This window comes from Ranitomeya imitator, chromosome 10 (genome assembly GCF_032444005.1).
Source record: "Ranitomeya imitator isolate aRanImi1 chromosome 10, aRanImi1.pri, whole genome shotgun sequence".
In the NCBI taxonomy this organism is placed as follows: Eukaryota; Metazoa; Chordata; class Amphibia; order Anura; family Dendrobatidae; genus Ranitomeya; species Ranitomeya imitator.
This window is the reverse complement of record NC_091291.1, coordinates 43,444,081-43,516,169: the sequence shown is the minus strand read 5'-3', so window position 1 is coordinate 43,516,169 and position 72,089 is coordinate 43,444,081. Positions and strand designations below refer to the sequence as shown.

Below are 72,089 nucleotides of genomic sequence, written 5' to 3'. Positions count from 1 at the left end.
AGGGTCCTCATTCCTCCTGTACCAGTTGTGACTTGTATTGTTCAAGATTATTGTACCTGTTTTTATTATGTATACCCCTCCTCACATGTAAAGCGCCATGGAATAAATGGCGCCATAATAATCAATAATAATAATATTGCAGTGACCAAAAAACCCGTAATTCTGGCGTTTTGACTTTTTTCTCGCTACACCGTTTAGCGATCAGGTTAATCCTTTATTGATAGATCGGTCGATTCTGAACGTGGCAATACCAAATATGTGTAGGTTTGATTTTATTTTTATTGTTTTATTTTGAATGGGTCAAAAAGGGGGTGATTTATACTTTTATATTTTTTTAAACACATTTTTTTTTTTACTTTTGCCATGCTTCAATAGTCTCCATGGGAGACTAGAAGCTGGCATAGCCCGATCAGCTCTGTTACATAGAGGTGATGCTCAGATCACTTCTACAGTATGTGCACAAAGACCCCTCACATAAATAATCAGAGAGATCACATGAATGTATAGTTCAAAATATAAAACAATCCTTTATTGAAACATACAATTAAAAACTTTTTTCCCCCAACCATATAGTAGGTCATAAAATCAGAAATACCTCCGATCTACAAAATAGCAGGTCTCATGCTCTCATGTGAACAAACTACCTATAAAAGCCTATTGTTGGTCAACCTAAGTAATAAATGACCTAAACAATGGCACAATAGTTATGATAGCTGTTAAACATCTGTATGGAGCAATAATGCATAAAGAGTGCAATACATATATATATAGCGCACTACAATTGAAAACAATTACACAGTGAGAAATGTATATAAGTAAATATCATTTATACATCTATATTGATACTCAAACTGCGTAATGACAATCCATACAAGTAACAGGCACTACAAATGTACCAAACAATGCGTCACTATTAAAGCTGCGTAATGCTCATTTTGCACAATGTGCTAATTAAATACCTAAACGCAGGGAGGAACATTGAGCCTACACTAATACTAAGCCGAAAATGCAAATTATGTCAGGTGTTGAATTACCGCCGCCACTGCCCAATAGGCATTTGTGCAATAAGGCGCTATATGTATGCTAAGTATTAAGCCGCTACTCTGATGCGATATGTTTGCATCTAAATTAATAATGTGGTGACAAAAACTACCACTGTGTCACCCCATGGTGATAAATCAATTGTACCGCACAGAGAGAGCTGGAAGTATATTTACCATATGTCACGGAGCACAGGACCTGCCAGCCCGACGCGCGTTTCGATAGAATATCTTCTTCTAAGGGCGTGTGTGTAGGTAGGAAGTGGGATGTATTTAACCTAGTGCCGACCAATCAGATGTTAAACGGATGCTCATAGGGGTTGGAACAAATCTGACGGCATTATCCCCACGTGGGGTTGTAACCTAGATACCAGGACGCTTTACTCGCCGAACTCCGGGGACACAGTATCTCAGTGCACAGGAGTGAATCTATATAAAAACGTGAAGAAGTGTATAATTCTAATCATAAAATGTTTATAATATACTACTGTTGTGAAAACTTAGAGTTTATACTGACCCACTAAGCTTCACAAATATATAAATAATTAAAGCTGGTATAGGCGGCGCATGCGCACTCGAGATCCTCACGCCGCAGGGATCCACCCACCGACGGCAGCGAACATCCCAGCGCCCTGACCCAGCATATCCAGGTGAGAGTACCGAGACGTCCCGGGCCGCCAGGGGGAGGGTCCGGCGGGGACCACAAAGCGCATGCGCACTACCAGTATCTAAATGGTGTGCTATGTGGAATATACAATTCTACATATGTAATCACAAAATTACAATAAATAAATACAGTGGAAAAATATATAACATTATATTAATAATAAAGTCGCTGAGGTTACAAGGTTTCTGTGTCCTGGCAGATACTCTATCAGCAGATCTTACAATTCCGCCACTGCAAATATATTTCTTCTTGACAAATTCACGTGGCAGTCCGGCAAGTCATGTAATGCAATGCCAATTCCAGTTCATTATATGATGTATAAACGCAGCCATAAATGATCGGTCCAAGGCAAATGATATAGCTGAAATACACTGATGACAAACAACAAGACATTAATTAAAAACGATTTAAAAACAACCCAATTACCCATAAAACTATGTCAGATAAAGAGAAAGAAAAGAAAAATAAAGAAATGAAAGCGGGCAGACAAGACAAAGCCGCAAGTTCATAGGAAAGCACTAAATCCCAAACTTTCATTTAGACCCTGAGGGGTCATAGTACCCAACCTATATATCCAGCGGCTCTCAGTTTGTGCCAATACTCTGCCCAAATCACCACCTCGAACACCCATGGAGATCATATCAATACCCTTCACCACCAAACCTCTTGAACTAGAGTTATGGAATTTCTTGAAGTGGCGAGGTAACGTTTTTAAACTGATCTCATCATCACTGGTTTTAGCTCTTTCAATATCTCTACAATGTTCGCGAATGCGGATCTTGAGTTCACGAGTAGTGAGACCAATGTAGATCTTCCCACATGGGCACGTGGCGTGATAAATCACACCTTTGGATGAACAATTGATGTTTTTCCTGATATCAAACTGTTTTGAACCGTCGAAATTGGTGAAAACTTTTGTTTTAATTGTGTTGGCACAAGCCTTGCAGAAGCCACATGGATAGAATCCAGCATTCAGGCCTAACTCTGATTTTTTGTGGGTATTCAGTCCACAAGGGTTATAAAAACTATGCACCAGAGTATCAGATAAGTTCCTAGATCTTCTAGCTGTTACCAAAGGCTTAGTGGGCAAGATCTTTCTCAATATTGGGTCAGTCAATAGCACTTGCCAATGTTTGTCCACGATTTCTCTAAACTGGCCCCATTTGTTATGGTATGTGGTGATCAGCCTAGCATGTCCTTGGTCGTTGTCTCTTATTTTATTTGATGCCCCATATAAAAGCTCTTGCCTGGAGCTGCCGACTGCCCTGTTGTAACCTCTTTTTATGCTCCTCTTGCTATAACCCCTATCTTGAAACCGTTCAGCCAATATTTTGGCCTGAACTTGAAAGTCACTTGGATCAGAGCAAATCCTTTTGGCTCGAACAAACTGACCAATTGGAATGCCCCTTATCGTGGAAAGGGGGTGAGACGAAGTGGCATGCAAGAAGGAGTTAGTCGCCGTCGGTTTCTGTAGAGGTTAGTTTGAAGCTGACCACTAGGATCTACGCTGATGGAAAGGTCAAGAAATTCAACCACTCTACCAGCATGGAATGTGAGCTTGATGTTCAATTTATTATCATTAAGTTGAGCCATAAAAGTAGTCAGATCATTCATTGAACCCTCCCATATAAACCAGATGTCATCGATAAACCTCATCCAGCCTGAAACCAGGCTGGACAAGGGTATCGGTGAACATACAAAGATCTCTCGCTCCCACGCTCCAAGGAAAAGATTGGCGTACGAGGGGGCACAACTGGCCCCCATCGCCGTACCTTGGAGCTGGAGGTACGTAACATTTTTAAATATAAAGATATTGTGTGTAAGGGCATAGCTCAACAACAGCATCAATAGCTCTACTACATCACGATCCAAGTTGCTAGAGGTTAAAAATAACCTAGTAGCTTGAAGCCCGTCTTCATGTCGAATAGATGCATATAAGGCTTCGACATCGGCGGTCACCATTACCGCCGAGTCGCTAAGATGAATGTTCTCAATACGACGCAGGGCAGCATTTGTGTCTTGGATGTACGAAGGTAATGTGCTAACTAAGGGCTTAAGATAGTAATCGATTACCCTCGTAACAATTTCACATAAGCCTCCACAGCCGGAAATAATGGGTCTCCCGGGTGGGTCCACAGGATCTTTGTGGATCTTCGGGATCAAATACAAAGTTGGTAGTCTCGGGTGCATGTCTTTAATAATGTCCACAAATTTTTTTGGAATAATGCCCTGAATAAAGGCATCATCCAAAATTTTAATCAATTCATTATGGAACGAAGAAGTTGGATTACTGCTAAGCTTCCGGTAGCAATTTCTATCATTCAACAATTTCATGGCCTGTTTCTCATACATTACATTGGGCCAAATCACGATGTTACCACCCTTATCAGAGGATTTGAACACCACATCGGTTAAATTAGCTAAGGCATCAATAGCCTCCCTCTCACTTCTACTGCAATTAGAGCTGCCATATCCATTGCGGCTTAAACTTTCAATATCAGTAGAGACTAGTCTAGTAAAGACGTCAACAGCTGGACATAGGCCCAGTGGAGGAAACTTTTTAGATTTACCTAGTAAAAATACAGGAAATTTGCAGCTTACCGATGTGGTGTTCTCCTCCTCAAGAGCTTCTAGATTGGCCAATGCTTCTCTTTCATAAGCAGATGGAAATAATTCATCAAGTTCCGATTTATAATGCATTCTCTGTAGAATCATTTTTCTCGAAAATAAATGGAGATCCTTGATCGCTATGAATGGATCTAAATACCGAGAAGGAGAAAAAGTTAATCCTTTAGTAAGGACCTCAAGCTGTGTTTCCGTGAGACAACGATTGGATAAGTTTATTACCTTAAATTTGTCATCACGGTGTTTTGAAGCTTTAGTAAAGATATCGGCTTGTTTTTTAGATTCATTTTTTCTCACCCCAAATCTGGTGGTCATATGAGGCCCACGATTAATACTGGACGTACTAGAATCTGATGCCGATGAAATTGAGTTGAATGAAGATTTTCGATGTCTATCGGAATCAATACTGGCCTTTTTCCACTGCCATTTGTAAATTTTATTCTCCTCATAGTCTCTCATATCCCTCAGATACTTTTTATGTTTCCTTTGACTGATCTCATTTTCCCATTTATCAAGGTCCTTATCGAACTCATTAGACCAAGTTTCAAAGTTCTCCTTAGCAATATCTTTTTTCATTGATTCCTCTAGTTTTTCCAATTCGGATTCAATCTCAGCTATTACTTGTATATTGCTTTCAATAATAATCCTGAGAAATTCAAGAGAGCATGAAGTGGCAGCACTTGACCACCTTTTAATCAGTTTTTCGTCCTTTAAATCAAATGTGGGAAATAACTGCACCCGCAGACCTCTAGGTATAATTTCTTGATCAACATAATTCTGCAGCGCTGTCTTTGTCCACCAAAATCTAGTTTTTTTAAACATAGCATTTTTATACTTCCTAAAAATCTCCTGGTCTGACACAGGTAAATCAACATTAGAAACGGAGGCATTAGTAGTAAATATATTAGTGGCTTTCTTACGCCAGACTGATTCTCTGGCTTTGTAATCCATTCTATTGTAGCGGACTGTCTGTCTGAAAACGTACATCCAAGACACAAATGCTGCCCTGCGTCGTATTGAGAACATTCATCTTAGCGACTCGGCGGTAATGGTGACCGCCGATGTCGAAGCCTTATATGCATCTATTCGACATGAAGACGGGCTTCAAGCTACTAGGTTATTTTTAACCTCTAGCAACTTGGATCGTGATGTAGTAGAGCTATTGATGCTGTTGTTGAGCTATGCCCTTACACACAATATCTTTATATTTAAAAATGTTACGTACCTCCAGCTCCAAGGTACGGCGATGGGGGCCAGTTGTGCCCCCTCGTACGCCAATCTTTTCTTTGGAGCGTGGGAGCGAGAGATCTTTGTATGTTCACCGATACCCTTGTCCAGCCTGGTTTCAGGCTGGATGAGGTTTATCGATGACATCTGGTTTATATGGGAGGGTTCAATGAATGATCTGACTACTTTTATGGCTCAACTTAATGATAATAAATTGAACATCAAGCTCACATTCCATGCTGGTAGAGTGGTTGAATTTCTTGACCTTTCCATCAGCGTAGATCCTAGTGGTCAGCTTCAAACTAACCTCTACAGAAAACCGACGGCGACTAACTCCTTCTTGCATGCCACTTCGTCTCACCCCCTTTCCACGATAAGGGGCATTCCAATTGGTCAGTTTGTTCGAGCCAAAAGGATTTGCTCTGATCCAAGTGACTTTCAAGTTCAGGCCAAAATATTGGCTGAACGGTTTCAAGATAGGGGTTATAGCAAGAGGAGCATAAAAAGAGGTTACAACAGGGCAGTCGGCAGCTCCAGGCAAGAGCTTTTATATGGGGCATCAAATAAAATAAGAGACAACGACCAAGGACATGCTAGGCTGATCACCACATACCATAACAAATGGAGCCAGTTTAGAGAAATCGTGGACAAACATTGGCAAGTGCTATTGACTGACCCAATATTGAGAAAGATCTTGCCCACTAAGCCTTTGGTAACAGCTAGAAGATCTAGGAACTTATCTGATACTCTGGTGCATAGTTTTTATAACCCTTGTGGACTGAATACCCACAAAAAATCAGAGTTAGGCCTGAATGCTGGATTCTATCCATGTGGCTTCTGCAAGGCTTGTGCCAACACAATTAAAACAAAAGTTTTCACCAATTTCGACGGTTCAAAACAGTTTGATATCAGGAAAAACATCAATTGTTCATCCAAAGGTGTGATTTATCACGCCACGTGCCCATGTGGGAAGATCTACATTGGTCTCACTACTCGTGAACTCAAGATCCGCATTCGCGAACATTGTAGAGATATTGAAAGAGCTAAAACCAGTGATGATGAGATCAGTTTAAAAACGTTACCTCGCCACTTCAAGAAATTCCATAACTCTAGTTCAAGAGGTTTGGTGGTGAAGGGTATTGATATGATCTCCATGGGTGTTCGAGGTGGTGATTTGGGCAGAGTATTGGCACAAACTGAGAGCCGCTGGATATATAGGTTGGGTACTATGACCCCTCAGGGTCTAAATGAAAGTTTGGGATTTAGTGCTTTCCTATGAACTTGCGGCTTTGTCTTGTCTGCCCGCTTTCATTTCTTTATTTTTCTTTTCTTTCTCTTTATCTGACATAGTTTTATGGGTAATTGGGTTGTTTTTAAATCGTTTTTAATTAATGTCTTGTTGTTTGTCATCAGTGTATTTCAGCTATATCATTTGCCTTGGACCGATCATTTATGGCTGCGTTTATACATCATATAATGAACTGGAATCGTCATTGCATTACATGACTTGCCGGACTGCCACGTGAATTTGTCAAGAAGAAATATATTTGCAGTGGCGGAATTGTAAGATCTGCTGATAGAGTATCTGCCAGGACACAGAAACCTTGTAACCTCAGCGACTTTATTATTAATATAATGTTATACAGTATATTTTTCCACTGTATTTATTTATTGTAATTTTGTGATTACATATGTAGAATTGTATATTCACATAGCACACCATTTAGATACTGGTAGTGCGCATGCGCTTTGTGGTCCCCGCCGGACCCTCCCCCTGGCGGCCCGGGACGTATCGGTACTCTCACCTGGATATGCTGGGTCAGGGCGCTGGGATGTTCGCTGCCGTCGGTGGGTGGATCCCTGCGGCGTGAGGATCTCGAGTGCGCATGCGCCGCCTATACCAGCTTTAATTATTTATATATTTGTGAAGCTTAGTGGGTCAGTATAGACTCTAAGTTTTCACAACAGTAGTATATTATAAACATTTTATGATTAGAATTATACACTGCTTCACGTTTTTACATAGATTCACTCCTGTGCACTGATATACTGTGTCCCCGGAGTTCGGCGAGTAAAGCGTCCTGGTATCTAGGTTACAACCCCACGTGGGGATAATGCCGTCAGATTTGTTCCAACCCCTAGGAGCATCCGTTTAACATCTGATTGGTCGGCACTAGGTTAAATACATCCCACTTCCTACCTACACACACGCCCTTAGAAGAAGATATTCTATCGAAACGCGCGTCGGGCTGGCAGGTCCTGTGCTCCGTGACATATGGTAAATATACTTCCAGCTCTCTCTGTGCGGTACAATTGATTTATCACCATGGGGTGACACAGTGGTAGTTTTTGTCACCACATTATTAATTTAGATGCAAACATATCGCATCGGAGTAGCGGCTTAATACTTAGCATACATATAGCGCCTTATTGCACAAATGCCTATTGGGCAGTGGCGGCGGTAATTCAACACCTGACATAATTTGCATTTTCGGCTTAGTATTAGTGTAGGCTCAATGTTCCTCCCTGCGTTTAGGTATTTAATTAGCACATTGTGCAAAATGAGCATTACGCAGCTTTAATAGTGACGCATTGTTTGGTACATTTGTAGTGCCTGTTACTTGTATGGATTGTCATTACGCAGTTTGAGTATCAATATAGATGTATAAATGATATTTACTTATATACATTTCTCACTGTGTAATTGTTTTCAATTGTAGTGCGCTATATATATATGTATTGCACTCTTTATGCATTATTGCTCCATACAGATGTTCAACAGCTATCATAACTATTGTGCCATTGTTTAGGTCATTTATTACTTAGGTTGACCAACAATAGGCTTTTATAGGTAGTTTGTTCACATGAGAGCATGAGACCTGCTATTTTGTAGATCGGAGGTATTTCTGATTTTATGACCTACTATATGGTTGGGGGAAAAAAAGTTTTTAATTGTATGTTTCAATAAAGGATTGTTTTATATTTTGAACTATACATTCATGTGATCTCTCTGATTATTTATGTGAGGGGTCTTTGTGCACGCATGAATTACTGAATGTGTTCTTGTACATGATCTATGGACTAATATGTATGCTCACTTCTACAGTATGTAGTAGAACTGCTGAGTTGCTATGAGTGCCGACCACAGGGTGGCGCTCACAGCAATCCTGCACTGACAACCATAGAAGTCTCAAGGAGACCTCTGGTTGTCATGCCGATGACCCCCGATCATGTGACGCGGGTCATCAGTGCGCATATTTCTGGCCCAATGGCCAGAAGCACAATTTAAATGCTGCTGAGTTTGACAGCGGCATTTAACTAGTTAATAGCCGTGGGTGGATCACGATTTCACCCGCGGCTATTGTGGCCACATGTCAGCTGTTCAAAACAGCTGACATGTCTCCGGAAAGATGTGGACTCACCGCCAGAGCCTGCATCAAAGCGGGGGATACTGACATCAGTGTACTAATACGTCCGATGTCAGTAAGGGGTTAATCAGTCTGCTTCGCATAGCTGTGTCACTGCCATTTTGCATAAAGCCAGGTGTGACAGCTCCTATTCTGTCAACTGGTACAAGAAAAAGATGGAAATGTGGGGGGGACATAGAGGATTTTTAGTATTTTCTATGACAGGCACGATATGTAATTATTTATGTGATGTAGCAAGCAACACAGGGACTTAACGGAAATCTGTCATCAGTAATTGCTACGTAATCTGAGAGCAGTATAATGTTGGGGCAGAGACCCTGATTCCAGCAATGTGTTACTTCAAAGTCAAAAGTTCAAAACATTGTTACCCTTTTGCTCATCAGTGTAAGTGCTCAGTGTAGCGCACAGTATAAATGTGAACTGATACACTGACGAGCCAAAGGGTAATGTTTTGTAAGTGCTCAGTGTAGCGCACAGTATAAATGTGAACTGATACACTGACGAGCCAAAGGGTAATGTTTTGTAAGTGCTCAGTGTAGTGCACAGGATAAATGTGAACTGATACACTGACGAGCAAAAGGGTAATGTTTTGTAAGTGCTCAATGTAGCGCACAGGATAAATGTGAACTGATACAAAAATAATTTTTTACTTGGGGGGCGGGGGAAACAAATCGCGTTGTCAATTTTTTCCTTTTACCCTTGTAAAAATGAAAAATGTGGGGCTAAATTGATATTTTAGTAAAAAAATATGTAATTTTTAATTTCTTTTTTTTCCAGGTTGCATTAATTTTTGTGTAGCACTTGATAGGTTAACAGACTTTCTGAATATGGTTTTGAATACATTGAGCGGTGCAGATTTTAAAATGGGGTCTTGTTTGTCTGTTTTCTGACATATAAGCCCCTAAAAATTGGACCCTAAAAATGTAGTTTTTGTAAATTTCATTGGAAAAAATGAAAAATTACCATTTAATCCTTCCAACAGTTTAACAATGTGGAATATGTTGTTTGTTAACTATTTTGTGTGGTATGACTGTTTTAATTTCTCTAGCAGCCTTCCACGACAGCCACAGGAGGTTGTCTCCATACCCTAATGGGGGACAGGAAGCACAAGAGGTTAAAAACCCCTCCCACCTCCCATTAACCAGTGTCTTTCCTGTCCCCCATGGGGCATGGAGAGGTTTCTGGTGCGCTGCGCGGCCGGCTCTGCAGTTGTACCTGTGTTTTTATTTTTTCCGCCGGGCATTGGTGGTCGGTCCCTCAGGGCTTCCTCCTCCGTTTCTTGCTCCCGTCTCTCCGGATTCGGGACCGCATTCCCGGTCCTCCTGCGTCCTCTTGGGGGTTAAAGCGGACCGGTGAGCCCATCCCTGAGGCCTCCCTGAGCTCTCCGGCGTCTCCCCCTCCTGTGCGCGCTGTTCGGCGACCCGGGAGTCACATGGTGCCTTCTACTTCCAGGTCGGCGCTCCTGCATAGGAGCGATACTATCCAGCGAAATGGATTACTGAACGGCGTGTGAGGCACGCTGCACCCTCGCACGCCTGCCTAGGACCGCGGAGGGGGAGGGGCGGCTAATTGCCACGCGCTGGTGCAGCCTTATTTTCTATATAAGCTACGAAGACGTCTCAGGTAAGCCTGCTGTAAGCATGGATTCGTCTTGCCCTGCAGCTGCAGAGCCCAGCGCTCCTCAAGCCCCTGTAAGTGTGGCAGAGATGGGTCCCATTCAAAGGTAGTTTTTATGTATACCTTCTTACGCCGCTTCCTCTCTCATTGCAGGGAGTTAAGCCTGGCCCTAGAACTACTACTAAACGCAAGTGCGCTACCTGTAGTGTGAAAATGCCCTTAAATTGGGAGAAAAAGCTGTGCCAACCTTGTACGGATAAAATAGTCCGGGCGGAACACCCTTCATTAATTGAAGAAATTCGCTCCCTGGTTAGACAAGAAGTCCAAACCTCTTTGGCCACGCTCGCCCCCCCTCCACCACCACCACCATCCTCACCTGGTCCATCACTTCCCAAAAAGAGGAAAATCCAGGAATATTCTGGGTCAGAGTCTGAAGAGTCTTATAAATCATCTTCAGTCAAATGGGAGGATGTGTTACCCCATAAATCTGCGGAGGTCAGGAAATATCTGTTTTCCTCTGAATACATTGAGGAATTGGTGTCTGCAGTAAGGAATACTATGGGGCTAAAGGAGGAACCAGTTCCTCAGTCTATACAAGATGAGTTATTCGGTATACATTCCGAAAAGCAACCAGGTTTCCCCGTACATAGAAGTATCATAGACATTATTAATAATGAGTGGGAACTACCTGAGAAACGGCTATCCACTCCTTCGGACTTTAAAAAACGTTTTCCTCTAGATGAGGATTCAATCAAATGGAACATCCCCAAAATAGATGTTCAGGTGGCTAGAGTGGCTAAGAAGACGGCTCTGCCGTTCAAAGATTCTTCCCAATTAAAGGACCCCTTGGATAGGAAGATTGAGAGCCTTCTCAAAAAGTCCTGGGAAACGTCTACCTCGGCCCTCAGATTCAATATAGCATCCACCTGCGTGGCCCGCTCTCTCTTCCCTTGGATAGAAGAGCTAGAAAACCACATCTCTCAGGGTACCCCGCGAGAAGAAGTATTGGATTCCTTGCCTATTTTACATAGAGCAACTGGGTTCCTTGCAGACACCTCACTAGAGTCTATTCGTGTGGCCGCCAGATCTCTAGTCCAAACGAATTCAGCCAGAAGGGCTCTCTGGCTAAAAATGTGGAGTGGAGATGTCACCTCAAAAATAAAACTATGTTCTATCCCCTTTAAGGGTGATTATGTGTTTGGGCCCTCACTGGATGACATCCTAAAGAAAGCCACGGACCGAAAGAAAAAACTCTTCCTGAACAAAGACCTCCCAGGAAGCGTTTTTTTCGACCCTCCCAACCCCAGCCCTCCCAGGGTAAAGGGAAAGGGAAAACTGGGAGGTGGAGTTAGGGTACCGTCACACAGTGACATTTTGATCGCTACGACGGCACGATCCGTGACGCTCCAGCATCGTAACAATATCGCTCCAGCGTCGTAGACTGCTGTCACACTTTGCAATGTACGACGCTGGAGCGATAATTTCATGACGTATTTGCGATGTAGAAGCCGTTGGTTACTATGCGCACATTGTATACAATATCGTGCACACCCTTGTTACACCATGCGATCATGCCGCCACAGCGGGACACTAGACGACGAAAGAAAGTTTCAAACGATCTGCTACGACGTACGATTCTCAGCGGGGTCCCTGACCGCAGGAGCGTGTCAGACACAGCGAGATCGCTGGAACGTCACGGATATATCGCTGGAACGTCACAAATCGTGCCGTCGTAGCGATCAAAATGCCACTGTGTGACGGTACCCTTATGCTAAGGGGAAACCCAAGAATATCCTTATTCCCCAACAAACACAGCAGGAAAAACAATGACTCCGATCCTGTGGGGGGGGGAGGCTTTCGAACTTTGTTCTCAGTTGGCAGAATATCTCCAACAGCCCTTGGGTAGTAAGTGTGATCCAGCAGGGTCTTCTCATAGAGTTCGATGCGCCTCCTCCCAGGATCTTAAGAGTCACCTCCCCGTCATCTCGGGAGACTCAAAAACTGATAATGGCAGGAATACAGGACTTACTAGACTCGAGAGCTATTTCCGTGGTCCCGGTAAACGAGCAGGGGGAAGGTCACTATTCCCGTATCTTCATGGTAAAAAAGCCTTCCGGGCAGGCTCGGATTATAATAAATCTAAAAGCTCTCAACAAATACATAACTTACCGCAAATTCAAAATGGAGTCAGTAAAAACAGCCATCCCTCTGATAGCTCCTCATTCCTATATGGCGACAATAGATCTCAAAGATGCCTATTTCCATATTCCAATGCATCCTCGCCACAGGAAATACCTAAGATTTGCGGTCCAAATCAATCAAAAGGTCCTACACTTCCAATACAATGTTCTTCCCTTCGGGATCTCCTCGGCCCCAAGGGCTCTCTCCAGAGTCATGGCAGAAGTTGTAGCTCACATCAGGAACCAAAACGTCGCTATAGTGCCATACTTGGACGACCTTTTAATAATTGGTCCTTCAGCCGAAATTCTCAATCAGAGGATCTCCAAAACTTTGGATATCTTACAGCTTTTGGGTTGGATACCCAATCTAAGCAAGTCCCAACTATTACCATCAAAGGTGATAAAATTTTTCGGAGTCCTTTTGGACTCGGAAAATCAAAGATCTTTCCTACCAGAGAAACACCAGAGGAACCTGATTTCCAAGGTCCTAGACTTCAAGAAACAACGGTCTCCGACTCTGCGGACTGCAATGTCTCTTCTGGGGTCGATGACGGCCTGTATACAATCAGTCCAGTGGGCTCAAAGCCACTCCAGAGTTCTGCAGACACACATCCTAGGAAATTGGAACGGAAATCCAAATTCCTTGAACAGAAGAGTGTACACTCCAGGGAAGGTAAAAGCCTCGTTAACCTGGTGGGCGATCCAAAAAAACCTGCTAAAGGGAGTAGACTGGATACAAGATCCACTGGTGACAGTGACAACAGATGCCAGTCAAAGAGGTTGGGGAGCAGTTGTCTCGCAGATCCCGTTCCAGGGTCTCTGGAATCAGAAAGAAAGCTCCAGGTCCTCCAACTTCAGAGAATTGATGGCAGTGGAGAGGGCCCTTCTGGCCTCCAGCAGTCTCATTTTAGGTCAACATGTCAGAGTTTACTCAGACAATATGACGACTGTAGCACATCTAAAGCACCAGGGGAGCTCGAAGTTCAATCATTTGAAAACAATATCAAACAGAATTTTTTGCTGGGCAGAGAAACATCTCCTCTCTCTATCAGCAATACACCTCAAGGGATCAGTAAATACTCATGCAGATCTCCTGAGTCGTCGCGACTTGCATCCAGGAGAATGGAGCCTGAAGGCGGATGTTTTTAGAATATTGACGGACAGATGGGGACTTCCCGACATAGATCTCCTAGCATCAGGTCAGAATGCACAGGTCGAGAACTACTTCTCTTTAGACCCCAGGGACAGGTCTCAGGGAGTAGACGCCTTTGCTCATTCATGGAGATTCCATCTAGCGTACGTGTTTCCTCCGATACCGTTGCTTGCAAAGACCCTCCGGAAGATCCGAGACGATCAGGTCCAGACTATTCTAGTAGCTCCGGTATGGCCAAAGAGAAGTTGGTATCACCTCATCAGAGAACTGAAGGTGGATGGTCCGGTCTTTCTCCAAACATTAGAGAATCTACTCTGCCAGGGCCCCTTTTATCATCCGGAGCCGCAGAAGTTCAAGCTGGCAGCCTGGCTATTGAAGCCCAGGTACTAAGAGCTAAAGGTCTTTCAGAGTCAGTAATCTCTACCTTACAGAGGTCTAGAAAACCTGTCACCAATGCTATATATAGCAAAATTTGGAAGAGATTCTCCTCATGGTGTCATCCTCATAATCCTGACCCTTTCCATCCTAATATCTCACAAATATTAGATTTTCTACAAAAAGGATTGGAATTGGGGCTGAAGCCAAGTACCTTAAAGGTTCAAGTGTCAGCTTTGAGTTCTGTCTTCGACCAAGACCTTGCAGGACATCGTTGGATAAAAAGGTTTATGGTCGCAGCATCAAGACATTGTCCAAGAAAACAAATCTTTGTGCCATCATGGGACTTAAACGTAGTTCCTCCTCCATTTGAGCCATTATCATCTTGTTCCTCACAGCTTCTATCCTGCAAGACTGCCTTCTTAGTCGCAATTTCTACTGCAAGACGAGTGGGGGAAATACAGGCCCTTTCAATTAGAGAGCCTTATCTTATTATAAGAGATGATTCAATTGTGTTCCGTCCAGATCCATGTTTCCTTCCGAAGGTAGTGTCAGAATTTCATCGATCACAGGATATAATCCTTCCTTCGTTCTGTCACAATTCTTCAAACCCAGAGGAACACAGATTTCATACATTAGATGTATGACGTATAGTGTTATACTACCTGGAACAAACCAAATCTTTCAGAATTGACAAAAGTCTCTTTGTTCATCTATCTGGCCGAAAAAAGGGCAAGAAGGTGGCGAAGAGTACCATTGCCAACTGGATAAAGAAAGCCATTACTGAAGCATACCTAGCTCAGAATATTGCGATTCCTGCGGGCCTAAAGGCTCATTCCACCAGATCTACTTCCGTCTCTTGGGCTGAAAGGGCTGGCGCTTCAACAGAGCAGATTTGCAGGGCTGCAAAATGGTCTTCTCTACACACATTTACTAAGCATTATAGATTGGACTTCTGGTCCAACCGGGATCTTGCCTTTGGCCGAAAGGTTCTTCAGGCTGTGGTCCCTGTTGTGAATTCTGTTGTCAAGCTCCCTCCTGTGGTCATGAATGGTACTTCGGTTCTGTCCATGGGCTTCCTCTGGTGGTTGTGAGTGGAGCTGCGGCTTCTGAGTTTCCTTCTACAGGTGTCGAGGTTAATTCGTTAGCTGGCTGCTCTATTTAACTCCACTTAGATCATTGCTCCACGCCACCTGTCAATGTTCCAGTATTGGTCTTGCTCTCTCCTGGATCGTTCTTGTGACCTGTCTTCCCAGCTGAAGCTAAGTTACTGCTTGTTTTTCTCTGGTTTGCTATTTTTCTGTCCAGCTTGCTATTTTGATTTTTGTCTTGCTTGCTGGAAGCTCTGGGACGCAGAGGGAGCCCCTCCGCACCGTGAGTCGGTGCGGAGGGTCTTTTTGCGCCCTCTGCGTGGTCTTTTTGTAGGTTTTTGTGCTGACCGCAAAGTTACCTTTCCTGTCCTCTGTCTGTTCAGTAGGTCGGGCCTCACTGTGCTAAATCTATTTCATCTCTGTGTTTGTAATTTTCATCTTTACTCACAGTCATTATATGTGGGGGGCTGCCTTTTCCTTTGGGGAATTTCTCTGAGGCAAGGTAGGCTTTAATTTTCTTCTCTAGGGCTAGCTAGTTTCTTAGGCTGTGTCGAGTTGCATAGGGAGCGTTAGGAGCAATCCACGGCTATTTCTAGTGTGTGTGATAGGATTAGGGATTGCGGTCAGCAGAGTTCCCACGTCCCAGAGCTCGTCCTATATTATTAGTAACTATTTGGTCATTCCGTGTGCTCTTACCCACTAGGTCCATTATTGTCCTAACCACCAGGTCATAACAGTACAGGTGGCCCGAAGTATTAATGCATCTCAATAGAGGGATAAGAGAACTTCTGAGACCATTTTTTTTTCTTTGCACTGTGTTTTGTTTCTCATTTCCCCTAGACCTTTGGGTGGTTTAGGACACAGGTGTAGGTATGGACATTCAAGGTCTGTCCTCTTGTGTAGATCATCTCACTGCAAGGGTACAAAACATTCAAGATTTTGTGGTTCAGAATCCGATGTTAGAGCCTAGAATTCCTATTCCTGACTTATTTTCTGGGGATAGATCTAGGTTCTTGAATTTCAAAAATAATTGTAAACTGTTTCTAGCTTTGAAACCCCGCTCCTCTGGTGACCCCGCTCAACAAGTAAAAATCATTATTTCTTTGTTACGTGGTGACCCTCAAGACTGGGCATTTTCCCTTGCGCCAGGAGATCCTGCATTGCGTGATGTTGATGCGTTTTTTCTGGCGCTTGGATTGCTTTATGATGAACCAAATTCAGTGGATCAGGCAGAGAAAATCTTGCTGGCTTTGTGTCAGGGTCAAGATGAAGAGGAGGTGTACTCTCAGAAGTTTAGAAAGTGGTCTGTGCTTACTCAGTGGAATGAATGTGCCCTGGCAGCAATTTTCAGAAAGGGTCTTTCTGAAGCCCTTAAGGATGTCATGGTGGGATTTCCCACGCCTGCTGGTCTGAATGAGTCTATGTCTTTGGCCATTCAGATCGATCGGCGCATGCGTGAGCGCAAAGCTGTGCACCATCTGGCGGTGTTCTCTGAGCATAGGCCTGAGCCTATGCAGTGTGATAGAACTTTGACCAGAGCTGAAAGGCAAGAACACAGACGTCGGAATGGGCTGTGTTTTTACTGTGGTGTATCCACTCATGCTATCTCCGATTGTCCTAAGCGCACTAAGCGGTTCGCTAGGTCTGCTACCATTGGTACGGTACAGTCGAAATTTCTTTTGTCCGTTACTCTGATTTGCTCTTTGTCATCCTATTCTGTTATGGCATTTGTGGATTCAGGCGCTGCCCTGAATTTGATGGACTTGGAGTTTGCTAGGCGCTGTGGTTTTTTCTTGGAGCCCTTGCAGTATCCTATTCCATTGAGAGGAATTGATGCTACGCCTTTGGCCAAGAATAAGCCTCAGTACTGGACTCAATTGACCATGTGCATGGCTCCTGCACATCAGGAGGTTATTCGCTTTCTGGTGTTGCATAATCTGCATGATGTGGTAGTTTTGGGGTTGCCATGGCTACAAGTCCATAATCCAGTATTGGATTGGAAATCTATGTCTGTGTCCAGCTGGGGTTGTCAGGGGGTACATGGTGATGTTCCATTTTTGTCTATTTCGTCATCCACCCCTTCTGAAAACCCGGAGTTTTTGTCGGATTACCGGGATGTATTTGATGAGCCCAAATCCAGTGCCCTACCTCCTCATAGGGATTGCAATTGTGCTATCAATTTGATTCCTGGTAGTAAGTTTCCTAAGGGCCGACTGTTCAATTTATATGTGCCAGAGCACGCCGCTATGCGGAGTTATGTAAAGGAATCCTTGGAGAAGGGTCATATTCGCCCGTCGTCGTCACCATTGGGAGCAGGGTTCTTTTTTGTGGCCAAGAAAGATGGTTCTTTGAGACCTTGTATTGATTACCGCCTTCTTAATAAGATCACAGTCAAATTTCAGTATCCTTTGCCGCTGCTGTCGGATTTATTTGCTCGGATTAAGGGGGCTAGTTGGTTCACCAAGATAGATCTTCGTGGTGCGTATAATCTTGTGCGTATTAAACAGGGCGATGAATGGAAAACAGCATTTAATACGCCCGAGGGCCATTTTGAGTACCTGGTTATGCCATTCGGGCTTTCCAATGCTCCATCAGTATTTCAGTCCTTTATGCATGACATCTACCGAGAATACCTGGATAAATTCCTGATTGTATATTTGGATGATATTTTGGTCTTCTCGGATGATTGGGAGTCTCACGTGAAGCAGGTCAGAATGGTGTTCCAGGTCCTTCGTGCTAATTCTTTGTTTGTGAAGGGGTCAAAGTGTCTCTTTGGTGTTCAGAAGGTTTCATTTATGGGTTTCATTTTTTCCCCTTCTACTATCGAGATGGACCCTGTTAAAGTCCAGGCCATTCATGATTGGACTCAGCCGACATCTGTGAAGAGTCTGCAAAAGTTCCTGGGCTTTGCTAATTTTTATCGTCGCTTCATCAGTAATTTTTCTAGTGTTGCTAAACCGTTGACTGATTTGACCAAGAAGGGTGCTGATGTGGTCAATTGGTCTTCTGCGGCAGTGGAAGCTTTTCAGGAGTTGAAGCGTCGTTTTTCTTCTGCCCCTGTGTTATGCCAGCCAGATGTTTCGCTTCCGTTTCAGATCGAGGATGATGCTTCTGAGATTGGAGCAGGGGCTGTTTTGTCGCAAAAAAGTTCTGATGGCTCGGTGATGAAACCATGTGCCTTCTTTTCTAGAAAGTTTTCGCCTGCTGAGCGCAATTATGATGTTGGCAATCGAGAGTTGTTGGCCATGAAGTGGGCATTCGAGGCGTGGCGTCATTGGCTTGAAGGAGCCAAGCATCGCGTGGTGGTCTTGACGGATCACAAGAATTTGACTTATCTCGAGTCTGCCAAACGGTTGAATCCTAGACAGGCTCGTTGGTCGCTATTTTTCTCTTGTTTTGTTTTGTGGTTTCGTACCTTCCAGGCTCTAAGAATGTGAAGGCTGATGCCCTGTCAAGGAGTTTTGTGCCCGACTCTCCGGGTGTTCCTGAGCCGGCGGGTATTCTCAAAGAGGGGGTAATTTTGTCTGCCATCTCCCCTGATTTGCGGCGGGTGCTGCAAAAATTTCAGGCTGATAGACCTGACCGTTGCCCAGCGGAGAAACTGTTTGTCCCTGATAAATGGACTAGTAGAGTTATCTCTGAGGTTCATTGTTCGGTGTTGGCTGGTCATCCTGGAATCTTTGGTACCAGAGATTTGGTGGCTAGATCCTTTTGGTGGCCATCTTTGTCGCGGGATGTGCGTTCTTTTGTGCAGTCCTGTGGGACTTGTGCTCGGGCTAAGCCCTGCTGTTCTCGTGCCAGTGGGTTGCTTTTGCCCTTGCCGATCCCGAAGAGGCCCTGGACGCATATCTCTATGGATTTTATTTCGGATCTCCCTGTCTCTCAAAAGATGTCGGTCATTTGGGTGGTTTGTGATCGCTTCTCTAAGATGGTCCATTTGGTACCCTTGTCTAAATTACCTTCTTCCTCTGATTTGGTGCCATTGTTTTTCCAGCATGTGGTTCGTTTACATGGCATTCCAGAGAACATCGTTTCGGACAGAGGTTCCCAGTTTGTTTCAAGGTTTTGGTAAGCCTTTTGTGCTAGGATGGGCATTGATTTGTCTTTTTCCTCGGCTTTCCATCCTCAGACAAATGGCCAAACCGAACTAACTAATCAGACTTTGGAAACATATCTGAGATGCTTTGTTTCTGCTGATCAGGATGATTGGGTGTCCTTTTTGCCTTTGGCTGAGTTCGCCCTTAATAATCGGGCCAGCTCGGCTACTTTGGTTTCGCCGTTTTTCTGCAATTCTGGTTTCCATCCTCGTTTCTGTTCAGGGCAGGTTGAGTCTTCGGACTGTCCTGGTGTAGATACTGTGGTGGATAGGTTGCAGCAGATTTGGACTCATGTGGTGGACAATTTGACATTGTCCCAGGAGAAGGCTCAACGTTTCGCTAACCGCCGGCGCTGTGTGGGTCCCCGACTTCGTGTTGGGGATTTGGTTTGGTTGTCGTCTCGTTATGTTCCTATGAAGGTTTCCTCTCCTAAGTTTAAGCCTCGTTTCATTGGTCCGTATAAGATTTCTGAGGTTCTCAATCCTGTGTCGTTTCGTTTGACCCTTCCAGCTTCTTTTTCCATCCATAATATATTCCATAGGTCATTGTTGCGGAGATACGTGGCGCCTGTGGTTCCATCCGTTGATCCTCCTGCCCCGGTGTTGGTTGAGGGGGAGTTGGAGTATGTGGTGGAGAAGATTTTGGATTCTCGTATTTCGAGACGGAAACTCCAGTACCTGGTCAAGTGGAAGGGTTATGGTCAGGAAGATAATTCCTGGGTCCTTGCCTCCGATGTTCATGCTGCCGATCTGGTTCGTGCCTTTCATTTGGCTCGTCCTGGTCGGCCTGGGGGCTCTGGTGAGGGTTCGGTGACCCCTCCTCAAGGGGGAGGTACTGTTGTGAATTCTGTTGTCAAGCTCCCTCCTGTGGTCATGAATGGTACTTCGGCTGGTTCTGTCCATGGGCTTCCTCTGGTGGTTGTGAGTGGAGCTGCGGCTTCTGAGTTTCCTTCTACAGGTGACGAGGTTAATTCGTTAGCTGGCTGCTCTATTTAACTCCACTTAGATCATTGCTCCACGCCACCTGTCAATGTTCCAGTATTGGTCTTGCTCTCTCCTGGATCGTTCTTGTGACCTGTCTTCCCAGCTGAAGCTAAGTTACTGCTTGTTTTTCTCTGGTTTGCTATTTTTCTGTCCAGCTTGCTATTTTGATTTTTGTCTTGCTTGCTGGAAGCTCTGGGACGCAGAGGGAGCCCCTCCGCACCGTGAGTCGGTGCGGAGGGTCTTTTTGCGCCCTCTGCGTGGTCTTTTTGTAGGTTTTTGTGCTGACCGCAAAGTTACCTTTCCTATCCTCTGTCTGTTCAGTAAGTCGGGCCTCACTGTGCTAAATCTATTTCATCTCTGTGTTTGTAATTTTCATCTCTACTCACAGTCATTATATGTGGGGGGCTGCCTTTTCCTTTGGGGAATTTCTCTGAGGCAAGGTAGGCTTTATTTTTCTTCTCTAGGGCTAGCTAGTTTCTTAGGCTGTGTCGAGTTGCATAGGGAGCATTAGGAGCAATCCACGGCTATTTCTAGTGTGTGTGATAGGATTAGGGATTGCGGTCAGCAGAGTTCCCACGTCTCAGAGCTCGTCCTATATTATTAGTAACTATTTGTTCATTCCGTGTGCTCTTACCCACTAGGTCCATTATTGTCCTAACCACCAGGTCATAACAGGTCCCTCCCTAAATACAGAATTGGTTGGCATTCCTCCTGTGGCTGTCATGGAAGGCTGCTAGAGAAAATAGAATTATTCTTACCGTTAATTCGGTTTCTAGGAGCCTTCCACGACAGCATTAATTCCCTCCCGATGTTCTTGGATGTTTAGTCTGAGAACCTAAAGGTAACCAGTGCTATGGGTTCAGTTGTAAGTCACTGGTTAATGGGAGGTGGGAGGGGTTTTTAACCTCTTGTGCTTCCTGTCCCCCATTAGGGTATGGAGACAACCTCCTGTGGCTGTCGTGGAAGGCTCCTAGAAACCGAATTAACGGTAAGAATAATTCTATTTTTTTAAAAGTTCAAAATTTGCAAAAAATGTTTAAATTGTCAAATTTTAAGATATTTTTTAGGAATAAACACAAACCATATCAATATTTCACTTTCCGATAAGTTTTCCGAGGCCCCCATATATAAGACTGTTGGCCGATCCTTTTTATATTTCTAAGAAACATGATACCGCCATTGCAAAACACATCAACACCATGTATGGAGGGAATGGTAAGGTAATGGCTTTTACTGGGATCGATCTAATTAAGCCAACAAACAGACCTATCTGCCCTTATACTCTTACCAGTATGCATGAGGAATTGACTCTGCTTCCAGAAGTGAGGTAGGATGCCCAAAATGGGAGGAGGCCATGGGTGCACACTATAGAAGAAGACATTATTAGTGGCACCATGAATCTCTCCCCATTTTTCCTGGATAGGGTGTACTTCCTGTCATGATCCATTCCAGGGTTTATTCTTGTCTGCCCTTAATCGGGGCCGATCATGTCAAGGGTTAACTTTGCGCTGCCTCATTCTGGGTTCAGGTTTGCTATTTAGCTCCCATGAATCTTTCTGGCAGTGTCAGCTATAGTTCTACCTACTATGGAGGCTCTTGATTTGTCCTGCTGTGAACCCTGACTTGTCCCGTGTCTGCCCTTTTCCCAGCGTTTCTCTGTTTGTTTGATTCTCTGGTACCTGACTTGGCTCGTGTATCGGACTCGCTTCTGTTTTCTGACTTTCTTATGGACTTTCTTATCCGCTTCTGACCGCTGCTAAACCTACTGGCTTGTTCTGACCACGTTAACTGCTTATCCCTTCTTGTACTTCTGCTTCTAACTGTATTTTGACCCGGCTTGTCTGACCACTCTCTCGCCACTTGGTGGCGCCTGTGCTGCTGATCTGTGGTGCTTCTCTGTGTACGCAGTCTCACTTCCCTCTCAAGCTCCCTCTGGTGGAGGTTGCTTTATATTGCACTACAGCAGCATGATACCACTGTTAGATACTCCGATGGAGGACATATATATCTCTTGTCACTCAGCACTTTAGTAAAACAATAGGCAGTCTGGGAAGCAGATACCTTTTTTTTTTTTGTCTTTTCCCCTATACGAGTTGCACTCACCATCTCATTATTGAGAAACGCGTTGGGAGGGATATATATTTTTTATTTGTTGAGCTGGTTTGGGTACTGCCCTTGTGAGTGTAGGGCACGACAGGGCAAGTACCATCATAAAGAAAACTGTGTTCATACGACCCTGGAGTTCCACAATTGGATGCCCCTTGGCTCAAATGGGTGAGATATTAGCAACTTTACGCACTGAAACGTTTATTTATTTTGGTGTGTTATTCCATAGTGACTTAAGGAATGTAATGTTCCTTGACAATTTAATGCTTTTGAGACTTCAGACACATCTTGGATGTTATAATTATGGGTAAAATCCAAATATTTGGTGGTCAATTTTCTCATTAGATTTTATTATTAACCTCTTCGCAACATGCACCGTACAAGTACGGCTCATGTCGTGTCTCCCCCTTTGATGCGGGCTCCAGCGCTGAGTCCACATCTTTTCCAGCACATTTCAGCTGTTTTGAACAGCTGACATGTGCCTCTAACTGCCACGGGCGGAATTGTGATCCACCCGCGGCTGTTAACCTGTTAAATGTCTCTGCCAATCTCTGACAGCAACATTTAAGGCACACTTCCGGCAAGTGTGCCGAAATCCTGCCCATCGGTAACCCCATCACATGATCGCAGGTCACCGATGGGTTGGCATGACCACCAGAGGACTCCAGCAGACTTCTATGGTTCTCAATGCCGGATTGCTATGAGCGTCGCCCAGTGGTCAGCGCTCATAGCAAGTGACCAATTCTGCTACATACAGGCGATGATCATTGCCTGTATGTAGCAGAGCCAATCGGGTCATGGCGGTTTCTAGTCTCCAGGGAGACTGTTGAATCATGCCAAAAGTAAAGAAAAATATTTTTAAAAATATGAAAAAAATATAAAAGTTTAAATCACCCCCTCTTTTGCCCCATTCAAAATAAAACAATAAAAATAAAGTCAAACATACACATATTTGGTATCGCCGCGTTCAGAATCGCCCGATCTATCAATATAAAAAAAAATTAACCCGATCACTAAACAGCGTAACAAAAAAAAAGTCAAAACGCCAGAATTACTTTTTTTTGGTCGCTGCAACATTGCATTAAAATGCAATAAAGGGCGATCAAATGGTATAATTAAAAATGTCAGCTCAGCACGCAAAAAATAAGCCCTCACCCAACCCGAGATCACGGAAAATGGAAACGCTACGGGTATCAGAAAATGGCGCATTTTTTTTTTCTTAAACTTTTGATTTTTTTTTTCACCCCTTAGGCCGGCTTCACACTTGCGAGTTTTACGGACGTAAGAGCGCAGAAACTACGTCCGTAAAACTCGCAAAAAATACGGCACAATTATTCTCTCTGCCCCTGCTCCTATCTGCCGTATTAAACTGATCCGTATTATACGGCTTTCTACGGCCGTAGAAAATCGCAGCATGCTGCGTTTGTCACCGTATTGCGCAAATAAAACATCAATGAAAGTCTATGGAAGCCCAAAAAATACGGATTACACACGGACCAGCAGTGTGACTTGCGAGGAATACGCAGCGGTGTTAGAGAGAAAAGCCGGTAATTCAATTGCCAGCTTTTGCTTTCTCCTTCCTAAACCCGACATGATATGAGACCTGGTTACATACAGTAAACCATCTCATATCACCATTTTTTTTGCATATTCCACACTACTAATGTCAGTAGTGTGTCTATGCAAAATTTGGCCGTTCTAGCTGGTAAATTAAGGGGTTAAATGGCGGAAAAAATTGGCGTGGGCTCCCGCACAATTTTCTCCGCCAGAGTAGTAAAGCCAGTGACTGAGGGCAGATATTAATAAACAAAACCAAACAGCAATCCTTTAGAATCCCAGAAAAGAGTATAAACCAAAAAGAAACAAGGATCCCTAAAAAATAACTTTTAATAATATATCTAAAAAGACCATTCTTTATCAAAAATTGAAGATAAAATAGTATTAAATGTACCTACTCAGACCCTACGTCAATCTGCAATGAGTCCTGCCTGGCAGTGGAGGTTGGCACCCTAATTTACCGCGGTAGGCGCCCCCACTCCTCGACGGCTCAACCTACCATGCCCTAGAAGTAACCTATAATGAGGAAAAAGGCTGGTAATCCCTATATGAACCTGCAAATTAACAACTGCCTGTCAGTGGAGGTTGGCACCCTAATTTACTGCGGTAGGCGCCCCCACTCAACGACGGCTGACCCTAGGGTCCCTTACAATCCCTAAATAAAGAGATAGACAAAAGATTTTGTCCCACATACTGCTCCAATACCCGTGAGAGAAAAAAAAACAGAACAAAATGCAAAAAATAACCCCCCAAAAAAAGAAAAAAACACAAATAATAATATATGTATATGTAATTGGTCAATATACCAGAGGGGGCAATGAAAAGTGCAATATCTACAAAGCAACTCCTCCCTCACAATAATATGAATGAATGTATTTCATCTGAGTACAGGAGCAGGAGCGCTGTAAAGCACAATGTCTAAAAAAGCCATGCCCACCTAATGAAGTACAGTCAGATGATTAAACCCACCAACGGGTATATGGAGTGCAGTAAAGATATATATTTTGTCCAAATAGAATAAAAAGCATATTAATGCCTATGATAAACAATAAGATATCATTATACACACTCCTATATCTAGTTAAATAACGTCCACACTTATCCTGTCAAATGTTGTCCAAACTTTTCACACTGTCCTAGTATGTCAGGACTAATACTCGTCCTCCAGATTAATTACAATACACTTGATTAATAACCAAAAAATAGTAGACAGGAGTATCAAAATAGCAGACAAATGTCCGCACTAATCTCACTATATTAATATAGCAGTATTTAGATATTGAACAAAAAGTGGACTAAATAACTGGAAATTCCAGGTAGCAAAACAAAGGATCACACCCAATATATATATATGTGGAGAGACTCCTCAACATCTGCATATGATGAAATAAAAGGACTCAATCATCCAATTAATACAGTTAGATAAGCAACAGGGTATAGATAGCCACCAATGTACTTATCTATTCACTGGAGTCTCCCGTGGTGTAGATCACAAAACTACCAGAATTTCAGATGGTTCCATATAAGTAGCCGAAATCAGCTGTTGTCATATTGTCCCCAAGCAGCGCCCTCTGCTGGTTGTCCTCATATGAACTCGAGCCTGGGAGCTTTCTAGGAAAGTTCCCACGATCTAGGAACAACCAGCAGAGGGCGCCTCACTGCAAATGCAGGTAAATATAGGTCAATGACCTACCGTATATACTCGAGTATAAGCCGACCCGAGTATAAGCCGACCCCCCTAATTTTGCCACAAAAAACTGGGAAAACTTATTGACTCGAGTATAAGCCTAGGGTGGAAATGCAGCATTTACCGGTGAATTTCAAAAATAAAAATAGATCATTATTTCCCCATAGCTGTGCCCCATATAGTGCTCTGCACCGTTCATTATTTCCCCATAGCTGTGCCCCATATAGTGCTCTGCACCGTTCATTATTTCCCCATAGCTGTGCCCCATATAGTGCTCTGCACCGTTCATTGTGCCCCATTGCTGTGCCATATACGGTGCTCTGCACCGTTCATTGTGCCCCATTGCTGTGCCATATACGGTGCTCTGCACCGTTCATTGTGCCCCATTGCTGTGCCATATACGGTGCCATATGCTCCCTGCATGTCCCACATATATACACAGCTCTGCCGCCTGCATGTCCCTCATATATACACAGCTCTGCCGCCTGCATGTCCCTCATATATACACAGCTCTGCCGCCTGCATGTCCCACATATATACACAGCTCTGCCGCCTGCATGTCCCACATATATACACAGCTCTGCCGCCTGCATGTCCCTCATATATACACAGCTCTGCTCCCTGCATGTCCCACATATATACACAGCTCTGCTCCCTGCATGTCCCACATATATACACAGCTCTGCTCCCTGCATGTCCCTCATATATACACAGCTCTGCTCCCTGCATGTCCCTCATATATACACAGCTCTGCTCCCTGCATGTCCCTCATATATACACAGCTCTGCTCCCTGCATGTCCCTCATATATACAGAGCTCTGCTCCCTGCATGTCCCTCATATATACACAGCTCTGCTCCCTGCATGTCCCACATATATACACAGCTCTGCTCCCTGCATGTCCCACATATATACACAGCTCTGCTCCCTGCATGTCCCACATATATACACAGCTCTGCTCCCTGCATGTCCCTCATATATACAGAGCTCTGCTCCCTGCATGTCCCTCATATATACACAGCTCTGCTCCCTGCATGTCCCACATATATACACAGCTCTGCTCCCTGCATGTCCCACATATATACACAGCTCTGCTCCCTGCATGTCCCACATATATACACAGCTCTGCTCCCTGCATGTCCCTCATATATACACAGCTCTGCCGCCTGCATGTCCCACATATATACACAGCTCTGCTCCCTGCATGTCCCTCATATATACACAGCTCTGCTCCCTGCATGTCCCACATATATACACAGCTCTGCCGCCTGCATGTCCCACATATATACACAGCTCTGCCGCCTGCATGTCCCACATATATACACAGCTCTGCCGCCTGCATGTCCCACATATATACACAGCTCTGCCGCCTGCATGTCCCACATATATACACAGCTCTGCCGCCTGCATGTCCCACATATATACACAGCTCTGCTCCCTGCATGTCCCTCATATATACACAGCTCTGCTCCCTGCATGTCCCACATATATACACAGCTCTGCTCCCTGCATGTCCCACATATATACACAGCTCTGCCGCCTGCATGTCCCTCATATATACACAGCTCTGCTCCCTGCATGTCCCACATATATACACAGCTCTGCTCCCTGCATGTCCCACATATATACACAGCTCTGCTCCCTGCATGTCCCACATATATACACAGCTCTGCTCCCTGCATGTCCCTCATATATACACAGCTCTGCCGCCTGCATGTCCCACATATATACACAGCTCTGCTCCCTGCATGTCCCACATATATACACAGCTCTGCTCCCTGCATGTCCCACATATATACACAGCTCTGCTCCCTGCATGTCCCACATATATACACAGCTCTGCTCCCTGCATGTCCCTCATATATACACAGCTCTGCCGCCTGCATGTCCCTCATATATACACAGCTCTGCTCCCTGCATGTCCCACATATATACACAGCTCTGCTCCCTGCATGTCCCACATATATACACAGCTCTGCTCCCTGCATGTCCCACATATATACACAGCTCTGCTCCCTGCATGTCCCACATATATACACAGCTCTGCTCCCTGCATGTCCCACATATATACACAGCTCTGCTCCCTGCATGTCCCACATATATACACAGCTCTGCTCCCTGCATGTCCCTCATATATACACAGCTCTGCCGCCTGCATGTCCCACATATATACACAGCTCTGCTCCCTGCATGTCCCTCATATATACACAGCTCTGCCGCCTGCATGTCCCACATATATACACAGCTCTGCTCCCTGCATGTCCCACATATATACACAGCTCTGCTCCCTGCATGTCCCACATATATACACAGCTCTGCTCCCTGCATGTCCCTCATATATACACAGCTCTGCCGCCTGCATGTCCCACATATATACACAGCTCTGCTCCCTGCATGTCCCTCATATATACACAGCTCTGCTCCCTGCATGTCCCACATATATACACAGCTCTGCCGCCTGCATGTCCCACATATATACACAGCTCTGCCGCCTGCATGTCCCACATATATACACAGCTCTGCTCCCTGCATGTCCCACATATATACACAGCTCTGCTCCCTGCATGTCCCTCATATATACACAGCTCTGCTCCCTGCATGTCCCTCATATATACACAGCTCTGCTCCCTGCATGTCCCACATATATACACAGCTCTGCTCCCTGCATGTCCCTCATATATACACAGCTCTGCTCCCTGCATGTCCCACATATATACACAGCTCTGCTCCCTGCATGTCCCTCATATATACACAGCTCTGCTCCCTGCATGTCCCACATATATACACAGCTCTGCCGCCTGCATGTCCCACATATATACACAGCTCTGCTCCCTGCATGTCCCACATATATACACAGCTCTGCTCCCTGCATGTCCCACATATATACACAGCTCTGCTCCCTGCATGTCCCACATATATACACAGCTCTGCTCCCTGCATGTCCCTCATATATACACAGCTCTGCTCCCTGCATGTCCCTCATATATACACAGCTCTGCTCCCTGCATGTCCCACATATATACACAGCTCTGCTCCCTGCATGTCCCACATATATACACAGCTCTGCTCCCTGCATGTCCCTCATATATACACAGCTCTGCTCCCTGCATGTCCCACATATACACAGCTCTGCTCCCTGCATGTCCCACATATATACACAGCTCTGCTCCCTGCATGTCCCACATATATACACAGCTCTGCTCCCTGCATGTCCCACATATATACACAGCTCTGCTCCCTGCATGTCCCTCATATATACAGAGCTCTGCTCCCTGCATGTCCCACATATATACACAGCTCTGCCGCCTGCATGTCCCTCATATATACACAGCTCTGCTCCCTGCATGTCCCACATATATACACAGCTCTGCTCCCTGCATGTCTCACATATATACACAGCTCTGCTCCCTGCATGTCCCACATATATACACAGCTCTGCTCCCTGCATGTCCCTCATATATACACAGCTCTGCTCCCTGCATGTCCCACATATATACACAGCTCTGCTCCCTGCATGTCTCACATATATACACAGCTCTGCTCCCTGCATGTCCCACATATATACACAGCTCTGCTCCCTGCATGTCCCACATATATACACAGCTCTGCTCCCTGCATGTCTCACATATATACACAGCTCTGCTCCCTGCATGTCCCACATATATACACAGCTCTGCTCCCTGCATGTCCCACATATATACACAGCTCTGCTCCCTGCATGTCCCACATATATACACAGCTCTGCCGCCTGCATGTCCCACATATATACACAGCTCTGCCGCCTGCATGTCCCTCATATATACACAGCTCTGCCGCCTGCATGTCCCTCATATATACACAGCTCTGCTCCCTGCATGTCCCTCATATATACACAGCTCTGCCGCCTGCATGTCCCACATATATACACAGCTCTGCTCCCTGCATGTCCCTCATATATACACAGCTCTGCTCCCTGCATGTCCCTCATATATACACAGCTCTGCTCCCTGCATGTCCCTCATATATACACAGCTCTGCCGCCTGCATGTCCCACATATATACACAGCTCTGCTCCCTGCATGTCCCACATATATACACAGCTCTGCTCCCTGCATGTCCCACATATATACACAGCTCTGCTCCCTGCATGTCCCACATATATACACAGCTCTGCCGCCTGCATGTCCCTCATATATACACAGCTCTGCCGCCTGCATGTCCCACATATATACACAGCTCTGCTCCCTGCATGTCCCACATATATACACAGCTCTGCCGCCTGCATGTCCCTCATATATACACAGCTCTGCTCCCTGCATGTCCCTCATATATACACAGCTCTGCTCCCTGCATGTCCCACATATATACACAGCTCTGCCGCCTGCATGTCCCACATATATACACAGCTCTGCCGCCTGCATGTCCCTCATATATACACAGCTCTGCCGCCTGCATGTCCCTCATATATACACAGCTCTGCTCCCTGCATGTCCCACATATATACACAGCTCTGCTCCCTGCATGTCCCACATATATACACAGCTCTGCTCCCTGCATGTCCCACATATATACACAGCTCTGCTCCCTGCATGTCCCACATATATACACAGCTCTGCTCCCTGCATGTCCCTCATATATACACAGCTCTGCTCCCTGCATGTCCCACATATATACACAGCTCTGCTCCCTGCATGTCCCTCATATATACAGAGCTCTGCTCCCTGCATGTCCCTCATATATACACAGCTCTGCTCCCTGCATGTCCCTCATATATACACAGCTCTGCTCCCTGCATGTCCCACATATATACACAGCTCTGCTCCCTGCATGTCTCACATATATACACAGCTCTGCTCCCTGCATGTCCCACATATATACACAGCTCTGCTCCCTGCATGTCCCACATATATACACAGCTCTGCTCCCTGCATGTCCCACATATATACACAGCTCTGCTCCCTGCATGTCCCTCATATATACACAGCTCTGCTCCCTGCATGTCCCACATATATACACAGCTCTGCTCCCTGCATGTCCCTCATATATACACAGCTCTGCTCCCTGCATGTCCCACATATATACACAGCTCTGCTCCCTGCATGTCCCACATATATACACAGCTCTGCTCCCTGCACCGTTCATTGTGCCCCATAGAAATCTCTGCCGCCGCCGCTGCTGCAATAAAAAAAAAAAACACATACTCACCTCCCTTGATTGCAGCTCCCGGCGTCTCGTTCCGGCGCCTCCATCTTCCCGGCGTCTCTGCTCTGACTGATCAGGCAGAGGGCGCCGCGCACACTATATGCGTCATCGCGCCCTCTGCCTGAACAGTCAGAGCGCAGACGTCGGGAAGATGGAGGCGCCGGCCGGGAAGATGGAGCGACGCCCGGCGGCTGGAACGAGGACAGGTGAATATGCTATACTTACCTAGTCCTGGCGATCCTCGCGCTGTCCCTGCCTTCCTCCCCGTCTTCGGCGCTGCAGCTTCTTTCTCTATCAGCGGTCACCGGCACCGCCGATTAGAGGAATGAATAGGCGGCTCCGCCCCTATGGGAGGTGGAGCCGCTTATTCATATCTCTAATGAGCGGTCCCACGTGACCGCTGAAGAGGGGAAGAAGCTGCAGCACAGAAGACGGGGAGGAAGGCAGGGACAGCGCGAGGATCGCTGGGACTAGGTAAGTATACCTCAGCGCCCTCACCCCCTCACCCGCCGACCCTGCCACCCACATTGACTCGAGTATAAGCCGAGAGGGGCACTTTCAGCCCAAAAATTTGGGCTGAAAATCTCGGCTTATACTCGAGTATATACGGTACTTTACCTACATTCTCCGGGGTTTTGCAGAAATGAGCAGCCTGCATTAGCGGAGCTCGTGTCTGCAAAATATTTTAACCCCTTCAGATGGATCTACATCGTTGGACCTTACAGATCCTCGGAAGGTAAGTATATTGTTGTTTTTTTTTTTTTTTAATTTACCGACCGAGGGTGTTCAGTGAGTGGATTGAGAGTAGAATAAATTAATACAACAGCCTTTGTGATTTTTTCAATAAATTAATTTTTCATAATGTGTGTGTGTTTTTTTTTTTAACCCTTTACTAGTATTGGATTAATAATGGATAGGTGTCATAATTGACGCCTCTCCATTATTAATTAGGCTTAATGTCACCTTACAATAGCAAGATGGCATTAACCCTTCATTACCCCATATCCCACCGCTACACGGGAATGGGAAGAGAGTGGCCAAGTGCCAGAATAGGCGCATCTTCCAGATGTGCCTTTTCTGGGGTGGCTGGGGGCAGATATTTTTAGCCAGGGGGGGGCCAATAACCGTGGACCCTCTCCAGGCTATTAATATCTGCCCTCAGTCACTGGCTTTACTACTCTGGCAGAGAAAATTGCGCGGGAGCCCACGCCAATTTTTTCCACCATTTAACCCCTTATTTTACTAGCTAGAACGGCCAAATTTTGCACATACACACTAATAACATTAGTAGTGTGGAATATGCAAAAAAAATGGTGATATGAGATGGTTTACTGTATGTAAACCAGGTCTCATATCATGTCGGGTTTTAGGAAGGAGAAAGAAAAAGCCGGACCGTATTTTCATACGCTGTGTGTGACGCCGGCCTTAAATAAAAAAGAACCTAGACATGTTTGGTGTCTATGAACGCATAATGGCCTGTAGAATCATAATGGCTGGTTAGTTTTAGCATTTGGTGAACATGGTAAAAAACAACTTAAAAAAACACTTGTGGAATTGCACTGAGCCGTTGTGGAATTTTGCCTGAGCCGTTCCTAGCAGTTCACAGATGCAGTCTCTAGACTTAGAGAGCTAGTGTTTAGAGATGACTTCCAAACTAAAGTGTTCTGAGCATGCTTTGTGACCTGCGCAGGGGTCATTGTGCAGAGAAGGGTAGATAATAATACAATTAATTACATGAAAAATTAGAAAAACATTACTAAATTTTTTTTTTAATGTAAAATAAAAAAATATTATTTAAACATTAGGTTTATTTTCTCAATATTCCTATAGTAGCCTTTAAAAAGTAGCAGCCAATCCATTAAAAAAATATATATATTATTTTCCTGTTTTCACACCGTTGTTATAACATGTTTCTAAACAGCCCTCCTTGATGTATTGTGGTAATCATGATAGAAAGAAAATATAAGATTTTATTCTTATACCTAATAAAAATTTATGATATACTGATCGATCACTATCCGTATATATGGACTCAATTACCGACATTGATCTCAACGCTCGTCCTGCTCCCCCCAATAAATCGAAAACTCCGCTTTTACATTGTAGACTTTTACTATAAATTTGGAAAGATAACCAAGATTATAAAACAAGATATGAAATATGTCGTCGGATCCTCGGTCCTCGGTGTACGAGACAGTTTGCTGACTTTCCACTCCCATCGTTATCATTAGTAGAGTTAGCGCCATTGCATTTATCTTGACACCCCCAACTTGTGTCGAAGAGTTTAGTGACCAGAACTGGCTGGATGTTTGCTGCGTCGAGCGCAGCGAGTAAACATTTGTCCTTCTGGATTGTTAGGTTGGTTAATGAGGGCTCAGGAGGACTGCTTGGCAAGTAGGAGACAGTAAATCAGACTAAGCATGATCATAATGTAATGCAGCCCTATTAAATATTTATAGCAGAACTTGTGATAAAATTCATTTTGTCTGCCTCCCCCCGGGATATCATCAGTCCGGTTACACCTACAAGTGATAGGCCGGGGTCACACTAGAGAGGAATACGGACGTATGAGAGGCGCAAAAAAAAACACATTGCACACGGACCAATGTTTCTCTATGGGGCAGCTCCTATCTGCCGTATATTTCTCTGCCGTATTTTACGGGCGTATAAAATCGCAGCATGCTGCGTTTGTCAGCGTATTGCGCAAAAAGTCCACCAATGAAAGTCTATGGGGGCGAGAAAAATACGGATCACACACGGACCATCAGTGTGACTTGCGAGAAATACGCAGCGGTGTTCTCTAGAAAAGCCGGCAATTCAGTGCGGTGTACAGTAAAATCACACTGACAGGTTAGAGTAGAATAGCTAAGATAAATGTCTACACATAGAATAGGTATATATATATATATATATGTGTGTGTTTTCACAAATATTTGAGCCCATGGATCCATTCTATGTCCATTTTGCAAGCCGGCGAGAAAATCTCGCCGTACGGTTGCCATACGGGTGACACACGGATAATAATTTTTTGAGAAAAAAATCGCATCCTCGCGTTGAATACGGATCACTGTTCAGGAACTTTTCTGTGTATTACGCCTGTAAAAAAAACGGACCGTATTTCCCTATGCTAAGTGTGACGCCGGCCTAAGGGTACCGTCACACAGTGGCATTTTGATCACTACGACGGCACGATTTGTGACGTTCCAGCGATATATCCGTGACGTTCCAGCGATCTCGCTGTGTCTGACACGCTCCTGCGATCAGGGACCCCGCTGAGAATCGTACGTCGTAGCAGATCGTTTGAAACTTTCTTTCGTCGTTTAATGTCCCGCTGTGGCGGCATGATCGCATGGTGTAACAAAGGTGTGCACGATATTGTATACGATGTGCGCATAGTAACCAACGGCTTCTACATCGCACATACGTCATGAAATTATCGCTCCAGCGTCGTACATTGCAAAGTGTGACAGCAGTCTACGACGCTGGAGCGATATTGTTACGATGCTGGAGCGTCACGGATCGTGCCGTCGTAGCGATCAAAATGCCACTGTGTGACGGTACCCTTAGTCTGGAGTTTGAGAGTTAACTCTTGCATAGCATGCGATTATGGAGCGGTCTTCTCGACACTTTATGGAGCGGTCTTCTCGCCACTCCGCAGATCTTTACGCCGATGTGTCCCGACTTCACAGATGGTAGCGCCAAGGTTCCATTGAAATCCGTGGTAAATGTACCGGTATGTGGCTCACAGTTTCCATGTCCTGGGGGAGAGGGAGGTTATTAATCTTTACATCTATAACAATATATACAGTACATGGTATGCTCTTAAAGGGGTTGTCCAGGCTTGGTCTTCAAATTTTGCAGCCACCCTATGGAACTGCAGACTTGTGAATCCTTGGAGCTCACAGTGTGTGTGCTGTCAGGATTCCCTGGCGCAGGGAGCAGGCGATCACGTGACTGCAAGTATGTGGTTACATGCCAACTAGACTTACGTGCCCTCACTCAATACAAGTGAATCTGAGAGAGGCCGGACACGTCTAGTTGGAATGTGGCCGGGAGTATGCAAATCACATACTTGCAGTCACATGACCACATGCTCCCTGCACTGGAGATTCCTGACAGTGTGCACGGTGCATGCTGTGTAGTTTCACAAGTCTGCAGTCACATAGAGCTATGTCAGCTAACTCATGAAGCCCGAACCACTGCAGCATGAATCAGAAATAAACTCTGAAATAAAAAAATAATGTTTTAATCCGAAGTAAAAGAAAATGCTTAAAAGACTTTTGATTTCATCGTAGAACCTCATTACTTTTCATATGTTCAAACTTTTGAACTTTTTTTTCCCACTTCCATTTTGGAAAAATGCCTGGAGAAAAAAAAAAAAGGAAGTGACTCCAGATGAAATCCGCTCCAAACTAGACACTGTCCAATCAGAAGGCTGCAAAAGAAAAAACAAGCTAGTAGGACCCGAGATCACACCTGTAAATCACCGCCTGTCATTACCAGCAGGTGGCGATGATCTATTACTTTCAGGCCAAATACTATCACAGCTGATTTGCTTGGATGTGAGATATTCGGGGGCATTTTGTTTCCATCTTTAGAAAAATCATTAGTGAAAATCAAGGAAGAAGCTAAAAATAAGATTTATACTGTCATTATTCTGTAGGTAAAACTTACCCCAGGGTGCAGATTTAGCGTGGGATAGAGTCCAGTATAATTACTGTATGGAGAAACTGGTTTGTCTGGTTGAGAAACAAAGAAAAATTACTTTAGTATCTTACATTGTCATTAGGCAATAAGGACGAGAAATGCGCCATATGTCTTACAAATGTACCATTATGTAACTATGCATGTAAATCGGTGTATGGCCCAGAATAATGGGGAAGGCTTCTAAAAGAGAGAGATCAGAGTGACGGAACTGATGTCCTCATCTTCTTTGGGCATTAATGTAACAAAATCTATTTAGATTGTCTTCCTTAACTCATTTGCATCTGGATGAGTCGTTGCATATCCCCACTGAGGAGTTGGCTTTTTATTAGACAGTATTACGATACATGTATAATATCTTCAAGGGTATCTGTCAGCAGATGTTTGCGATATAATCAATGTCGTAGGGGCAGAGACGCTGATTCCAGTGATGTATCACTTAGTTTACTGGGTGCAGCAGTTTTGATAGAATCATAGTTTTCTCTGCTGCAGATCTAGCAGAGCTCGAATGCTCAGCTATGCATAACCCCGCCCACATCACTGATTGGCTGTTTTGTGTATTCTGTAGGAAGATGCTAATCAGTGAAGGGGGCGTGGTTGGACTACCTGTAGTGATAATTTCCTGCTGATAAAACACTGATTTTATTGAAACAACAGAATATAGCCCAATACTTGGGTCACAGTCCTTATATTATGCTGCTCTCAGATTATATAGTAAAAATCTGCAGACAGATTCCCTTTTATGCTTCACCATAACAAATATACCTCTGAGCAGACCAGTTATCAGGAGGCTGCCATGTTTTCTCAAACATGAATAAAAAAAAAGCTAATTTTTAATAATAATAATTAATAGGGGTAATATAGCTATTAATAATTATATATTTTTTTACTAATCATTATTTATTTAGCATGAAAATATTCACATCATTATCAAATGCCGGGGATGCAAGTGGCACAGAACAACGATTTATAAAATTAAGATATTAGATTTTGTCCTAACACACCTAACTGGCAATTTTTTCTACAGGTTCTACATTTTTGCTTCTCATGATCCTTTAGTAATCCAGAATATTTGATATTCAGGCATCTATCAGATCCCATTAGTGCCCTCCGTTTGTCCTGTTGCTTTGTTCTGCTCCGATCGTGGTTCCTTTCCTCTTGATTCCGAGATGACCACACCGGTGGCATGGGAGGTGCAGTAGAAAGTCAAAACCATGCCTCTCCTGCTTTTCCTTTGCTTTGGGATAGGAAAGGCAGGGGATGTGTGGTTTAGGGTTACCACTGCACTTCCCATGGCTCTGCGGAGGACGTCTTAGAAGCAGGAGGAATGGACCAGCAGAGGAGGCAAACAGAGGCCACCAGGTTGGGTGACTGTACATGAGAAATGCATAGTCACTTTTCATCCCGGGATGAGGAGGGTCACTTTAGGCATCATTGACCTGTAAACTAGTAGATGATTGTGCCCTAATCAAAAAAAAACTTACTTGTTAGGTAATTTTATGTTTTTAAACTAAATATCACGATTTTAAGTAAATGTATTAATCTTGGAATACTGCTTTACCATAAATTATGCATAATTGCTAGAGTTTAGTAAAAAGATGCACAAGACCCTGGTTTAGTGGCCACATCCGTAATCCACACCTGCCAAAACAGAGCCCCGAATATTTCCTCCTATCTACCGGCATCCCTGGTGCCTCTTCTGATTCGGAAATCTGGCATCATGTGTGCTTCACGTCTCAACAATGACATCGCACCGGACCTCCTAGACGGGAGCGGTGCCGTCGGTAGGATGAAGTTATCAGGGCTCTAGTCTGGTGGCCATGGACTGCCAACGTGGCCACTTGACCAGGGTCATGAGAATCTTATTGACTTTTTCGTTTTGACCTATAATAAGCAGAGACTCCTCAAACGCACTGACGAGGGCCAACAGCCCGAAACACCGGTCTGCGAATTGAAATACTAATTTGGCTTTTATCCTAAGTCATATTGCACGACTCGTTATAAAGTTGATTGTGACTTGTAGGATCGCTACTTCCAACAGGTGGCGCTATAGAATTTAAGTCCTCTTTTTCTCAAAAGAGGCAATTTGCATATTATATTTCCCAGAGGACCATTGCCATCACAAGCCAGAGATGGTACAGTATGTCACTCTCCATAAGGAGAAACGATACCCCTTAGACCCCAGAATACATGAGGACATTAATATGTTTAACATAATTATTAGCAGATAGCAAATAAATTATAAGAAAGGATCAGGAGAACCCTGCAGAGGAGGCATAGTCCTTCATTTATGTGCTAAGTATAGAGCCCTGGGGAACCATATGGAAGAAATAAAGCCGTCCACAGACATGTTAGCTGGTTGCCCTATGTCTTCCATGTTTTTTCAGTAGATCTGGCACGGTAATATTTCATGTGTATGGGCAGCTTACAAAAGATAACGCTGGTCAGTTTTACACAGGTGGATTTCTGACCATTATGAGCACCGATCTTCGATTTATCAAGTTGTTCAGTGCTTTGTTAATGCTCTCATAGATGGACGGAAGCATAATGTATGGGAGAGCTTGTCAGTACAATTCCTTAGTTCTGACTGGCCGGCTGCTTTCCCGACCCGAGCATAACAGCTTCATGTATTTCTATGCAGCTGTCACACTCGGCTCCGGGAACCCGCCAGCCAGTCCCTTGTAGCATAGCTGGGAAGGACAGGGTTAAGTCTCTGCTCTGCAGTGTCTTGTTTAGATACACCTGTAGAGTTCTACTAAGAACCAGGAAGTAGCTTCATGGAGGTAGTATCAGTCTGCTTCATGTTGAACAGAGCTGAGTGTGCTACTGGTGAGTGACCAGCCAAAATGTGAGCTGTAACTGAGAGAGAGAGACATGCCGGGGTCTCTCTCTCTGAATGGAGACTGCGCTAAGCAGTCTGTTTGTGAGAGCCTGTTCAGTGTGAACTGTGCGCAGAGTTGAACACTTCCGGTGGGATTGTGCCTCTTCTATGATGAAGTCGATTCTGGGAGAACACTGTAATCTGACTGCGCCCTTAGGCTGCATGTGATCAGCTGTGGAATAGGCATTTTGCTGATTGCTTCCATATTGTGTACAGATGTTCTTATAGCCTAATATCTGTCCTGTGTATAAAGCCCTTAGCGCTGCGTTGTTGCACTTTGAAACAGACATATTTTTAGTAAAGTAATTTTGGCAACTTTAGTCACAATTAATGGCCTTTTGCATTTGCATAGGTCATTAGTGCATGTATCAGGGGCCTTTAGCCACTAGTAACCCCCACAATGAGCAGAATAAAGGGGCACAGATCTCCTTTCCTGAACGATCTAGTATATTGATTTTGCCTTCTATCCCATGTCAATGTTTGCCCATTGTCTAGGCAGCGTGCAGTGTTATGGACAAGGCTTTACTTTGGATTTTAAATAACAGTAAATCAAAAATAGCTAATAATCTAATCTAATGTGTCCCATGGACAAATAACATTAGTGATTATAGTTTACTAATAAAACCGCAATGGCATAGCAGGATCATTTTGTGAAAAGAGAATTCATACTTTGCCTTTTGAAACCATATTGAAGTAAATCTGCCACCAATTTTTTTGCCACCTAATCTGAGAGCAGCATGATTTAGAGAGAGAGACCCTGATTCCAGTGATGTATCACTTACTGAGCTACTTGCTGTAGTTTTCATAAAATCACAGTTTTAGTAGTAAATCTGCTGCCATGTAGGCCAACCATGCCCCCACCAGTTATTGGCAGCGTTCTGGCTATGGACAGTGTTCACAGAAAGCAGCCAATCAGTGCTGTGGGTGGGGCTATACAAAGCTCAGCATTCAGAGAACTGCGAGATCTGCGCAGAGAAAACAGAGATTTTAGCAAAACTGCAGCAAGCAGTAAAGTAAGTGAGAAATTGTTGGGATCAGTGTCTTTAACCCTATATTATGGTTCACTTAGATGGGATAGCAAAAACCTAGTGACAGCTTCTCTTTAAGTAAACTCACCTTGTTCATGCCTGGAGCTGACGGGCTCATCCAGGTTATCCATTGAAAATGCTCTGTTTTCCATGACTAAGGACTGTGGGATGTCAGAATGTCTCTTCAATATGTTAAGGGCGTCGTCGTCGTATTTGTATCCGGATCTTGTCATTTCCAATATCTGTGGGATCATATAAAACAAGACAAAAACCCAAGCATTGGATGCTAAAGCAATAGCTAGTACTGGGTCATCCCACGAGGGGCGCCCCAGCCTCTCATTGCCATAGAGATACATTATAATCCATGCCACCCAGATGAGAAGTGAGAAAAATGCCGTCAGTACGATGTGTCTTCCATAACATTTCCATTGTAAGTAGTGTCCACAGAGAACCGGACAAGGGATGACCAACGATGCAACGATGAGGAACATGACGTAGACCAACGCCGTCACAAAATCTTCATTGGTTATGCTACACGGATGTCCAGAAGACTCAGTATCCAGGAGCGATTGACGCACATTAGTGATGAGCAGCCATTCCACATTAATGACTGCCTCAACCAAGAAAAGTCCGATTGCTAGTAGGAACACCAGGCACCCACCTGGACCTCTGTTCTGAAGTGCTAGGTAGTTAAGCCTGACTGAATGGGCAACCAGACAGGCAAAGCACTGGGCGAATAAAACCCCAAACAAAAACCTTCGGACTATGCAGACTGTGGAATTGGGGGCAATCAGAAATGCGAAAACTAGAGAAAATAAGCCAAGGACTCCGATCAAGAACATAAAGTTAAGGGCCAAGGCGCCCTTTCGTACATCCTGAGAGACTGAAGGGGCAAGTGCCACAAAAATGAATCCTAAAACTAGTGTACAAAGAATGCCTAAGGAGGTGACTGCTTCAAGCACAATACCCCAGGCAGCTGTAAGGTCACAAAGAACAAAGTACATAGACTTCACATCCTGACCACAGCCAGCTGGTAGCACGGAAGCGTTGGGTGGGTTTGATGGCAGACTTGAGTTATCAGCCAATCCTTCCTTCAGATACGATGCCAAGCAGAAAACGAGCAGGTAATGTATGTACTCCATCTCCTTGTATTTCTGAAAGAAGAACAGAAGGAAGATAAGTTATTCCGCTATGTTAGGACTTACATGTATACAGGAACTGTAGGTCCTCTCGTAAGAGTAGGTTTGACTCCTCTCCGTTCCTGATCCTATTCTAAGCTTCACATGGTTCTTACAGTATGATTTTCCTCCCAAATTCCTATTAAAAGGCTAATACTATTATATGATAACTAATTAAAACACAAATAATTGACCCAAAGATGATAGATTCTCAGAAATTATTTGGAATTCTTGACTTGTTTTTTCCCCAAAGTGAGGACAGTTGTATATACAAGGTTTACTCTGCTCTCTACCATCCCCCAGAGTTCACCCTTCTGTGACCACTAAGGTCAAGAGAAATTGGTGCATTTTCTTTCTACAAATTCCTTCGTTTCAGACACATCACTGCATGGCAATAATGGATTAGTCAGGACTGGAATATACAGGATTCTCTTCAGTCTAATTCACTTACTGGCTGAAATGTCTCTACTCATAGCAATAGTTGAGTTCTGCCCAGTCAGTAGACTTATTCTGCCGTCAATATGTTATTTTCTGTTGAGGTTATACTGTTTACACATAATTTACATTAAAGTGGTTCTTCACCACGATATAATATAATCTTAATATTCCAGTGTGATGCAAAAAAAAAAATATTCAGCTCCTGACGTTAACACCCGGCGAGGGCATCAACATCTGGTACGGGGCATCACATCAGCCTTCACATTCCAGCCAAGAAGTCTTCATACATTTCAGCCAGAATGTAAAGGCTGCAGCCGACCAATAGCAGTATCCTAGATCGGCATGTCTGAACTAAGCCGTAAATCAGTGTCCGTGTACCTGACTGCTGGGGTCAGCAGCTGCAGTACATGGGTTCTGCCTAGGAGCAGAACCTGGTGGCTACCTGCCGCACAAGCCTGACCTCACCAATAGAGGCTCCAGTGAACACCAAGGTAGCTGCTTACTTACGCCACTTCCTGGGTAGACCCGGCCCTGTGGCACAGTGGGTCCACAAATCCACATGCGCCACGGTTGGACATAACAGTTTGCTTGGCTCTACCATGGCTGCAACAGCACTCAATGCCATAGGCAGCAAAACAACCCAACAACATCTTTGAACCACCACCATATTTGACTGTAGGTACTGTGTTCTTGTCTTTGTAGGCTTCATTCCGTTTTTGGTAAACAGTTGAATAATGTGTTTTACAAAAAAGCACTATATTGGTCTCATCTGTGCACAAGACATTTTCCCAGGAGGATTTAGGCTCACTCATGTACATTTTGGCAAACTGCAGTCTAGCTTTTTTATGTCCCTGTGTCAGCAGTGGGGTCCTCCTTGGGTCCATAGCATTTCATTGTTGGCGGATAGTTCGCACTGACACTGTTGCACCCTCAGCCTGCCGAACAGTTTAAATTTCTTTGGACCTTGATTGGGGCTGCTTATCCACCATCCAGACTATCCTGTGTTGCAACCTTGCATCAATTTTTTTCTGATGTTCTCGTCCAGGGAGATTATCCACAGTGCCATGAGCTGTAAACCTCTTCATTATTTTGCACACCATGGACAAAAGAGCATCAAGATCTCTGGAGATGGACTTGAAGTCCTATGGGTGACCAGCGAGTCTGTCGTCAGTCTTTCCTTCTTGCTTTGCAGTTGACACAAAAGTAAATCTGAGAACATCAAAGTATTTTCCGTCATCACTTGACTAGATAATCAATATTTTTTTGGGAACTGGAGATTATATTGAATTCTCTCTAACGTCTTGAATGATTCCCGCTGGGAATAACAAAGGATGAATATTTTATAAAGTTCCGTTTAACCGATGTATTTCCCAGGGAAGTGCGACAAACTAATTAAATGGCAATCTGATTAGACAAATTAGCAAGGTTTCTTTATAAGGCCTCAGAATGAGTCACAGTCACAACTTTCTCTGCCCCCTCCTGACACTAATCTAACCTCTTTCATCCATTACCATTCTGGTATCAGTCACCGGAAAAGTTATAAAGATATTGTCAAACCTTATGTCATGGTGAAGTAATATCTGTAAGGGTAGGTTCACACGGCATATAAAGAATCATTCAGAGTTTTGTCCAGAAAAATTTTTTTTCTCACATCTCCATATGCAGTCCTTTTTTTTTTTTGTTCGCGGCAGTAGCTACTAATCATTGACAAGACCATTTATAGTTTCCCATTAGTGATGAGCGCAGGTGCTCGTTACTTGAGTTTGCCCAGGGTGCTCAGGTATGCACCGAATGTCGCCAGAGCTCGAGTGACTTGTTCGAGTCTCCTTGGCCACATGTTTCTCTGCTGTTAGATAGCCACAAAACATACGGAGGTTGCCCGTGTATGTCAGGTAATCCCCGCATGTTTTGTGACTTTCTAAGGCCGGCGTCACACTAGAGAGTTTTACGGACGTATGCAAGGCGCAAAAACAACGCATTGCACACGGACCGATGATTCCCTATATTTGGCGTATATTACGCATCCGTATTTTACGGGCGTAGAAAATCGCAGCATGCTGCGTTTGTCAGCGTAATCCGCCAATGAAAGTCTATGGGTGCGCAAAAAATACGGATTACACGGATTACACACGGACCGCAAGTGTGACTTGGGTTAAATACGCAAGAGTTCAGCAGGTGACAGGAAATGTGCCAAGCGCTCAATCAGGAAGCTGAGACATGCAAATTAGCTGAAAAAGCCAGACAGACATCCTGGAAGTCTACGGCACGCCTCCACGGAGTCTCCTGCATCATGGCCAATATTATTAATGTCAAAAGGCTGCTGGTCCGGGTGCAAGAGAGGCCAGAAATATGGGATCAGCGAGATGCCCATTAATCCAACCGGGCCAGAAAAGAGGCGGCATGGAGGAGCATATGTGGGATCCTTTTCTCAGTATATGAGCAGCGGCCACGTGAGGTCCAGAGGCAGATAAGTAAGTACACTCATGATTCTCTATGAATAATATTGCAAACTGCATTACCTACATGAATTTGGGCCTTTTGTTATTTTCATTAATATTAATCTCATTTATTTATATAGCACCATTAATTACATGAGAGAGGGGTTACGTACAGAGTTTTATAGATGTTGTTTACATTAAACAAGACTGCTACAGAGGGGAGAGGACCTGTCCTTATGGCCTGAAATTCTATGTATTTTCCATCATATCGTGTTGTGCCGTTTGTGTTTACAATATTTATGTTGATGATATTTGTTAAGATATGCAGGTTACTAGGCCACATTAAATTCTGTAATATCACTGACACCTTGTGGTACCACTGTGCACAATGGCCTTATACATGACTTTATTCTCTTTCATTGCAGTGGAAGATGTTATGAGACGATGGCGCAGCATAAGGGACCAATATAGGCGCGAAAGACAGCAGCGGGCCAGGAATGGGTCAGCAGCGCCTTCCAAAAAAAGAGAAAATATAGTTATTATGACCAACTCTCCTTTTCAGATCCCAGTATGGATCTGAGACCGTAAGTAAAACCATAAATAAAAATTACACATCTGTTTTATAAAGGTAACATTTAAATTTTTAATTAACTATTCTCATACTTTACAAACAGAACACAGTCCAACCTCACTGAGAGGGAGACCGGCTCAGACTCGGAGGCCCTGATAGATCCGGTTGGGGAAGGAGAAGAGGTGGCTGGCCCATCTTCACATCCTTCCAGGACCATCCCTCCTGGAACATCTTCAGTTGCACCACAAGATCCGGCAACAACTGGCCCAGAAACTGCACCACCACCCACAGCAGCACCACATTCAGGAACTCAGGATGATCCAGGAAACAGTAGCAGCCCTACTGTTCCACTGGAGACATCCCCACAGCCTGCTGTCATTTCCCACTATGGCCGCAGAAAGAGAGAGCTGCAAGAAACTCACAGGAATGTGGATATTGGGGTCCTTAATTATTTGGCCAGGGCTGCACAGGATGATGGTGAGGAGGCCTATTCGAGGAGCATAAAATTAAATAAATAAGGCAGCACACTGCAGCGCTAAAACATGTAAACTTGAAATATGAAATTTGAACTGCATTACTGCACTAGAAATATGAAAAATGAGAGCTTTTAGCGCATAAAAATGGCCAATTTTATGTGTACCTGGTAGCCCCTTTACGGCATCTCTCTTATACCAGGTCCTAAACTTGATCGTCCACTCCGCCTCCTAGCCCACAGGTGTTTTAATTACAGTAGGTCCAGTACCCCTCCACAGAGAGAGAGAATTTTAGTCTAGGAAGAGGTTTTCACATGTACCCATTCAGATGGAGACGTTTATTCTCAGCGAGGTAAGGCAAGTTTAGGACCTGGTATAAGAGAGATGCCGTAACGGGGCTACCAGGTACACATAAAATTGGCCATTTTTATGCGCTAAAAGCTCTTATTTTTCATATTTCTAGTGCAGTAATGCAGTTCAAATTTCATATTTCAAGTTTACATGTTTTAGCGCTGCAGTGTGCTGCCTTATTTATTTAGCTATATACGAGTTGGCGACTCTAGGTTCAGCACCTGTTCACACTTAGTCTATGTTTGGATGTGCCGGTCAGGTTTTTGAAATGTATTCGAGGAGCATGGCCTGGTACCTCCGTCCCCTGTGAGATGAGGCTACGTGTGAGAGGGTGTTTTCAAATACTTATCGATGCATGTACCCCACCAAATGAACCCTATGAATTATTTGAGTTCATTGAGAGGTGGCAGCTGTCAGCACGTAACGTCTTCGCCTTACATCATCTCAACAAGTGCATGCTCAACAAGTATTTGAAGCAGCCCCTCCACATGTGCCTACACCTCCATTCCCACCCAAAACCCACCAAGGCCAGCACATTACCATATGCCATCATACTGTGGCACCCCTAGGGGTATTTGCCACAAAAATAGTTACTGACAGTAAGTACAAATACTAAAATAGCAAGACTGCACTACCACCTCCGGCCAGAAGGGGGAGCTCCAGAGACTCCCCTTGATCCATTCTGGTCTGAGAGAAGAAATGGCAGTTGGGCTAAGGAGCTGAAAGTGAGAGGTCATACAGTTGAATCTCTAACAGCCCTGTGACTGTTACCAGGCCTAAATCACCGGCCTGAGGAGAAGAGGGACAGAGAAAAAGGACATTGTGAGAACCGGGTAGCATTAATCACTACCCAGAACAGGCGCAAAGACGGATACCGGATCCGTGGCTGTATTCATTATATATAATACAGCAACCGGAAAAACGTGAGGTGATATCAGCTTCACTAGGGTCGGATGCAGCAACAGACACAGAGTTCAGCGGTACTCCCAGAGGGGGTAAACCGATAAAAGGACTCGGGTTGCCCGTCGAACCAGGACCCGGAGGGGACAGATTGGGCCGGCAGCCAGTTCACATACAGCAGCAGGGCCACACAGAAATTGCGCACAATAAGAGGCGAAGACCCCGGCAGGGTCAAAGTAACTCAGAGTTCCCATACAGACTCCGGTGACAGGACTGGTTGTAAATCCTTTTATGTTAAAGTAAACTGGTTAAACGTTTCAGTGCCTCAGTCTTTCATTTGGACAATAGCCATCTATCCAGGATCGAGATCGTCACCGCTGGGAGAACCTGCTGCTGATCAAGTAAGTGCCTGTCCCCTCATGATACCCCTTACACTGTGCATTGCCTGAGGCCACAGCACCGGGTCAAGCCACCCGTGACATCCCCCTCAAGAGACAGACTCCATTGGTCCGGTGCTGGGTATCCCGGTCTCCTGGGCGTCACAATTGGCGTCACGAACAGGATCTAGCCAGCCCGTATACCGGGTATTGTGTGCCGTGATTGGAGCCCAAAACTGTGAAAACTGGGATGAAAAATCTTGAAAATTGACTTTATTAAAGAAAAATCCATTCCCCATTGAAAACTATTGAAAGTGACTTTTCCCCATTGGTTATAATGGAGTAAAGATGGCCGCCATCCCCTGAGGTAATCACTTCATAACCGTTAGGCACGAGACTGTTAATTGAGCTACGCCATCACCTGAGCCCCAGTCTAACTGAAAAACTTCAGAATCCGCCATTACAGAGCGCGGTGGGTGGGAGCAGCAGGGGGCGTGTCATTGTGGGCGGCACCAAGCTGAGCGATCTGACATCAGAGCAAGGGGAAAATCGATCCTGCTGCACAGCGGAACGAATCTACACTATCCCGACGGAAGCGGAGGACCGGAAGGGTCCGGATTAACTAAGGGGGCACAGTATGTCGCAGCACGGAGACGCCGCAGCACTCGGCAACGCTAATGCAGCTGAAAGACAGAGTGTCAATAGAGAGTCCGGCAGCGCAGCGGTGCAAGGAGTGGCGCCCATCATGCCGGTGCTGATGCCATATACCCCGGGTGGCCCATGGCTTCCAATGTATGAAGGTGAGCCTAATACCCTTGACGATTTCAGAGAAAAGATGCTGGCCCATTTTGACATGTTCCCTGTGGGTGAAGTTCAGCGTGTTAGTCTCCTGATGATGCAGTTAAGTGGCCATGCTAAGCGAGAAGTGACAGCATGGGCAGCTGATCTAAAAGGCACTGTTGAACGCATATTTGCTGGATTAAAAGCTACATTTGAAACCACGGCCAGCAGCAAAGCTAAAATACGATTCTTTAGTTGCAAACAAAAAGCTAATGAGGGCGTGAGAGACTTTGCCTTAAACCTGCAGGAAGCCCTTAAATCACTTACACTGGCTGAACCCATTTTTAACACCGGAGCGGATAAACTGCTAAGAGATCAATTTATTGAGGGACTCTACACCCCTTCTCACCGGGGGCATGTGAGCATGCTTGTTTTTAAGAACCCTGAATTGACATTTGCCCAATTAAAGGAGAGCGCTATACGTCTCCAGCTGGCAGAGGCACCTCGGGATCAGGATCCTGCGCAACCCATGGCAGAGGCACCTCAACAACAGGGAGTGCCAGTGACATCAGCTATGTCCGGGGCCATTGCTAAGCCCCTGGGGCCCAGTACTAATGAGGCTCTTCAACAAAAGCTTGACTCTTTAGCTGATGTTGTTGCTTCAATGGCTAAAACCATGCAGGAGATGAGAGGACACAAGATGGAGTTGGCAAACTGTAGAGAGGATGTTCCATGGATGAGACCCCGGAGATACCCGACATGGAGAGGACGACCCCGCGACCGCTACCAACCGGATGGACAACCCATTTGCCGCCGTTGCCAGCAGCCGGGCCACTTTGCACGAGATTGTGATTTAAACGGGAATCCCCTGGGAATGCGGGCCGCTTCGCAGGAATGAACTTTCAAGGCCCAACACCCTGGCACGACAGGTACATCGGAGGACGACCCATTATCCCTATCGTGCTGGACGGAATTCCCCTCAACGCTTTGCTGGACACAGGTTCCCAGATTTCATCTATACCGTATATCCTTTATAAGAGGTACTGGGCTGATGCAGATATTGATAAAGGGCCCTCTGATGTTGAACTAGATATATGGGCCAGTAATGGTAAGTTGGTACCGAAACTAGGATTCAGCGAGATGACCATAAAGATTGGTAAAGTAGAATTGCAGAAACAGGGTATAATTGTTGTTGATGTTGACCGGCTGAACTGTGAACCAACTGTATTGATAGGAATGAATGTGTTAGAGAACTGCTTTTCCGAAGTCATTTCTGTCTTACAGCAAATTGCTGAAACTACCCAATCCTGCCAGCAGAGAGTTCTCCGGAGGGAAATAAAAGTATTGATGTTAAGGCAACAGGTAGAAGTTGCAGGTGGAGAAATCGGCAGTGTGAGGGTAAGTGATCCAACGTCTATTGTAATCCCACCAAAAACAGAAATGCTGGTATGGTGTAGAGCAGCCATTGGTACTAAGGGACGAGATTATCAAGCCTTAATAGAACCAGTGTACACCGACAGCAGGCCCACTATACTCACAGCACGAGGGATAGTCGAGGTACACCGGGGACGAGTGCCGGTACGACTTTTGAACTGTGGAGAGGAAGAGGTCACTTTGCCAAGGTATGCTACAATGGCAAAGCTATATACTGTTGACAACAATGCCATCACAACCATTGAGCCCTTAGAACCAACCTGTCAGGTGGAAGGCAATGGCTCAGATGGAGAAATGGAGGATTGGTGCCAACAGCTACACGTGGGCATAAATTCAACACCTACCCATCAAAAACAAGGGGTGTATAGGCTAGTGACGGAATATGAACAAGTCTTCAGTAAACACCCATTGGACTTCGGACGGATAGAAGGGGTAGAACACACAATCCCCACAGGTGACCATCCCCCAATAAAAGAAAGATATAGACCCATACCGCCCGCTCACTATCAATGTGCAAAAGATATGCTGAGGGAAATGAAACAGGCCGGGGTAATAAGAGACAGCTGTAGCCCCTGGGCGGCCCCTCTAGTGATTGTCAAAAAAAAGGACGGAACCATGAGAATGTGCGTAGACTACCGGAAGATTAATAACATCACCCATAAAGACGCCTACCCCTTGCCTAGGATAGAAGAGTCCTTAACTGCTTTGAAATCTGCTAATTATTTTTCCACCTTAGACTTAACAAGCGGGTATTGGCAAGTCCCTGTGGCTGAGAGAGATAAGGAAAAGACGGCATTCACCACACCAATGGGTCTATGTGAATTTAATCGCATGCCGTTCGGACTCTGCAACGCATCCGGTACCTTCCAGCGGCTGATGGAATGCTGCCTCGGACACAAGAACTTCGAGACCGTCCTCCTGTACCTAGATGATGTGATCGTCTACTCAAAGACTTACGAACAACACTTAATAGACCTGGCAGAAGTGTTCGAAGCCTTATCCAGGTATGGCATGAAAGTCAAGCCATCCAAATGTCACCTTCTCAAGCCAAAGGTACAGTACCTGGGACACATCGTGAGTTCGGAGGGAGTAGCACCAGATCCCGAGAAAATAAGCGCCATAAGGGATTGGCCAAGACCTACCAGCGCAAAAGAAGTGAGACAATTCCTGGGATTGGTGGGTTACTATCGCAGATTTATAAAAGGATTTACCAAGTTGGCAGCACCCTTGCAAGACACCTTGGTAGGGCAGACGAAGAAACCTTCAAACCGAAACCCTCCTTTTCAGTGGAACGATGAAAGGGAAGACTCCTTTGAACAACTAAAGAAGGCACTAACCGGAGAAGAGGTTCTGGCATACCCAGATTACCATAAACCTTTCATCCTCTACACCGATGCCAGTAATGTGGGACTAGGAGCGGTGCTGTCACAAAAGCAAGAAGGTCGGGAGAAAGTCATCGCCTTTGCAAGTAGAAAGCTCCGGCCTACTGAAAGAAATTCAGAAAATTACAGCTCCTTCAAATTGGAACTACTGGCAGTAGTTTGGGCTGTGACGGAGCGTTTCAAACACTATCTGGCCGCTGCAGAATTTATTGTCTATACTGACAACAATCCGTTGACCCACCTGGACACAGCCAAATTAGGTGCGTTAGAACAGCGATGGATAGCCCGGTTATCTAATTACAACTTCATAATCAAGTATCGAGCAGGTCGCAAGAATGGAAATGCCGATGCCCTATCCCGGATGCCACACTTGAGAGATGTAGAAGAGGAAACGGGGGAGCTTGAAGAAATTGAACTACCAGCCTTCCATCGTCCCAAGGCAAAACATCATCAGTCAAGTACCTATCAGAAACAACAAGAGGTGAATTTTAATCCGTTAGCACACCATAGATGGGCTGACACCCAAGACAGCAATCCGGCTGTGAAGTTGGTGAAGGAACTGTTGACTGAGCAAAGTGCATATCCCTATGAGGATGCCCCAGAAGAGACGCATCAACTCTGGAAAGAGAGAGGCAAAATGTTCCTGTATCAAGGGAAGCTCTGTAGAAGATACACCAATCCGAAAACACATGAATTGGTTTGGCAGATTATTGTGCCTAAACAAGATGTGAAGATGGTCCTCGAAGCTTACCATAATGGTGCTGGTCACTTCGGTTGGAAAAAGTTAGAAGTACTTCTAAGAGAAAGATTTTATTGGGTCGGGATGAGAAAATCAATCGAACAGTGGTGCAGAAATTGTGGCCCGTGTAACCTCAGAAGAAACGATCAAAAGAACCAAAGAGCACCACTGCAGCCCATAATCACCAAGCAACCACTTGAACTTGTAGCCATGGACCACGTGAAGTTGACACCAAGCCGGTCCGGCTATGTCTATGCCTTGACCATCGTGGACCATTATTCACGTTTCTTGGTAGTAGTACCCGTAAAAGATCTGACAGCAAAAACAGCAGCCAAAGCGTTCCAAACGTACTTTTGTAGACCCCATGGATATCCGGAACAGGTTCTCACCGACCAAGGTACAGCCTTTGAATCAGAGATCTTCAGAGAATTCTGTAATATGTATGGTTGCAAAAAGATCCGGACGACGGCCTATCATCCACAAACAAACGGCTTATGCGAGAAGATGAACCATATTGTAATAGACCTACTAAAGACTTTACCTGAGACAGAAAGGAATCAATGGCCAGAGAAATTGCCTGACTTGGTGGATCTGTATAATCATGTCCCGGTGAGCTCCACCAACTGCACCCCAGCTTACCTTATGCGTGCAAGACCCGGCCAATTACCAATCGATCTAGAAATGGGAATTCTGAAACCAGACGCAGAAGTTCAAGACTCCAATTGGGATATCATACGGCAAAAGCAGTATCGCCAAGTGCAAGAGAGTGTGGAAAGAAGCCTTCAGCAAACTAGAGAAAGACAAGAGCGAACTTTCAACCAGAATGCTCTAGCGACCCCATTAAGACCGGGTGACCAAGTGCTCAAGAGAAATCGTCGAACCAATAAACTGGACAATCAGTGGGAAGCCGTACCCTACACAGTTTTACCAACAAGAGTGGATAATCCTAAAATGTGTCTCATTAGCAAAAACGGAGGCTTAACATCTGTACTAGTGTCAAGAGACAATCTTAAATTATGTCCGGAAGCATTGAAAGAGCCAGACGTTGTCCAGCCAGAACCAGAAGTTATTCAACCCATACAGGTTCAACCAGTAAAGGAAAAAGAAGAGGAAGTGTATCACACCTGTATAGGAGACTTTCCCAAAACCCTACTAACATACCATGGTGCAGTAGTGGTTCCCATGGTGGCCTTTTACCCAACACCGAACCCAATACCAGAAGTCCCAAGACAGGAAGAGGCTGACCCCGTACTACAGGAGGTTCCAGGCCAGGAAGAACAGATTCCTGGTCAGAGTAATCCCATTCACGGTGGACTTGCCAACTCCATAGTCGTGGAATTATCTTTAGCAGAGCGGGCAGATACTACATCCGCAGTAGACAGTAGTACACCACATGAAGAGACACCGCTATTACGTAGATCACAGCGTAGTACCCAGGGTCAATTACCGGCCAGGTATGCAGATTACCAACTATAAAGCTCATAATGTGAATTGTATATATGTTATGCCGTATATAGTTAAACAGAAAATGTAGTATAGTCATTGTTATCAGTCTGCAACGTTTAAGCCCAGTGCCTACAGAGACTTGTCTGTATGAACTTCTTGCATATTCTTGAACTTTTTATCAGCCCGGAGGCACTAAATCAAAGCTCCGGAAAGACTGCTTTTTGAACTTTGCTTTTTGCTCTTTTTGAACTTTCTTTAGACTTTATATTGATAACTCCGTTGGAAAAATGGAACTAAATTCCTGGACACTAAGTACAGTGCCTTTCCTAATACCTTCAAGGATAGAACTGTATTAATGGACGCTATTTGAAGTGACTTTTTACAGAACTCTATTTTTGTTTCCTTGAGTGGTTTTTGTAACTTTTCATTTTTAAGACTCTGTACATATTAATTGTTATTTCAAAATGTTATTGTCCCACAGTCCCGGAGTACTGTTCTTAACTAAGGGGGAATGTGGCACCCCTAGGGGTATTTGCCACAAAAATAGTTACTGACAGTAAGTACAAATACTAAAATAGCAAGACTGCACTACCACCTCCGGCCAGAAGGGGGAGCTCCAGAGACTCCCCTTGATCCATTCTGGTCTGAGAGAAGAAATGGCAGTTGGGCCAAGGAGCTGATAGTGAGAGGTCATACAGTTGAATCTCTAACAGCCCTGTGACTGTTACCAGGCCTAAATCACCGGCCTGAGGAGAAGAGGGATAGAGAAAAAGGACATTGTGAGAACCGGGTAGCATTAATCACTACCCAGAACAGGCGCAAAGACGGATACCGGATCCGTGGCTGTATTCATTATATATAATACAAAACGTGAGGTGATATCAGCTTCACTAGGGTTGGATGCAGCAACAGACACAGAGTTCAGCGGTACTCCCAGAGGGGGTAAACCGATAAAAGGACTCGGGTTGCCCGTCGAACCAGGACCCGGAGGGGACAGATTGGGCCGGCAGCCAGTTCACATACAGCAGCAGGGCCACACAGAAATTGCGCACAATAAGAGGCAAAGACCCCGGCAGGGTCAAAGTAACTCAGAGTTCCCATAGAGACTCCGGTGACAGGACTGGTTGTAAATCCTTTTATGTTAAAGTAAACTGGTTAAACGTTTCAGTGCCTCAGTCTTTCATTTGGACAATAGCCATCTATCCAGGATCGAGATCGTCACCGCTGGGAGAACCTGCTGCTGATCAAGTAAGTGCCTGTCCCCTCATGATACCCCTTACACTGTGCATTGCCTGAGGCCACAGCACCGGGTCAAGCCACCCGTGACATCCCCCTCAAGAGACAGACTCCATTGGTCCGGTGCTGGGTATCCCGGTCTCCTGGGCGTCACAATACCATCAACCTTCCCAATATGGCCACTTGTCCAGACCCAGTGCTGGAGGCTGGTACCAACCTGGTTTTGGACGACATGGCCATATTGGGGGGGGGGGGATTATGATGCAAGGCCTTATTTTCAACCTCATGAGGGCCATACTCAAAACCCTTATTTTAGCCAATACACAACTGGCCAATATGAGCAAGGGCATCATTTTGAGCAGGGGCAAACATCATACACACAGGATGATGGACAATTGGCACAACAGAGGCCACCTGACTAGGACCCGGAGCTTCCGCTATCACCTCCACCCAACTTACAGAAATCTGTAATAAGAATTGTTTTATGAAGAATCTTTTTTATTTTTGGTTGTAAACATGTTTTTGTTTGACTCTGCTGTGATAGCACTCTGTTATACTTAACTAACATAATGGGTTATGTCATGTTTTATGAAAAAGATAAACCATATGATATTAATATGGTGTTTAAAAACAAAAAAAGGCTTTTGCTATAATAAAAAAATATAGTCAAAAGTCAATTTCTGTTTGTTGGACAAATCATTACAACATCATACTTACAGTAATTACTTGGTTGATAAACATCTGTTACAAAAGTCAATGAAACACACATAGTTAAGTAATTTATGCATTTTTTTTCCAGAAAATATATATAGATATATATGAAAACATTACAACAAAGAAACAACATTATCTTGCCAGGGAGTAGCTCCCTGAGGAGAAACAAAATAATTAGCAAAAATATCCCTAATTTTTAGGCCAGAAAGGGGACGCCGCGGAGAAAGGACTTATAGTCTTTAGGCTAAAAGAAATGCGGTTGTGTGAACGAGCCCTTATAGTCCTTAGGCTAAAAGAAAAAAAGTTGTGTGAGCGAGCCCCTATAGTCCTTAGGCTAAAAGAAATGCGGTTGTGTGAGCGAGCCCCTATAGTCCTTAGGCTAAAAGAAATAAAGTTGTGTGAGCGAGCCCCTATAGTCCTTAGGCTAAAAGAAATATGGTTGTGTGAGCGAGCCCCTATAGTCTTTAGGCTAAAAGAAATACGGTTGTGTGAACGAGCCCCTATAGTCTTTAGGCTAAAAGATACGGTTGTGTGAACGAGCCCCTATAGTCTTTAGGCTAAAAGAAATGCGGTTGTGTGAACGAGCCCTTATAGTCCTTAGGCTAAAAGAAATAAAGTTGTATGAGCGAGCCCCTATAGTCCTTAGGCTAAAAGAAATATGGTTGTGTGAGCGAGCCCCTATAGTCCTTAGGCTAAAAGAAATAAAGTTGTGTGAACGAGCCCCTATAGTCTTTAGGCTAAAAGAAATGCGGTTGTGTGAACGAGCCCTTATAGTCCTTAGGCTAAAAGATACGGTTGTGTGAACGAGCCCTTATAGTCCTTAGGCTAAAAGAAATAAAGTTGTGTGAGCGAGCCCCTATAGTCCTTAGGCTAAAAGAAATATGGTTGTGTGAGCGAGCCCCTATAGTCCTTAGGCTAAAAGAAATAAAGTTGTGTGAACGAGCCCTTATAGTCTTTAGGCTAAAAGAAATGCGGTTGTGTGAACGAGCCCTTATAGTCCTTAGGCTAAAAGATACGGTTGTGTGAACGAGCCCTTATAGTCTTTAGGCTAAAAGAAATGCGGTTGTGTGAACGAGCCCTTATAGTCCTTAGGCTAAAAGATACGGTTGTGTGAACGAGCCCTTATAGTCCTTAGGCTAAAAGATACGGTTGTGTGAACGAGCCCTTATAGTCTTTAGGCTAAAAGAAATGCGGTTGTGTGAACGAGCCCTTATAGTCCTTAGGCTAAAAGATACGGTTGTGTGAACGAGCCCTTATAGTCCTTAGGCTAAAAGATACGGTTGTGTGAACGAGCCCTTATAGTCCTTAGGCTAAAAGATACGGTTGTGTGAACGAGCCCTTATAGTCTTTAGGCTAAAAGAAATACGGTTGTGTGAACAAGCCCTTATAGTCCTTAGGCTAAAAGAAATACAGTTGTGTGAGTGAGCCCCTATAGTCCTTAGGCTATAAGAAATGCGGTTGTGTGAAAACACCCCCTATAGTCCTTAGGCTAAAAGAAACTGGTTCATGTGGACTGAAACCAAACAGGAGTCTCTTTTAGGAGTTAAGGATTGAACAACACAGGGGGGGCAATTTGGATAATGTGTCAGGTGCACACTTCTCTAAGGAACGCTTGGTGGTCTCTCCAGTGATTAAACACGGGAATGCGAATGTCAAAAAATGCAAGCGAAACTAAAACAAAATTACATTTCCCAGGGAAACCAACTTAAAATTCAATAGGAAAACACCACTGTTAATTTAGTTAAAGATTGTAAGTATCTTCCAACGGTTTGGAACAGAGTGTTTCAGTCTCCACTCGCTATCAGCATTACAGGAAACCCATTAAAGTTGTGCGCCTCCTCCAATTTCAAGCATCTATAAACTTAGACAATGGGACAACTGAGAGAGAATCACCCAAGCTCATCACAGTTTCTATGTTAACAGCAGGACTAACAAACACAGAGTGGATCCCATGCCGGGCAATGTAATGTCCTCCCACTCAGTGCCAGCTAGTCCTGACTATACCGGCCCATGTGTGGCCGCTGAATCATCACTTCTGCCAGGAGACAGCGGAATAAGTCACCGGAACGTTCGCAATCACGTTTCTCAGATGTGTGCTACATCGCCCAGCAGTTTAGTAATCACAGCAACGTCCAAGATGTCATTACGCTTCCCAGCTTACCCGATTCTCCTTTTTATCATCCATCTTTCATCAACTGACTGTTTGCTATTTACAATTTATAACAAAATAATAAGGCAAATAATAAAAATGTTTTTATTGGCCCATAATTGATCCAAATTATTAAAATCAATATCGGTTGATAAAACAACTTGGTTGCCGTTAAAGCCCCGACTTGGGTCTCTATGGAATTTCTTCAGACCTCAGAATGTAAAATGTAAAGCCCCTCCTTAGGGTCCATTTAGACACCACCGCTGATCGGCGGTCTTTTGAATATTTACACAGATAGCCCAGAACAAATGATGCACACCGAGCTAGACCGCTCAGTACGCGTGGGTTGCCATTTTTCTCAGCAGAGTCCAATTTACATAGGGTGATCTATCCCTGAGTACGATGATCTTCTATGGCGGATAAAAGATCATTTCAGCGGTTAGGCTACGTTCACATTTGCGTTGTTGTGTGTTGTGTCGGCGACGCAACGCACAACGCATGCAAAAACACATTGTTTTGTGACGCATGCGTCCTTTTTTGGCCGATTTTGGATGCAAAAAAAATGCAACTTGCTGCGTCCTCTGCGCCCTGACGCTTGCGCCGAAAAAGACGCATGCGTCACAAAACGCAAGACAACGCATGTCCATGCGCCCCCATGTTAAATATAGGGGTGCATGACGCATGCGTTGCCGCGGTTGCGCCTGACGCACCGCTAATGTGAACGTAGCCTTAGCAAGTATTTTGCTCATTCACCAAGTGATCGGCAGCCTGTTTACACCGCAAGATAGTCACGAAACAATCGTTTTTCATAACGATTACCGTATCTTTCAGTGTAAATGTCCCATTAGTTTTGTATTGCCACAGTGCTACAAATTAGGTCATTTCTCATTATTTACATTATATACTGTATAATGTGTGCTACAAATTGATATAATTTGCATTTACAGTTTTTGCAATGGTGACGATCAGAGTTGAGCAAAAAGATATTCGGGACCCTTGTCGAGAAGCTACATCAGTAGTCCATGGCAGTGGTTCCATGTTTCTTAGGGCTTGTTCACATGTACCGTTTTTGGTGCTTTTTTTCCTGCTTAAAAAGTGCAGCGTTTTACATTAGCAGTAAAACAAATGAGATTCCTTAGATCTCATTTCCACCATGCTTTTTTTTTAGTCTTGCGTTTTTTTGGAGCTAGGGTGTGTTTTTTATAAATTCTCAGGATGTCAAAGTTGCATGAAAAACTCATCAAAAATCCATGTAATGTGCGCAGACTTTTTCTTGTCATTACATTGTTTTTCGTGTTGAAAAAAAACAAAAAGCTGCAAAAAAGCACTATGTGAACACATCCTAACAAGAGCTTAGAAACTGAAAAAAAAATGGTTCTCCACATTTTTGTACTACAAAACAGGTTGGAGTCCTGGGAAAACGGAATCTATCACGTGGATGGTTTCACTAATGTCAAATCTAACTATAGAGAAGAATATGAAAAGTGCAAAATCCGTCGTCTAGGTGAGACATTCGTGGGTCATGAGATTCACAGCTGGCTGCTATAAAAGGCGGAGAACTTCTGGCTCCACCACAAATCATTTCGTTAATTTGATGGCACTTCTCACATGTGAGGAATGACCCAGCTATTTGACGTAAGATTTATTGCTCTCTCCTGGTGCAGGATTAGGGAATTTTGATAATTTATGACTAACATGCCTGATAAACGCTACTGGAAAATCAAGTAGCCGTAAGAAATGGAATATTAGAGCACGTCAACCGTTGGAGATTATCGCGTAAGCTTCTCAAATCTAACATTTTGTCATTAAACCACCTGGGAAATGAGAAAGGAAGAAGCGTCATCTTCATCTAGGCTAAGTCATGCTCTACCTCCGAGCTACATCGGACTAATGAAGAAGCTATTAATACCTTCTGGGCCTAGGAGGCCTGCCGCTAATTACAAGGTTTAACAGGACTGTAGGACTTCACTGATACCAGATGCAAAATGAATCAAAATACGGTAAATGTTTAACCGGTAAACGAAGTCTTGGTACGCTGAGCAAGAATACGTTGGACGAGCTCGGGGTATTTGTCTGACATTACTTTACCGTTGTGTGCCAGCTAAATATTACAACATGTCTAGATGCGTCCATCAGCCGGTCTATGTGCTTCTGAACTGAGACTCATCGGCGGACATGGAGGAACAGAGCCGGAGTCAACAGACAACCCCGAGCGGGAAGGGCAAGGAGGCCGCCGGCGAGCAGCGCGACCCTGTGAAGGACAAGAAGGAGGAGCAGGAACTGTCTGAAGAAGACAAGCAACTACAAGATGAACTTGAAATGAACATGTTTAGAGTTAGAAGAAAGCAGTTTTTCTGGAAACACTTGACTTTTTGGTATTGCAGCTCATCCCTCTTCAAGAACCAATACGTTGGGACCTCGTTGACTTCATTTTCACGATGGTGTCAGAGGTCAGACCACTACCGATCATAATGTTATAGCAAGTCCTAATCACATTTCAAAATATTAAAAGATGGAAAAAAACTCCTTAATTATAGGGGTTATTCAGGTTTGGGGCTCAAGCCTGCAAGACTTGCCGGGATCTGGCGGTCATGGGAGTACAAGTGTGCAATTTGCCTACTTCCAGCCATATTCCGACTAGTATTGAGCGAGGCCATGCACGACTAGTTGGCACAAGGCCAAATGTATGCACATTTCAGAACCCTGACACTGTGCTCACTGCATCTACAGTTCTCAACATTGCCTATTTCTTGTTGTCGTCAGAGCTGAGAAATACAGGCAGATACTTATTTATCTTGTAATACCATCAAGGAGGTGTCATTGGTTCTCCAAATTTATTCTGCAGCAGGACAACAGCCCTAAACACCTGGCCAATGTCAGTGTAAAGAAGAAGAAAGAGTCCTGGAAGTGATGATCCGGCCCCACAGAGCCCTGATCTCATCATCCAGTCTGTATGGGATTATATAAAGAGACAGAAGGATTTGCACAGATGAAATCCACAGAAGATCTGTGGTTAGTCCTCCAAGATGTTTGGATCAATCTCTGTGCTAGATTCCTTCAAAAACTTTCCTAGAAAAGTTCTTGATTGCTGTCATTTACGCCCCCAGACTGCCATGTGATATACCAGGTCTAATACCGCTACATTACTCTGTAATATCTGCGAGCACACCCATTGCCCTTGTGCTTGGCCCGGCAGGGTGATGACTATTTGTCGTGGTTGTATATATGCTAGGCGCACTGACCACAGCTGTGATTCATGTTAATCTGTTGGATTCATCTGCTTGGTCCAGTAAGTGGAGCCGCGTCACGTTTCTTTGTATTCAGCTCTCTTATCACTTGGCTGCTTTTCACTTTACCCTTCTGGTATCATTGACATTGTACATGAATGTTATTTTTCCCTGACTTCCCTTATTCTTGCTATTATCTCGCCAAACATTCCAGGAACTTGATTCACAAGGCATATCAAGATTCGGCTGGAATAAACGGTGATTTCTGTCCATTTTAAGGTTGCACATCCTTGTACAAGGTCCATCTAACAGGAGTCTGGTTTCTGCTGATGTTTCACGGTCAAGAACCATAAATCTTTGTGAGATCGAGGTTTGCACTGGTTGCCATAAAGCATTGTTCTTCCAGTCCTCACACATAGGGAACTGAAGACATGTCTGACGGTAATGTAAGGAATCCTGGTTACTTCAGTTAGTGTTAGTATGGTAGCCTGTGATAATACGCCAATACTTCCAAAGGGTCATAGAAAATTGGACAAGTTAAGCTTTAAAAGAAGTTAGTGGCCTAATTCAGTATAGGAACTTTGATTAGATCTTGATCCTGCTCCACAGGTTACAGGCGTGGTGTAAAATTTCTAACCAAAATTGTCTAGCCTGATGAAGGGTCCTGCGTAGTCTCGGAAGCTTGCAATTTGTTACCATATTTTCAGTTAGCCATTAAAAGGTACCAACCACTGAGGACTCTCAATTCTAAATATTTTTCTAACCAAAATTGAACATTTTTTTGTTAGAGGCATGGTTTTCAGCTGCCAACGCCGATCTGAAGATGCAACAATGACCGGACTGGTAGTGGTGAGCAGTGGCGTATTCAGGGGGGGCAGCCGGGGCAGGTGCCCCGGGGCGCAGCCGACAGGGGGGAGCCAGCGGGCCGCCTCATGATGCGGCGGTCCAAGGAGGCTCCTCGTCGGTGGCATTCTGCCGCCCCCACACTGAGATAGTCCTGTTCTCTGGGTGGGACCGCACTTGTCCCGCAACAGAGCCCCTCCACCGCAGAGAGCCGCACACCACAACTATGGCTGTAGCTGCTCTGTGCGCACAGGACCTGGTCACAGGAGGGGAGGAGTCAGGAGTCACATGATGAAGGGCCTCCGTGTAGTGCAGGACTCTGCTGGTTGTCGTGGTGCTCGACGAGCTTTTGTGTGTGGTCAGGAGGGGTTTGTGTGGATGTAGCAGAGCCGTGTGTGTACGAAGTGTACGGAGTGGAGCCGTGTGTGCAAGGTGTATGGAGCAGAGCCGTGTGTCTATGAGGTGTACAGAGCGGAGCCGGGTGTGTATGAGGTGTACAGAGCGGAGCCATGTGTGTACGAGGTGTACAGAGCGGAGCCGTGTGTACGAGATGTACAGAGCGGAGCCATGTGTGTACGAGGTGTACAGAGCGGAGCCGTGTGTTCGAGGTGTACAGAGCGGAGCCGTGTGTGTACGAGATGTACGGAGCGGAGCCGTGTGTGTACGAGGTGTACGGAGCGGAGCCGCATGTGTACAAGGTGTACGGAGTGGAGCCGTGTGAGTACGAGGTGTATGGAGCAGAGCCGCGTGAGTACGAGGTGTATGGAGCGGAGCCGCGTGTGTACGAGGTGTTCGGAGCTCAGCCACTTGTGTAGGAGTAACTAGGTGTGGCATTATACTGTATGCAATATGTGTGTGTGTTTGTGCGTGCATGCGTAGCGCTGCAGGTGAATGTGCAGAGACGTAAATGGTTTTGTGTGTGTGTGTACGGGGAGGAGAGGCAAGGGCAATGATGGGGCTGACGGGGAGAGGGCAATAATTGGGATGGAGGGGGAGGAGGCAATGATGGAGGTGGAATGGGCAATGATGGGGGTGGGGGGGCAATGATGGAGGTGGAAATTGGAATGGGCAATGATGGAGGTGGAAATTGGAATGGGCAATGATGGTGGTGGGGGGAGAATGCAATGATGGTGGGGAGGAGGAAATCATGGAGGTGGTGGAAAGGGCAATAATAAGGGGGGAAGAAATGATGGAGGTGGTAGAATGGACAAGGATGGTGATGGCGGCGGAAAGGACAATGATGATGGTGGTGGAAAGGGCAATGATGGGGATGGTGGGGGAAGAGAAAATGATGGATATGGTGGAAAAGGCAAAGGAGGAAATGATGGTGGTGGAATGGGCAATGATGCGAGTGCTGGGGAAGGAGGAAATGATGGAGGTTGTGGAATAGGAAATTATGGGGTGGTGGGGGAGAAAGCAATGATAGTGGTGGTGGAGAAGGCAAAGATGGCGGTGGTGAAGAGAGCAATGATGGGGTGGGGTAGAGGAAAATAATGGGCATATATGAGTAAACAGTACAGGAGAATGGGGGCATGTATGAGGAAACAACAGTACTAGGGAATTGGGGGCATGTATGAGGAAACAGTACTGGGAATAGGGGGCATGTATGAGGAAACAGTACTGGGAAATGGGGGGCATGTATGAGTTAACAGTACAGGAGTATGAGGGGCATGTATGAGGAAACAACAGTACTGGGGAATTGGGGGCATGTATGAGGAAACAGTACTGGGAATAGGGGGCATATCTGAGGAAACAGTACTGGGGAATGGGGGGCATATCTGAGGAAACAGTATGGGGGATGGGTGCAGACAGTATGAGGAGTGAACGGGGGAATGTATGTGGACATAGTATGAGTAGCGATGTGAAAAATGTATGTGGACAGAGTACGGGGAGTAAGGGTGATGGGATGTGTGCAGACACAATGGGGAGTCAGGTGAGCAGGCAGTATAGAAAGTGAGGGGGTAAATATATGAGGAGACAGTATGGTGAACAGGGGGATGTGGGAGGAGACAGTATGAGGAAGGCGGGGAATAGTGTGAGGAGACAGTATGGGGGGAGAAAAGTGAGTGGGCACAGAATAGAAACTGAGTAGTGGGGGCGTAGCATGGGGGGGAGAGTGTAAGGGCACAGCCAGGAGGGGACAGTATACCAAGGAGGGGGAGTGTAATGAGAGAGTACAGTATAAATACTGGGCCCTATAGATGGAGACACAGTATGAGAGGACAGTGTGAAGAGGGGGCCGGTATGGAAAGGAGAGGTCAGAGTGAAGAGCATTTACCATAAGAGGGACAGTGTGGGGGTCATATTTTGTGCAGACAATATAGTGAGGGGCAATTTTTTATTCAGGAGCATTTTAATGACACTTGTATCTTTAAGGGCATCATGTGGAGATTTTCTGCAAAAGAGTGGAGAAGATGGAAGTCTGCAGAGACGGCTGTGGATGAGAAAACTAATCATTGGATCTGGACAAGATGAAAAGAAGAACGGCTCCAGAGACGACGTCATCTATAAGGTACCTGGATGTAAATGTTATTTGTTATACTGACTAACTCTCATGTTTTTATTTATGTTAGTAGAATTAAAGGAGTTGTTCAGGTTTGTAATGAGTCTGCAGTCATTCTTTGTGACTGCAGACTTCTGACTTCTCACAGTGCGCACTGCACGCTGTCAGGATTCTCTCGCGCTGGCGATTTACATACATGCCGTCACGTGCTGACTAGACATGTGTGGCCTCCTTCAATGAAAATGAACTGAGCGAGGCCGGGCACGTCTAGTCAGAATCTGGTCAGAAGTATATAAATCACATGCTTGTGCTGACATGACCGTCCACCGGCAAGGGAGAATCCTAAAAGTGTGCAGTGCATGAGTTGTGAGAATTCAGAAGCTGCGATGTCAGGATTCTGCTCTGCAGGTTCCAGTAGTCGTCACATGGACACTTCACTCATATGCGATTTTCATACTTATGCTCCTGTGACATCGAGATTCTCTTCTGCGTCTCTCAGTTTTTCACTGAATATTGAGAGCATTAGGGAGAGGAGCTCGTGGGTACATGACTAAGTGTGAAAATCGCATATGTCCTGGGGGGGGCACCAAAATGAATTCTTGCCCCGGATGCCAGAAACCCTAGATACACCTCTGGTGGAGAGGAGCAAAGGGGTATAAGTATTTTTTTTTTATTTTTCACATGATCCCAATTTATCATTTGCGTTTACTTTTCTTTCTTTGTCTTGTGGTATTCGCTGAAATTTATTGCGACAAGCTCATCAATATGTCACACACTGAAAAAAGGGCTTTTTCCCTGTCACTTATTTTGATGAAAACTTCGCAACTTTTCAAACTGTCGCCAAATATGCAACTTTCCAAATTTGCAAGATTTTTAAAAGTCACTATTGATGAATAAGGCAAAAACATCTGAATTCACTAAACAACACCCAAAAAACTAAAAAACAAAAAAACAGGCGAGCACATAGACTTAAAAAAAGGCTGAAATGGAATTATGAGATGAGCGCAAACCAAAAAATGGGCAAAACGCACTAAATTTGACAAAAATCAGGCACAAAGTCAATGGTGATTTTTTTTTTCTTTTTGGTTTTAAAGGATACAGTAAATCTACATCCTACTTATTTATTTCAGCCTTAACATGTTCCTGTTGTTTCCTGAATAACAAACTTCATTAATAAGAAACTTTATCAGCACAAACAGAGCAATTCACAAAACAGGTTAGTACAACCTTTCCTTGTTAAGCATGATATCGCATAATAGAGGAAATGGAATAAGATCCAACAAACACGACTTTATCAACTAACCCGCAGTGAAACTTATGTGCAATCTTCGATAAACTAGGTAAATAATGAAATAGTAAATTATATAAAGAAAGGAAATCTCTCAGCAAAAAAAAAAATGTATGCATGTGTGAACGTTTAACTGGAAGTGCAGCTACAGGAAGAAAATGAAGTTCTATTCTCCCTGTAGCCGCTCGCTTCCAGTCCTCGGGGGCGGTGAGCAGTCAGTGCTCAGCACACAGTGAGCAGTCTGTAGTCACTCACTCTGGTCCTCGACTTGACATCCTGATTTGCAATTTGTATGGTTCACACGTTGCATAAAATATTATGAGCCCAGTGCATCAAAGCATTCACGTTAGAATTCAGGCATAAAAGCTTTGAAAAGTCTCAAAATTTAGGTGCAACTCGAAGCTGTGCCAAAATTTTGCAACTGCTGGCATCTTCACGCCAATTTTTCCCAACTTCACCAAAATGGTTGGAGCTTAGACAAGGGCATGACGAGCAGCGTCGTTCACTACATCACAAATGGACTAGAGTAAGATTTGTAGATAGGCGCTCATGGAGGTGTACACCACCCGTCCGGCGCTCTTCATTCATGAAGAGACATAGACTCTTCATGAATCAGGAGCGTCTGACTCCAGCCCATCTCCCCATCACGAACAACGCCGGCCTTGATAAATCATGCCCTATGTCTATTACTTGCTTAAGATTAAAGGTAAACTCCATGAAACAGACAAAATTATGGTAAGTATCCTACAGATGCTCTAAGCTGGAGTCTCCTCTGGTTTCACCACGCTTTGTCTGGAGCCATCTGAAGAAGCCTGGGGTAATGTTTAGCAACTCCAGATGTCACCAACAAGGGACACACACATGTGATTGCTAACGTTTTGGTATAGTATGTGTTTACCGAGGATCTAGGCGAAGATCCAGCTGAAGACATCTCGCATACTTCAAGTTCTCAGACAACCAATGTGCCAGTGCATAAGGTCAATTTTCCACACTGACCAACAATCTGCGTGGACAGTATCACAGCATGTGTGGTCCGATCTCTGGACCAGACTAGGTCCAGCTCCTGCCCTTACCAATATGCAGCCGAGCAGATGGAGCTAGTCATGCCGCAATATGCAGAAGCAACTTTCATGCATTTTCTGACCCCAGCCTAACACTACCTACTAATCTTCCCTTTAATGACTGCCAGTATAATGCTATATCAACAAAAATACAGTAACTTAAAAGGTTTTTTCACAAGATAGTAAGGTATCCCCTTACTACAGGATAAATTATTAATTTCTGGTGGTCCGTGCATTGGTATCCCCAGCAATCCCGAAAATGAGGCTCTACAGATCCAGGTCTGAATGGAGAGGAGCATGTTTTTTCCTCCAGCCCTATAGACAGCGAATGGAGTGGAACTACGCATTATTGGGCCTCAACTCAGACCAGGGGTCCATGAGGTAAGGGGGCCACTATAACCTCCAAAACAAGTGGAATTGAGTATTACGATGAGCAGTTGGGCTGCAAAGGGCCCATATATTGTTCTTCTCCTGATTGTGGTGTCCACCAGGACATTTTTGAGGTCACGGGGACACCAATGGTCAGACCTTCAGCAATCAGTGAGTTATCCACCATACTATGGATAGGGAATAAATTACAATATAGGAAAGACCTCGTTAACTATCCTCTAACAAGCTGGTTATGTTTTAATATCAGATGATACATTTCCAGTAACGTCGATCAACATCATCATATCTCCTATCAGAAGTATTGTAAAAGGCCAAAACAATAAGCACAGAAAGCAAAAACCTAAATAAGTCCAACGCTAACCCAAAACCAAGATCCTTCAACCTTCCAAGAAGCTGACATTTCATAATTGTGACGGCGAGAGATGTAGAAATCGATTTGAGGTTTGCTGTAGACACTTCAGACCATTAATGAAGACGAGAACGTCCCATTCTTAAGACCGGACCCCTCTATCTGTGTAGCAGCATGGCACATTGCTTCCCAGAAAGTATCTGCACCCTCGGTTCTTGATACTCACCACATGCAAGTCTTTTATGTGGTCTCCTTTCAGTCTGGAATCCGGCAATCAAGTGTTTGGATGAAGAGCAGACAAAGTATTAATCCCCCTCCTCCTGGTGGCCAGCCCTCTAACAAGTGGAGGAGCGAGAGAACCCACCCTCCAAAGAGAGAGAAAGCGGTGAGCAGGGCAGGGGCTCACAGGAGGAGCTGTGGCCAAAGTGAATCAGCCCCATCCAGTGCCTCCTGCTCCTACAAGGTGCTCCTCAGAGAATACACAGTGTCCTAACTTTCGTAACCACAGTCGTAGAGCGGAGATGATCACCTAGCCCAAATCATAGTGATGGTACAACGGCAGGTCGAACTACTGTATCGAAAGCTAAAGCTCTAAAGCAATGTTCCCCAACTCCGGTCCTCAAGAGGTCATGTTTTCAGGATTTCCTTAGTATTGCACAGGTGATAATTGCATCACCTACACAGGCAATAATTCCATCACCTGTGTAATACTAAGGAAATCCTGAAAACATGACCTGTTGGTGGCTCTTGAGGACCGAAGTTGGGGAACACTGCTCTAAAGGGTTAAACGATCACTCCCGACCAACTTTGCCTGTACGAATTCGTCTCTCTAAAGATCACGAAAACCTTTTCGAAACCCAAATACGCAGCCATAGAGACTTTAGCTGGTCACCAAGAAAGCGTAAGATTGCCCTTTCTCATGTACAGCACCATGGAATTAATGGCGCTATATAAACAAATAATAATAATCATCATTGGACTTTTGCAGAATCCGGACGTCCATCTAATGTGTATCGGTTCCCGACAAGGGGTGATGAGAAAAATAGAGATCCAAAAATTGGATTTCAACTGCCGGATTTTTTAAAAAGAGGAATGTGTCATCAGAAAATGAAATATTTTTCAACCGGCGTATATAAAAAAAAATGCTTTTTTTTTCCATATCAGGATGTTTATTAAAAAACAAAACTTATAATCATGCAATTTTCATACTGGCCGCTAGGGATTTTTGTTAAGACTTATACTTTCTGCCCTTTCAGGAGGAGTTTTCAGCAGGCTCAATATCATCAGAGACAGGATTACAATAACTGCTGAAACCTCTATATACAGCTGATGGCACAGGATCGAGCAATCACAATAGGTGATGTCATAGCTCACCTGCTCCCCCTTCCTCCACAATGACTTTTGCACACACTCATCAGAGGCTTCAATACAATAGATAGGATTGGTCTCTGTTCATTGTGGCTAATGTACGTGTGCATTTCTGTAGACAAAGGGAAGCTATGAGCCTATAAAAGCCCCAGTGGTCAGCGTGAAGAGTGCAAGATTTATATTTTGCTGTTTTTAAAAAAAAAAAAGATTATGGTGTGGAAAAAAAATAGCAAATTAAAAAAAAATATACTCCCAACACAAAAATCTGATTTAAAGGAAAACTGTCATAAGATTCATGCTGCTTGATCCACAGGCAGCAGGAATCAGAGCCTGGTTTAGTGATTGCTTTATTCTAAAATCCTCATTCTGTACATTGTAGGTGCAGCTGCTTTGTGCTGCAGAACAGTTAGTAATCTGTGCCGCGGGTGAAAACCGCCTTCTTGAGTGCTCTCAACTGATTTTTGTGGTCATAAATCTGCTTATTACAGCCTTGAAAAACACAGATAAAGGTGTTACAAACTCACAGACCTTGCTCACCGACGAGTCTTAGGGCTCATTTACATGTCTGACATTTCCATGTACTAGAAAATCAGAGCGATTACTCTGATCAGTCATTGATCAGCGCGTAGTCCGAGTGTTATCCGTTTTTTCTTACATGCAGAAATAAAATTAAAAAATTCCACCGTCTCCATTCTATCAGTCTACGAAAATCAGGCTGCACTCAGATGCCATCCGAGCGCCGTCGAATTTATTCATGGACCATCTGACTTGCATTTCGGATTTTAATCCAACCCTACGATCAAAATCAGACGTCTTTGATATTTTCCATGTACTACTCGATCCGAGGAAAAAAAAAATTGGACAGGTACACAGCCCGATAATAGGAATGAATGCCGTGGATAGCACTCGTACGTGGAAATCGGATGTGTCATTCTACAGGAGAGCAGCACAAATTGTAACAAAAGGGAAACTGGTTGGTTTGGGTTACAGGCACTTTTTTAAAAAGTTTTTGTTGGTATCTACATTACAAAGCTTGATAGGGTTTATACCCATTAAAACCAAGGTAACTGGTCTAGTCTAGCCTGACTGGTAACATTTAAGGTCAGTTCATGCTAAATACCGCAATACTGCTTTGTAGCCTTTAATAGATAACGAGTCCCACTGGGGCACTTTTTGCTTTACTCAATTGCATGTGTTTTGGGATAAAACTCATTGTTGTAAGTGGGTCTGAGCCGCACAGAGCAGAAAGTGCAGAAGCTCTGAAGGCCCCGTACACATTAGACTAATGTTTTAGAGAAATCCATAGTTGAAATTGTATGCAAGTGCAGTGGGTGAGCGCTGCACTTACATCTCTCCCGCCTCTCTGTCTTTTCCTCTTCTGCAGCCTGCCTCCTGTCTCTGACTGGTCACTAAAACATGCCTCGCATGTCAATCAGAGACAGGAGGTAGTGGGCACGACATAGAGAAAAATGGCAGGAGAGCTGTGGATATAGAGAAAAATGGCAGGAGAGCTGTAGATATAGAGAAAAATGGCAGGAGAGCTGTAGATATAGAGAAAAATGGCAGGAGAGCTGTAAGTGCAGCGCCCGCTTACTGCACTGGCAGCTCGTTAGCATACAATTTCAACTATGGATTTCTCTAAAACAGCAAAATGAATTTCCTCAAGAAAGATAAAGATTTAATAAGCATTTCAGTGCCTTTATACACATGTCATTCATTTATGGTCTAAAATCATGATGACAGGTTCCCTTTAAAATCCATTTTCCCATTGATAACCTGGTCAGCAGTCATTTTCAAGGAAATATTTTGCATACCCCATTGATGACATCACGTAAGGGGAGAACGATCCTCCAGAATATCTGCAGACTAACGAGCATTGCTTAATACTTACATTATTAAGTACACCAAGCCCCGTTTCCAACCATTAGCTCAGTGACTCAGAGTCAGGAGAGAATTTATGGGAAACCAAGGACGTGATGGTTTCACTCTAAACATAACTGGCGGCAATAAACGTATCATCATCACACTTGGCGATATCACAGCAGCCAGGTGTTAATTCTGACTCCTTCATTGATGGCGACGATCAGTCCTGCATTATAGCATTGGATTATTTTTGGCGCACCAAGCTGTTTTTATTGATACAACTTTGGGGTATATATGATCTTTTGATCGCACGTTATTGCACTTTATTGCAAAGTGATTGCGGCGATTAAAAAAAATATTTCTGGCTTTTTGATTTTTTTTATGATACGTCTTTTACCGATTGGATGAATTCTTTTTATATTTTGCAAGATCGGGCAAATGTGTGTATTTAAAAAAAAAAAAAAAATTATTGTTTTATTTTGAATGGGGCAAAAGGGGGGTGATTTGAACTTTTTTATTTTTTTATTTTTTTTAAATATTTTTAATAACATTTTTTTCCCACTTTTTTCTTGTTTCAATAGTCTAGGAGACTTGAGGCTGCGATCTTCTGATAACTTAGAGATTGACAGCGGCATTTAACATGTTAACAGCCGCAGGTGGATCGTGATTCCATCCTCGGCTGTTAGGGGCACATGACAGCTGATCAAATCATGTGGCGGAAAAAATGGGAGCTCAGCGTCCAAGCCCGCAATAATGGGAATCTGTTATCAGATTTTTGCTACCCCATCTTGGTGCCGCATGATATAGGGACAGAGACCCTGATTACAGTGATGTGTCACTTACTGGGCTGCCTTCTTCAGTTTTGATAAAATCACAGTTTGCTCTGCTGCAGATCTAGCAGTTCTCTGAATGCCGAGCCCTTTATAACCCCGCCCACATCCCTGATTGGCAGATTTCTGTGTGCACTGTGCACTGGCAGACAGCTGCCAATCAGTGTGGGTGTGGGTGGGGTTACACAGGGCTCATGATTAGAGAGGACTACACGGCCGCAGGTTTACTAGTCCTCTAGTGATAATTTCCTGCTGATGAAATAATGATTTTTTTCACAACTGCAGCAAACAGCCTAGTAAGTGACACATCGCTGGAATCAGGGTCCCTGGCCTTACCTGATGCTGTCTCAGATTAAGTGGCAAAAACCTGGTGACTGATTCCCATTACAAAAGACCAAATCGACACCCTTGTTTTACCTGTAGCAAATAAATAAAGGGTTATCCCCCCACCCAAAAAAAAAAAATATATATATTTTTTGGGGATTTTGAAAAGGTATTTCACACTGCATCTCATACATGTCAGAGGGCTATAATACGTTCTGTAGGTTCATAAATTATAGTTTGTAAGTAGAACAGGTTCAATATCTGTATCTGATGAGCTGTAAATGATTTCTACTCTGGTAATAAGTGCAGGGTCTACTATTCAACTTATTTGTTAATGATATACAAGACAATATTAAAGGGAATCTGTCCCCAGTTTTTTTTCCACCTAATCTGAGCATGATGTAGAGACAGAGACCCTGATTCCAGCAATGTATCACTTACTGGGCTGCTTGCTGTAGTTTTGGTAAAACTCTGCTGCAATGTAGTCCTCAATATTCATGAGCTCTGTATAACCCCGCCCCCATCACTGATTGGCAGCTGTCTGCTTAATCACGCCGTACACAGTAACCAGCCAATCAGTGGTGTGGGCGGGGTTATGCAGAGATCATCATTCAGAGAACGGCTAGATCTGCTGCACATAAAGCAGTGATTGTATCAAAAAGACAGCAAGCAGCCCAGTAAGTGACACATCACTGGAATCCGGGTATCTGCCCCTACATTATGCTGCTCTCAGATGGGGTAGTAAAAACCTGGTGACAGATTCCATTTAATATTGTTATTTCTATGTTTGCAGACACAAAGCAATATAATATAGTCGCTGTAAGTTGTAGATCATAGGCGAAATAAGAGTTTGCAATGTTAATCAGCTGCCTCTAAAGCCAGTAGGGTTACGTTATGTACCAACTTCTACCTGTCTGAACCAATTTTTGTTTTTGCTCTTTTTAATTTTTTGCTTTTTTTTACCTGCTCTTTCAATAACCAGGTCTTTTTTTTTTACTTATGGACAACACATAGCCTTATGAGGTCTTGTTTATTGCAGGGCAAGTTGTAGTTGTTAATTCGACCGTACACTTCGCCATATAATGTGCTGGAAAATAGGAGAAAAAAAATCCAAGTTGGGTGAAATTGTGAAATATTTCACCATTGTTTGTTAGGTTTTATTTTCACAGTGTTAATTGTGCAATGAAAATAAACCTGGCAACATGATTCTTCGGTTTAGTACAATTTGCGATTACTGTGATACCAAGCTTGTAGGGTTTTTTTTTATATTTTAGTGGTTAAAAATAATCGGAACTTCATGAAAAAAAATGTTGGTTTTGCCATTTTTGGGACCCATTATTATTTTTATCTTTTTTTTTCCGTTCTGCTGCCTGACTAATAGCCTCTACGCCGTGTGATTTTAGGCAAAGAAGTTATCAGTCAAGCAGAAGAAGGTGGCTCTGGGCAGGAAATAGAGCTGGAGTGACGAAGGCTTCAGATCTACACATAGTCCTTAAGCCTAATTTGCATATCAATTCAAACGCTGATTTCGTAGTAACGGAGGAACGGACCGGCCATGTAAAGATATTACTGGACTTGTCTATGCAAGAGCTACATGGACATATAGATAGTTTAGGGGGTAAATCCTGCTGACAGATTCCCTTTAAGTGGTTAAACAGCAGTGGATCAGGTGCTGATTGTATCACTCAGCTGTCTCCTGTCTTGTGTGGAGCTCATGGTGCAAAAATAGTGATTGTCTGTTTGTTAGGGTTGCAGCCGCGGGGACTCGAACATATTTTTCGGGCACGCCGAAGTCACTCGGTTAGCACCCG

General features: G+C 44.4%; 1 protein-coding gene across 1 annotated transcript; it reads right to left on the bottom strand.

Annotated features, from left to right (window-relative positions):
- Positions 1-33,110: 33,110 nt before the first annotated feature.
- On the bottom strand, positions 33,111-66,167 carry LOC138651269 (G-protein coupled receptor family C group 5 member C-like). Its single transcript, XM_069741336.1, has 4 exons — positions 66,120-66,167; positions 39,715-40,780; positions 35,688-35,752; positions 33,111-34,771 (listed from the first exon to the last, which is right to left on the bottom strand). The coding sequence occupies exons 2-4, from the start codon at positions 40,766-40,768 to the stop codon at positions 34,697-34,699; spliced, it is 1,194 nt and encodes a 397-aa protein (XP_069597437.1). The 5' UTR covers positions 40,769-40,780; positions 66,120-66,167; the 3' UTR covers positions 33,111-34,696.
- Positions 66,168-72,089: the final 5,922 nt, after the last annotated feature.

Coding starts and splice junctions, on each gene's coding strand:
- LOC138651269 (XM_069741336.1), bottom strand. CDS start 40,768: ATGGAGTACATACATTACCTGCTCGTTTTCTGCTTGGCATCGTATCTG. Junction 35,753..39,714: donor CAGCTCCAGGCATGAACAAG/GTGAGTTTACTT, acceptor TTTCTCAACCAG/ACAAACCAGTTTCTCCATAC. Junction 34,772..35,687: donor CGCTAAATCTGCACCCTGGG/GTAAGTTTTACC, acceptor CCTCTCCCCCAG/GACATGGAAACTGTGAGCCA.